Source organism: Protopterus annectens, chromosome 9.part0 (genome assembly GCF_019279795.1).
Source record: "Protopterus annectens isolate FY-2018-M chromosome 9.part0, PAN1.0, whole genome shotgun sequence".
NCBI classification, from domain to species: Eukaryota; Metazoa; Chordata; order Ceratodontiformes; family Protopteridae; genus Protopterus; species Protopterus annectens.
Genome location: NC_056743.1, coordinates 1556790794 through 1556862882, shown reverse-complemented (window position 1 = coordinate 1556862882; position 72089 = coordinate 1556790794).

The following is a 72089-nucleotide window of genomic DNA, read 5'->3' as shown; positions in this document are numbered from 1 at the left end:
AAGTACAAACACAACCAAGAACTTCTACTAATTAAAAAAATGCCAGTGCAGAGTATCACAACTATCTAAAAACTATTTGCCATCTATGAATCGAATGTATCTAGATCCCATCACCCTCTCCTGCCAATTAATTTCTGGCAATTCAAAATTATCTGCACAATAGGATGTCAGTAAATGGGCTTATGCAAAAGTGGTGGGTACTAACATGTTGTGTATCAATAATTGTTTGGCATTTGTAGCAGTAGAATGCCACAAAGTATATATTACCCTAATCTCAATATTTGCATTGTTTGGTTAAATTCAGCAAGGGCCATTGTCTTGAAGACTGAAACATGTGGAAGAGTATAAGATTCTACAAGCTGGAAATGATTCCCTTCTGCCCCACAACCAAGAGAAACCTGATAATTTCCTTATCTGCCTTGAGGATCTAATTTGGTAAGGACATTATCTAGTGAATAGTGGGCTACCATATATTTTCTATCCCTGACCAATTATTTTTTAATGAAGAATGTGACCAAAATGTGTGTTCCCAGGTATTTACTTTTGAGAACTGCACCTCCAACAAAATGGGAATGTCTAAAGTTACCTATAGGTTAGTGTGTGAGGGTGTGATGCCCATGCACTGGCCCAGTAATCAAGGAGCCTCAATCCTCACCACTAACACCAGTGAGGGATGTGCACATTGGGAGAATGAACAGTACACACACAGTAAAGTACAATTTGCCTTAAGAGCACACAGAGATCATTCATGGTCAGTCTGGGGCTGGTTTCTCCCTTTCCCTCCAGATCCCCATTAAGACTCCCCACTGGCACAGCTATAGGGTTCAGATCACAGCCGAGTGGTCAAGCCAAAATCTCCAGCACCCTCTCTGTCTAACCAGTGCTTTGTGTCCCTGTCCAAGTAGCTGACACACACACACACACACACACACACACACACACACACACACACACACACACACACACTTTGAGATTTGATTTATATACAAACACACAGACACTCTTGGGGTAGGCTGGCACAGGTTCACTAGCTATGCCCCCTTCTGCCCAGACTATAAGGTAGTACCAACTGCCACCAACCACTCTTATCAGCTACACTAAAGCCCTTGCAAAGAGTTACCAATTCTACTGTGTAATGTTACTATTATCCATTTGGTAAGTATGACTGAGACTTGAAGGCTATTGGAGTGGCTTGTACAGTATCACCAAATACATATGCAAGTATTCTAATAGCTTAAATATCTCTACACAAAACCAGCCACCATTAATAGGTTTAAATATGTTTAATGATAAATAATAAAAGCACAAGACAATACTTATTAAATCAACACAGTGACAATAGAGTTCACAATCACAGGAAATACTTTAAAACAACATTGTAGGACAGTCTCACATGAATATAGAAAACAGCTAGACTAATCTTACTGTATTTCTATCTATCTCTAAGAGAAATCACTGCACCTAAATAACTTACACAGCAAGACAAAGTGCTGATGTTGTCAGATCCAGAACAAAATACAAAATGCACTCACTTTCTCTCTGAGATAGTTCCTAAATTAATAATACACATTACTGCTGAATCATTTCAGATTACATCATTCTTGTCACCTCTGTCTAAGTTCCCAGGCAGCAGGAACTTAAACTTTATCATGCATCTGTTAAAAATACTTATCTCTCAGAAGCTGACAATACTTATCTCTTAGAAGCTTGCCAGAAACTGGAACTTGTAAAACAATTACCTTGGAAACCTGTAATTACCTCTGTTTCAAACAACAGAAAGAATTTCCTGCTACAGACATTCTGTCTTCTAGTTCTGGTGAACACACTAGTAAAATCCTTTATTTATTTTCTCAGAGTTTGCAAGTTAACTCTGTATGTCCCAACTAATGCTATGAAAACATACATTTGCACAGGCATATAGTCCATATATATTTTTTCTGCTCTTCTCCAGCAGAGTACACTGTGGTTACATTTTTGAAGTTCAGCACATGCCATATAGTTTAATCATAACATACAATTCTCTTACATTTGTAAGGCAAGCCTGTGGATCATATAAATACTTACAAATAACATAGGATTATTTACAAAATTCTAACTAGCTGGGCTGGCAGTGTCACATTTCTATATAAATCATATTAATATTTTCAAGTGACATATAATTATTTACAAAATTCCAGCTAGCTGGGCTGGTAGCATCTCGGTTTATCACATTTCTCCCCCCAATGAGAACTCAAACTAGTTTTTCAAGTGTCCCTTGAGAAATCTTGCCTGATAGGGTTGAGCCTATCTGGGAATACCCTACCCCATTCCCTGTCTTGAGATTCCAGCTGCCTTGGCATTGCTGACCCCAGTACAGTACTGCACTGCCCCATCATATGCCTGCAATCCTAAGCTCCACCACAGTAATTTGGGATTTTCCTGGCTGGCTCCCTGTAGCCATAGATCCCACTCAGACTTCTCCTGCCTTGTACTGCAAATACTCAGCACAAGGGCCTCCCTATCATGGTACGGTTTCATCATGTTAACATGGTACAATTTGTGCTCCTGCCTCCTGCCTAGCAGTTCTACCATATAGTTAACATCACTGACCTTCCTTACCAACTTGTAGGGTCCCTCCCAAGCTGCCTGCAGCTTGTTGTGTCTGACAGGAATGAGAACCATTACCTGCTGTCCTACAGCATACTCCCTAGCTTGAGCATTACTGTCATACCAGACCTTTTTCTGCTGTTGGGCTTCTGGCAGGTTCTCCTGGGCAAAGCCCATGAGTTCCCTGAGCCTTGTCCTGAGGTTTAGGACATATGCCACAACAGACTCCTTGTGGGATTCACACTCACCCTCTCACACATCTTGAATTAAGTCTAGAGGGCCCCCTTACCCTATGCCCATACAACAACTCAATGGGTGAAAAGCTTTTGGATTCCTGGGGCACCTCTCTGTAAGCAAACAACAGATGGGGCAAATATATTGTCCCACTCCCTCTTAAACTGATCTGCAAATGCCCATAGCATGGTCTTGAGCATAGAGTTTAACCTCTCAACAAGACCATTAGTCTGGGGATGGTAGGGGGTGGTCTTCAGGTAATTCACCCCATAGTACTTCCGCAGACAAGCCAGCAGGTCTGACTTGAAATTGGCATATCTGTCAGTCAGCATTTCTTTTGGGAAACCTACCCTGCTGAAAATCTGTAGCAAAGCATGAAACTGCCTTTTCTGCTTCAATGGAAAACACAGCCCCTGCCTCAGGTATCTCGTAGCATAATCTACTACCACTAGGATATACTTTTTCCCTGTGGAACTTGGAGTACTCAGAGGCCTGACAATATCCATAGCTACCCTCTGAAATGGCTCCTCAATCACAGGCAAAGGCATCAAAAGAGCTTTCACCTTGTCTCCTGCCTTGCCTACCTTTTGGCACTGCTCACAGGTCCTGCAGTACCCTGATACATCTCTGGAAATCCCAGGTCAATAGAAGTTCTCCATAATACTTCTCTTTGTAAGTTTTATGCCCATATGACCTGCAAAGGGAATATCATGGGCTATGGCTAGAAGTGCCAGATGGTAGGCTCTAAGCACTACCAACTGCTGCATTCTCTCACCCTCTATCCCTCCCTCAGGGGTCCACTCTCTATACAGTAATCCTTTGTCCCAGTATATAGATTCCCCTTTCCCTTGAGAATCAGGTGCCTCACTAGCTACCTGCCTCAGGCCTTGTAATGTAGGGTCTGAGAGCTGAGCCTGTCTCAACTCTCTCTTTGTAACCCTTCCCAGCTCCCCTTCCACAGGAAGTCTGGTATCCTCTGACAGCAGAGCCTCACTGTCAGCCTGGGTACTACTACTCACCTCTGCCCTTCCAGTCACTCTGTCCAAGGGAACATCAGTACCAACAAGCAGCTGTGGCTCACCTTCAGTCTCACTGCTGCAGGGTAGCTCCCTCCCTGAAGTAACCACCTCACCAGTCCTGGCTGCAAGTGTGTGGTCTGTCTGGATCTACCCCAGGTTACCAGACCCACATGCTTGTCTCCAAGCCTGACTGCATGTAACTGCATGAACACATGGTACTGCCTTATCAAAATCATTCCCTATCAGAACATCTGCAGGGATATTCTCAAACACACCTACTTGCTGGCTTCCTTTTCCACCCTCCCAGTCAAGGTGAACCCTAACCAAAGGTATTTGGAATGGGGTCCCTCCTAAAACCCTGACTGGAGTAGACTGCCCAGGCAAGTAGTGCTCCTCTGTGACCATTGCAGGCTTCACAACGGTTATGTCGGAGACTGTGTCTCTCTTAGCACTGGTCTCTTTCCCATTTACTATGACAGGATATAACCTCTTGTGATAGTTTGGTAACCTTGATCTCTTAAGACAACCTACTGTTGCATTTTGTCATTCCCATTTACTGGTTACCTCACCTTTTATTCCCCACCTTGCTTCCGTGGACATCTATATGCTACATAGCCCCACTGGTTGCATTCAAAATATTTAACCCTGGGTCCTGGACGTGTACCTGGACTAGTGGCTTCCCCTGCTACTGTCAGATTCTGTTGGGGCAGTCTGGGAAGCCCACCATGGGTTCCCTTAGACTCATGAGCAGCACTGGGTGTCCCTTTCTTTGTGCAGGGATGCCCTGTTTGCTAAGTATAGGTCTCCCTTCTTGCCCAACTTATCTACAGTAAGGCACTGTCGATCAGCTAACCAGATCCTCATGGCCTCAGGCAAAGTGATAAGGGCTTGTTCCCTCCCCAAAAGGTCTCCCAGCCCTTCAAAAGTGGTGACCTGACTTCCACTCAACCACCTATGAAAATAAGTGATTAGTTCAGCAACATATTCACACACACTTTCATCTGTCTTGTGTTTATGCTCACAAACCTTTTTCTTATAAGCTTCAGGTGTTAGCTTAAAAAATTCTAGCAAACAGTACTTTACAACATTATAATTTAAAAAGTCATTGTCAGACAGTTTGGACAAAATAGTTACAGCTTTACCATGGAGTAAGGGGGTTAGGAACCGTACCCAGAACAGTTACAGCTTTACCATGGAGTAAGGGGGTCAGGAACCGTACCCAGAACCCTTGGTCAACATTATACTGTTTATATACCCTCTCAAACATATGAATGAAACTATCAGATTTATCCCCCTCTGTAAACTGTGGAAGAAATTTACTGACCTTTGTTGCTTCTGGGGTTCAGTTACTCCCTTCCCCTGGCAAAGAGTTAACATCTCCTTTTCATGTTGCCTCTGCCTCTCCTTCTCCTCAGCTTCCAGGTGTAGCAGTTTCTCATTCTCCTCAGCCTGCAGATGTTGCAGTTTCTCATTTTTCTCAGTCTGTAAATACCTCAGTCTCTTTGCTTCTATTTCCAAATGTTTGGGCACCAACTCAAGTCTCTTTAGCTCCAGATGGATTTTTAAGTCCTCTGTAGAAAGGTTGAGCTATCCATTATCTGAGTATTGTACATCTCCACAGCCAGTCTGACTGTCCTCCTGGTTGCTATTCTCCGATGCAGCTGTGACTAAAACTGCAATCATGTCTGCTTTAGTCAGGTTTCCATGCACCAGACCTTTAGGCTGGCACATCTCAGCCAACTGGCTCCTTGTCAACTTGCCATACTCCTCTGCTGACATGCTTGCCTGCTCTCCTTGACTAACTAAGATAACAAAAAAAGAATAAAACAATTGTGATATGAACTCTGAATGTTCAGCCAACTGGCTCCTTGTCAGCTTGCCATACTCCTCTGCTGACATGCTTGCCTGCTCTCCTTGACTAACTAAGATAACAAAAAAAGAATAAAACAATTGTGATATGAACTCTGAACGTTCACTGTGTGGCTGATTAAGACTACAAGCACCTTCAGTGATTATTATAAACAAGCTACAAGAATTCAATGTCCACACCACTACAAGCCAATTAATATGTGATGTGGATATCCCACCACTGCCAAACAAATAATATGTGATGCCCATGCACTGGCCCAGTAATCAAGGAGCCTCAATCCTCACCACTAACACCAGTGAGGGACGTGCACATTGGGAGGATGAACAGTACACACTCAGTAAAGTAATATTTCCCTTAAGAGCACACAGAGATCACAGTCAGTCTGGGACTGCTTTCTCCCTTTCTCTCCAGATCCCCAATAAGACTCTGACTGACCACGGCTAAAAGGAACAGACACTTTAATGGCAAAAACAAAATAAGAATAGGAGCTTTCATGATCTTCGTGATTGCTTCTTCAGACTAAAGTGCATAACAACATTACAAAATATAAACTCTCTAATAACCAATCATCTTACAGAAACAATTTGTCTATAATTAATAGGACACAATTCAATAAAAATAGTAAACTAATCCTCTCTGTCTCCTCATAAAAAACTCAAGCACATTTCATAATCAGTATTGCTTAAAAGTTAACAAAATCAATACATGATGAACAAACATTAAAAAAAATCTTAAAAGGGAGATATCTGAAATATCTAAGGGGACATAGTTAAGCCTACAAAAGGTTTTAGTGTTTGAGTGCTCTCACTTTTAAAAATGGTTTCAGTGATACTGTTTCATTAATGCCTAGGGGTTTATCAGCATTAAGTTGTAAAATCCATCTTTTCTCTGCTTCTTCTGTTTTATTCTTGATATCACCCCCTCTAATGTTTTCCTCCACTACCTCTAAAACCAAGAATTTAAAAACATGGTGTATCACTTCTGCCTCCACATGTTTAGCTAAGGTACTAGTTTCTTTTGTATTTACTATGTCCCTCATGTGTTCCAGTATACACTCTTTTAACATTCTATTCATTTTGCCAATGTAAAAATCTTTACAAAATTGGGAAAAACTAAAATATATCACATTTTTTGTCCTACAATCAGCATAAAAATCTACCTCTATTTTAAAATTCTGCTTAGGATGTACAAACGCAGTGCCAGAAAAAATATACTTACAAGCTGTGCAATTTCAATTTTGAGGTAAAAATCTTCCTTGATGAAAACCTCGTCCCTAAAATGAGTCTGGATAACTGGATGAATTGTCCTTTTACAATATTCTTTTTCATGAAATGGGGATGCTGGCTACTGAACTCTAGATAGTTATTCTGCAAAGTGGGTTTGCGGTAGATGTTGGAGTCAAACTGTTCACTTTCCAGGCCTATAGTGAGGTGGATATCCAGGGACTGAGTGGTGGTTCCGATATGTCCTACTGTGAAGGTCAAGAAGTCCAGACTCTAAAAAAGGGTTTCCAGAAAATTGCTCAGAGCAAGTCTGTCCCCCTTCCAAACAAAAAAGAAGTCATCAATATAATGCCTGTACATTGTGGTGTTGTTGAACCCGGGCAGAGATTCAACCTTATCCATTTCCCAGGCACTGAGGACTAAGTTTGTATATGCCGGGGCCATTTTGGACCCCATGGCCACCCCTTTCTGTTGGTGGTAAATCTTCCCATTGAACTGAAAGAAGTTATTTCTTAATACTGCTTCTGTTAACCTGCATACAGTATTAATCTTAGTCCCGCTTAGGTTGGAATGCCTGTTCAGGTACTGTCTGGTGAGGGTCAGTCCTTTGGCATGGGGGATGTTTGTGTAGAGTGCTTCTACATCTAGGGTGACCAGTAATTATTTCCCTCCATCCATCTTTTTGCACACAATCCCTATTAGTATGCGCATGGCACCACAAGGCTATTACTGTCTGACCAATTTACCTTATGTAACTGCGATTGTAATGTTAATGAAAATGCACACAGCACCCTGCCTGTTCACACTTTACTATTGGAAAGGAATTGTTGTTAATTTAAATGGCCTGTTCAAACTAATGTATTTAAAGGAAGTGAAAATGGTTGCTCACAGTTATGAAACATGTCTTTCTGAAGAAGTCTTGATAATAAATAAGACGAAATCGCTAAAGTACTACAAGAGTTGTCGGTGTGATTTACTATTCTTTGAAAGATGTTATTGTCACAAAGTTTATTTCTTAGTTAAAATTTCTTCTCTTCGTTCATTTTTTGAGTGCAGTTAATTTTAGTTAGATATATCTATATATGATATCTACTGCACAGTCAATACCTGGTTCTCAAAACCTCAAAAAGTCAATGTCTGTCTATATCAAAAATTACAACTCCTACCTTCACCTCTCAGGTCCTATCAGGTCCTCCAATAGGGCTCTGGTTTAGCTGGCAGCTAAACACATTATACTGAAATTTCAAAATGCAGAAATGTTAAAATGTTGAACTCACAATACCTACTCTCCTACATGTCTAGAGAGCTGGACTTGTCCGTACTGCAAACCCATGTTAGAGCTCTTTTCTGAGTTTCACTCGCAGGGGGAGATACTGCTTGTTGACTGGCTACGTACATATGAAGTACATGTATGCTCTTTGTAGGTATTTTGACTTCAGCATTAGAAAAGTTCAGCATTTTGACATTTCAGGATATTGCATTCAGTGTTTTGACTTCCAGTACACTACTGTTCAGAAAGTTGTCACATACCCTATTTTCTTTGTATTCATTATCAATACATTCATTTTGCTATAGGATAACAACATCAAAGAGCTAAACTATAATAAATTTGCCCTAGCAAAAAAAGTGCCTAACTTGTGAGATGTCATTATTTTCAGGTTCTTTTCATTTTGACATAGAATATTTTATTTCATTATTTAACTTTTGCTAACTTAGTGTGCATGAGGTGTTAAAGTGCTTTCTTTCAGATAAAAACATCTTTGATCACTTGGTTTATTTTCTGATGCAAACATTGGTGTATAGAAAAAGACAAACTTAGTAAAAAGTCTTGAAAGGCATGAATGTGATGGGGAAATCTAACAGGTTCTATGTAATTGGCTAACTACTTTGATAGAAATCAGAAAAAAATCTCTAAGCAGCAAATATTAATCACAATAGCCAAGATTTTGTTTGTTAAATGGACTTGGATTTTTAAAGCTGTTAAGTAATACCTTCACATGTAAAACATCGTCACCAATGGGTAGGAAACAAAGTTGTATGAAAGACAGAAACTGGGCAGTAAGTTTGTTTCAGCCATATTACAGAATAAGGCCAAATGTATAACTAATTCCATATGTTTGTACTGAAGCATCAACAAAATGAAACAGCAATATTTGTTAACTAAAGGGGTATTTTGGACAGGAGTTTCAATGTAGTTTCTTGCAATCATTTCATAAATACAAGATGGAAGTTAAATTGAATTAAATAGGCAACTTCAATGTTGTCAGTCAGAGAAAAAGAATGAAAGGGAAAACTTAATAAAGTAAGTGCCACCTATGTTCCTGGATTGGTGTGTGTGTGTGTGTGTGTGTGTGTGTGTGTGTGTGTGTGTGTGTGTGTGTGTGTGTGTGTGTGGGTGTGCACGTTCATACTTTTTTGCTAACAATCAGTTCAGCCAATCAGGCAACTACTACATAATTCCAAACAATAAGGAAAGACATTGTAAGCTTATCACATGGAAAAATGCTCAACTTCAGGTACAGTCTGACCACAGACTAACTGTTGAAGCAACATGTTCTACCGCCTAGAAATAAAGACGCTGTTAACATATCGTAGCTGAAGCATCTCAAGATATGGATCATCTAAATGCTTCTAGCTTGGCAGTAGGGTGCATCAAATCTGCATGCAAACCAAAATACAGTTACAATTTTATACATGTAAGAGAGTCATAGGAGACTGTTGATGGGAGAGGCAAAGAGGAAAACCATCTGCCCACACCTAGCGTATTTGAAAAGTTTTTTTTTTTGGTTTCCACAAATTAGCTAATTCTATGGAATATGTTAGTTTTTCCCATCACATTCATGGCTATCTACTATAACCCTTTTAAGCATGCCATAGTATGCTTACTCTGTGAAATAAAGATATAGATCACTGATTTCAAACATAGCTTAGAGAAATGAACAGGTGCCCTAAAATATACTCCGGGACTTTCAGGGCTTGCCCTCCTTAAAAAGGTTGGTAGAGCCTCAGGCTGATTATTGAGAAGGCACTCGTGGCCTCTGATTGAATATCCTTGTATTTCATATAGTTCATATGATATGACTGCAAGCAAGATGACTGGGGTTCAACCAGTGAGCCAGTTTCCCTAAAGAATTGGCTGTCGGATTGGAAAAAGCAAGATTTTTGCCAAGATCTCTGATCCTGGGAAGAGGGGTTGGGTTTCAGACAAAGGACTAGCTGGGATTGGTAGAGATCAATGACATTAGTCCCAGATCAGAGTGCATATGTAATGCACATAAGGAAATGGGCAGGATGGTGTCTATAGCACCCAAGAAAAACAAAGCCCTCCACAGATGTCAGGATGCGCAGTACCAGAATGCCTTGATCTCCTCTCTGCACACCTCTCCCCAAATTTTTACACTAGGGTTCCCCTTGTGTGAAGTCAGACAGATGACATAAGAATGGTGGAGCACATGATCAACGCAATGAGAAACAAAAAAAAGGAAAGGAAAATATACCTCACTGTGACTGCAGCAGGACTGCAGGAAGTCCTAGAATTGGTGGACCAGAAGTAGGTGGGCAGTTTGAGGAAAGAGTAAGGCTGACAGAAAACTATAAGAAACAAGTGATTAAACATCAGCAAAACAAAGCAAAGAAGTGTGTGTCATTTCAATGCTTTATACCTCAGCACACTTTAACGACTATTAACTAATAAGCACCCAATGCATTCTTCATAGTGAAGTATTAAATCTGTTTACTGATATCTTTTACAATACAATATTAAAAAAATAACCTGGTATGAAAGTCTTAAGAAAAGTTTTAACAATAATATCAGCAACTTCCTCTGCACTTTAAGCGCTAGCCACAAAGTTTGAGAAATCATTTTATGCTCAACTCCTGAGAGACTTCCTTGGCTACAAACATCTGCGTTATAAGCTTAAGCTAAGTGAAACTTGCAGTAGTGAATTTTAGTCTTTTGTTAAGTACAAACTTGCAGTTTTAAAAGCACTGTATTTTCATTTTTTCTGTTTCCTAATTGTGTGTTTCTGAACAGTGTGCCGTGTGTCTCAATGCAGTTATTTTGCTGTAAGAGTGGGTGGTGTTATCACTTCTTTGTTATCTGATATTTAATAGCCTAGAGGGATTCCTCTGTACTTTAAGTGCTAGCCACAAAGTTTGAGAAATCATTTTATGCTCAACTCCTGAGAGACTTGCTTGGCTACAAACATCTGCATTACAAGCTGAAGCTAAGTGAAACTTGCAGTGGTGATATTTAGTCTTCTGTTAAGTACAAACTTGCAGTTTTAAAAGTACTGTATTTTCATTTTTTCTGTTTCCTAATTGTGTGCTGTGTGTCTCTCTGTCGTTATTTTGCTATAAGAGCCGGTGGTGTTATCACTTCTTTGTTATCTGATATTTAATAGTCTGGGGGGATTCCTCTGTACTTTAAGTGCAGCCACAAAGTTTGAGAAATCATTTTATGCTCAACTCCTGAGGGACTTCCTTGGCTACAAACATCTGCATTACAAGCTGAAGCTAAGTGAAACTTGCAGTAGTGAATTTTAGTCTTCTGTTAAGTACAAACTTGCAGTTTTAAAAGTACTGTATTTTCATTTTTTATGTTTCCTAATTGTGTTTCTGAACAGTGTGCTGTGTGTGTCTCTGCAGTTAGTCCCCCCCTCCCTCCCTGTTCCTGTGTTGGTATTAGTGTTGTTGGCACTGGAATTGTCCGCCCCTCCTGTAAGTCTGTATTAGAACACTCCTCCTGGGTCCATCTCATTTGCTCACTTAACCGAGTACAGTTAGATCATATTCTGAGTCTAGTAGTCACTCTTCTTAATACAGAGAGAAGATTTGAGAAGGCCAGCCCACATAGATTCTTCCTTCCTCTCTTCTTGCACTTAAAAAAATAAAAATAAAAAACATTTTTGCACTTTATTCATTTGCTTTTACTGTATTTGTGTTTCCTCCTACTTTATTTTGCTTTTCTTAAAAGTATTCAATTTTATTTATTCTGCTGCATTTACTGCTGCTTGGTCATGGCCTGATTGAATTGTAGCTGTTATTCTGGATCTTTTAGTTTTAGCACTTGGGCTTCATACAGGCTGTTTTGCATTGGGAGGGTTTGTGGGCTGCGCTGTTGTGGCGGGACAGGTGGCTTGCATCCTTCTAGGCTGGGAGTTGATGATTGGGGGCCTGGTGTCTGCTGTGCTGGAAGTGTATTGGTTCTGGCTTGGGCACTTGGGCTTCAGGCCAGTTGTTCTGCATTGAAAAGGTTTGTGGTCTGCACTCTTGTGGGGGGAGATGCTGGATTCTGCCCTTCTGAGCTGGGAATTTCTGGTCACAGGCTTGTTGTGACTGCTTGTTTAAACTGTTTCTTTCAGAAATTGGTGCGCCTTGTTGCTGTAGCATAGACCAGATTCAGGCCTGCTGAATCTAGCTTTGTTTGTATAACTTGAGCACTGATCCAGGCCATCTTTTTTTGGAGAAGGTTCTCCTGCACCCTAGTAAGCAGGGGTATGCAGTTAGAACTTGTCTGATTGAAGACTGCTGGAACAGGGATCAGTTTTGAGCTTTTTTCTGGTTAATTGGGTAACTTGTTTAAGTCAGTTTGTTCGTTTTCTATTTTTATATATATATATATATATATATATATATATATATATATATATATATAAATTGCACTTTATTCATCTGCTTTTACTGTATTTGTGTTTCTTCCAGTTTATTACTGGGGGCATTGACTACAACTCTGATCTGCGACATATAACAATAAGTATCCTTTTCTGTGCTTTTAAACTGTTTTTCTGAGTGTATCTGCTTTATTTTCTGAAAAAAAAATTATATATATATATATATATATATATATATATATATATATATATATATATATATTTGCTTCCCACCTTTCTAAGCTAGTATAGTCCAGTTTTCTGGTTAGTGCTGAATTCAGGGCTGTGTTACAAATCTCTGTTTGCCCATACCTTACTTGGATAGAAGGAAGTTTCTCTGTTCACCTATGAGAGAGGGGAGCTTTGAGCAGCCTATCTGTCCCTGGAGGAGTAGTTTCAGCCCAGAAATTAGTAGTTTATTGGCCATTTTCGGCTAATTTCTATCTCTTTTTTTCCCCTGCTATAAATACCGTATTTGCCTGGTTTTGCACGCTGGGCAGCGCCGGTTAGCTAGGGTAAAACTATTCCCGGCTCCACAAAGTCTCCTCTTCAATTTTTCCTTTGGAACTAGACAAACTTTCAACTTAAGCATGCATGCCCTTCATTTCTCAGCATGGCACTTGCTCAAAACTTATAGCAAGCACTTATAAACCCTAGCACTATACCCTCCTGTACTGTACAGAAGGACAAGGCTCTCTATTCGACCTTACCAGCCATCCAGTAAAACAGTTCACTGTACCTATCCAGGCATGTCCAAAAGGCAGTTTCAGGTGTACTCTCCAGTCCAACTGGTGAATCTGGACATTTTGAGGCAATGTTACAACTGCCTCATGTACACAGCCAACCCCCTCCTCCTACCACCAAACATGCAAGAGATGCAGTTATACAGCCAAACTAGAGGCTAAGCTCTCTCATCCCAAGACTGGATCAGACAGTCAAGAGGAGAAGGGAAATACTTGCATCACACCACCAGTCTTACATAGACCCATTAAATCAGCACCAGCAAAAGACACACATAAATACATGAAAACATACTCGGAGGCTCTAAATAAAAATCTGCAAAACCAACAGAGACCTCCAAAGCAAACATCCAAGCAATCTCCACCCCCCCAACACAAACCATGAAACCCATACTTCTCAAAACCAGTGTGCCATGCAATCACAGCCATTAAGGCAAAATAACATACCCAACATACTAGTAATAGGTGACTCTATAGTCATGCACACTGATGTCCCACTCACTAGGCTGAATAAGGAGAAGGTTACCGTTAGCTGCCTGTCGGGTGCCAGGATCCGCCACATAACACAAGCACTCCAGTCACTCCAGAATAAGTACAAATATGACTCTGTCATTGTCCATGTTGGTGTGAATGACCTGAGCCATACTTCTCTGGACTACATGAAGAAAGACATGGAAGAGCTCTCTGATCACGTAGCCCAGGCCGGTATGACCCTGACCCTGAGTAGCATCCTGCCCTCACCAAGAATGATACCACGATATAAAGAAAAAATTCTTGATTTCAACAATTGGCTAAGTTTCTGGTGTCATTCAAAGGGGATCCAGTGTCTGTGCACCTGGGATGACATGCTCGACAAGCCACACTGCTTTGCTAGAGACGGCTTGCACCTGTCACCCTTAGGTTTTCGAATACTGGCCAAGGCTCTTGCCACCCCCATAGTGCCTTTTTGTAGGCAAGGCTCAAAAGACAAACACACCGCCATAAATAGCACAAGTAACAAAAAACTGAGGGTAATGCTACTCAATGTCAGAAGTCTAAACCTCAAAATGCATGCACTCGAGGCACTCCTCAGTATGGAGAAAATCGATATATGTGCAGTAACAGATACCTGGTTTAAGGCTCCAGACAGCACCCCAGCACTACCAGGCTACAACTCATGCCATACATTTCAGCCACAGAACCCAAACCGAAATACAAAAGGTGGGGGCATATCCATATTCATCAAGGATACCCACACCTCCAGGTTAGTGGCACAGCATGATGCTTCACAGATCATCCACATGCAACTAACAATGGGCAAAACTGCAATTCAAATTGTAGTTTGCTACAGATCACCCACAATGGCCCAGGACCCCCATTCCGTGTTTCTGGAAACACTGGGAAACATAAAGGTCCTACCAAACACCCTAATATTGGGTGATTTTAATTACCCAAACATTAACTGGGAGAACTACTCAAGTACTAACTCCCTTGCCCAAATTTTCCTAGAATTTATAAACTCAAATGCCCTGGTACAACTGGTCAACACTCCCACCAGAAGTGACAACATATTGGACCTGGTCATCACCAACATGGGTGACCGGTGTTCTACACCAGAGGTCAACTCCTGGCTGGTTAGATCTGACCATAAAACAACGAAAGGTGGAAAAATGCACCAAAAATATTTATATATAACTATTTAGTCTAATTAGCAAAATTTTAACTATTTAGACTAATTAGCATTTAATTACCAGGCTGCTTTTACTATATATATGGCTTTACTCATATTGATTTTTATCTGATGAAGTCTGTGGAATGAGACGAAAACGCTATGGTTTATAATTAATGCGTTTATGAACTTCTTGTTGGTCAGATTTGTGTTTTACTTTTGGCTAATAAAGCTTGGTTTGTGGAACATTTTTCATCTCTCGTTTTGCACCTCGAAGGATTTATAGATCTGACCATAAACAAATCACTTTGGATACCCATATTCCACCCCCCACCCCCGGACAAGAAAACCACCATGAAAAACTTTTCAAAAGCAAACTTCACATTACTTAAGACCGAGGTGGAAAGTTTCAAAGCCCCCATGCTGAAGGATAACACTTTCCAAGCTGCAAAATCCTTTACTAATGCATTCTACGGGCAGCTACAAGAATGCATGGATCGTGCCATCCCAAGCAAAACCAAGACTCACTCCTCCAAGAAAAGGAAACCAGTCTGGTGGACTCCTGCCATAAACAAGCTACACAATAGAAGGAGGAAACTAGTACAGAAAAGAGTAAAATCCCAAGAAGGGAAGACATCTCTGATCAGTATCAGCAAGAAACTACGATCCCTCATAAAATCATCCAAGGCGAGCTTTGAAAGAAAAATTGCCAAGGACTCCAAAGATAACCACAAGGCATTCTTTAGCTATGTGAAGAATCTAAGTGGCAATGCTCAGATCTGCTCAGAGTTAGTGCAGAATGGCACAAAATACATTGAACCGACCGATATCTCCAACATCTTGGCAGACAGGTTCAGCACAAACTTCACCCCCCTCTCAAAGACAAAATAACCCCTCACCTAAACACACTGTTCAAACTCAGCCTCTCTACAGGCTACATACCCATAGAGTGGCGCACAGCAATGGTTATTCCACTCCACAAAGGTGGAGCCACAACAGACCCCGGGAACTATCGCCCTATAAGCCTGAGTAGCTTGGTCTGCAAGGCTATGGAGCACATCATCATGGAACTCATTAACAGAGACATTGAGAACCTCCAAACACTGGACCCTACTCAATATGGCTTTGTTAAGGGCAGATCATGCCTCCTAAACCTGGTGGACTTCTTTGAGACAGTTACCAAGGCTATAGATGAGGGAAAGGTGGTACACACAGCCTACCTAGACCTTGCTAAGGCCTTCAACACCATTCCCCATTCTGGTATTATAGACAAGCTCACCAGCCTGAACATAAACCCCTACATCACAAGATGGATTGCCAACTGGCTCATGGACAGAACTCACATGGTGAGAGTTGCGGGAGCTAGGTCCAACTCTAAACCGGTTACAACTGGCATTCCCCAGGGCTCAGTCCTAGGACCCCTCCTGTTTGACATATACTTCTCAGAGGTACAGGCAAGCACAGGGGGACTATGGCTGACCAAGTTCACAGATGACTGCAAACTAGAGGCTATAATTGACTCTCCAGCTGACACATACATCCTCCAAAAGGGTCTCACTGAGGATACCTGGTGTAAAATCATGGCCTCAAGCTAAATGCCAAAAAGTGCATAGTTATCCCCTTTAGAAAAACCACAGTACCCACAAACTATCACATAGGTGGTAGTCCCCTAAATACGGAAGACGTAATAAGGGCTCTGGGGACCCAAGTAGACAGTAATCTCACCTTTGATAATCACATTGCCAAAGTGGTTAGAAAATCCTTCTACGTGGCCCACCTAATCACAAAAGGGTTCGCATCCAGATCAAAAGAGGTCATTGTGCCCCTCTACTCATCACTCATCAGACCCATCATAGAGTACAATGCCCCATTTGGGATATACCTTACAAGACACCTGCAACAGCTGGAAAGACTACAGAAGTACCTCACCAAGAGGATCACTGGCCTCAAACAGATGCCCTATGCAGCTCGACTGAAGAAACTCCAGTTGTACTCGGTTGCATACCACCTACTCAGAGGTGATCTCTGCCTGACATACAAGGCCATGTTCAACCCAGAATTGATGGACATGGTCCACCTAAAGAAAACCTTATCCCCTCGTGCCACACGCTCTAGGGATGTAAACCTCACCACAACAATAAATAGGACGTGCTGGAGGGATAGATTCCTGTCCCAGAGACTTCCCATGCTTTGGAACAAGATCCCAATCTACATTAGGCAGAGCTCCTTGCTAACACTCTTCAAAAGAAACCTTGACAAGTGGATGGGAAACAGAAAGTTTACCTCGGGGATCACTTCAGTGGGTCTGCTGGACAGAGGCACAGGGAACTAATCTAAGGGGGCAGCGAAAGCCAACACATTCTGGCTAGGCTTATAAATGCCTTCGGGCAGATAGCCTTGTACCAACCTATGAACCTATGAACATGAAGTAAAGATGCCCAGGTTTCAATTTCTATATCTGTATTCATGAGTTTGTTGTGTATCCTGTACTTTAATAGTCTTATATGTAAAACTGGACACGTTGTAGTGCCTAATGGCTAGATTTGTGGCCAAAAACAGACTTAGGAGCAGCCCACTTACTCAGATAACAAATCAAATAAATACAATCTAAAATCTCTCCTGTCAAAGTTCTGCCAGTGAAACAGATTCCAGTGGCATACTTTCATTGTGATTTACATGACCACTTCCTGTATGCTTAGACTTGCTTATTATGAATCAAACATATTAATTCCTGTTTATGTGTATTTCTTTTCCACTAATGCAGTGTTGGCAATGTCAAATTCAAGAGACTAAGCAAGAAAATCTGACCGTGATGTGATAATTTCATGTCCCTTTGAAAAGCATGATCCTGTGATACATGTATTTTCTTTTATTTTATAACCAAAAAAAGTATTCATTGTGGGAACAGTGTTTTGCTATAATCATTTATAAGCATGTTCCTTCCCAGGTTTGAGATACAGACCTTAATTTTCTAGGACTACATGGAAACCAAATACATAATGTAGGACATTAGGAACAGCAACTAAATTCCCCACAATGAAACTAGAATAAATATGTGACCTGATGCGCAGGTGCAGATTATCTGTTTGTGCTGCTAGCTACTCTGCTCTGTTTGGTTGCCCAAGAGCTGGATGATAGGCCTTAGGCTTTCGAATACTGGCCAAGGCTCTTGCCACCCCCATAGTGCCTTTTTTTAGGCAAGGCTCAAAAGACAAACACACCGCCATAAATAGCACAAGTAACAAAAAACTGAGGGTAATGCTACTCAATGCCAGAAGTCTAAACCTCAAAATGCACGCACTCGAGGTACTCCTCAGTATGGAGAAAATTGATATATGTGCAGTAACAGATACCTGGTTTAAGGCTCCAGACAGCACCCCAGCACTACCAGGCTACAACTCATGCCATACATTTCGGCCACAGAACCCAAACCGAAATACAAAAGGTGGGGGTGTATCCATATTCATCAAGGATACCCACAACTCCAGGTTAGTGGCACAGCATGATGCTTCACAGATCATCTACATGCAACTAACAATGGGCAAAACTGCAATTCAAATTGTAGTTAGCTACAGATCGCCCACCATGTTCCAGGACCCCCATTCCGTGTTTCTGGAAACACTGGGAAACATAAAGGTCCTACCAAACACCCTAATATTGGGTGATTTTAATTACCCAAACATTAACTGGGAGAACTACTCAAGTACTAACTCCCTTGCCCAACTTTTCCTAGAATTTATAAACTCAAATGCCCTGGTACTACTGGTCAACACTCCCACCAGAGGTGACAACATATTGGACCTGGTCATCACCAGCATGGGTGACTGGTGTTCCACACCAGAGGTCAACTCCTGGCTGGTTAGATCTGACCATAAACAAATCACTTTGGATACCCATATTCCGCCCCCCACCCCCGGACAAGAAAACCACCATGAAAAACTTTTCAAAAGCAAACTTCACATTACTTAAGACCAAGGTGGAAAGTTTCAAAGCCCCCATGCTGAAGGATAACACTTTCCAAGCTGCAAAATCCTTTACTAATGCATTCTACGGGCAGCTACAAGAATGCATGGATCATGCCATCCCAAGCAAAACCAAGACTCACTCCTCCAAAAAAGGAAACCAGTCTGGTGGACTCCTGCCATAAACAAGCTACACAATAGAAGGAGGAAACTAGTACAGAAAAGAGTAAAATCCCAAGAAGGGAAGACATCTCTGATCAGTATCAGCAAGAAACTACGATCCCTCATAAAATCATCCAAGGCGAGCTTTGAAAGAAAAATTGCCAAGGACTCCAAAGATAACCACAAGGCATTCTTTAGCTATGTCAAGAATCTAAGTGGCAATGCTCAGATCTGCTCAGAGTTAGTGCAGAATGGTACAAAATACACTGAACCGACCGATATCTCCAACATCTTGGCAGACAGGTTCAGCGCAAACTTCACCCCCCTCTCAAAGATGAAATAACCCCTCACCTAAACACACTATTCAAACTCAGCCTCTCCACAGGCTACATACCCATAGAGTGGCACACAGCAATGGTTATTCCACTCCACAAAGGTGGAGCCACAACAGACCCCGGGAACTATCGCCCTATAAGCCTGAGTAGCTTGGTCTGCAAGGCTATGGAGCACATCATCATGGAACTCATTAACAGAATCATTGGGAACCTCCAAACACTGGACCCTACTCAGTTTGGCTTTGTTAAGGGCAGATCATGCCTCCTAAACCTGGTGGACTTCTTTGAGACAGTTACCAAGGCTATAAATGAGGGAAAGGTGGTACACACAGCCTACCTAGACCTTGCTAAGGCCTTCAACACCATTCCTCATTCTGGTATTATAGACAAGCTCACCAGCCTGAACATAAACCCCTACATCACAAGATGGGTTGCCAGCTGGCTCACGGACAGAACTCACATGGTGAGAGTTGTGGGAGCTAGGTCCAACTCTAAACCGGTTACAAGTGGCGTTCCCCAGGGCTCAGTCCTAGGACCCCTCCTGTTTGACATATACTTCTCAGAGATACAGGCAAGCACAGGAGGACTATGGCTGACCAAGTTCACAGATGACTGCAAACTAGGGGCTATAATTGACTCTCCAGCTGACACAGACATCCTCCAAAAGGGTCTCACTGAGGATACCTGGTGTCAAAATCATGGCCTCAAGCTAAATGCTAAAACATGCAAAGTCATCCCCTTTGGAAAAACCAAAATACCCACAAACTACCACATAGGTGGTAGTCCCCTAAATATGGAAGACGTAATAAGGGATCTGGGGACCCAAGTAGATAGTAATCTCACCTTTGATAATCACATTGCCAAAGTGGTTAGAAAATCCTTCTACGTGGCCCACCTAATCACAAAAGGGTTCGCATCCAGATCAAAAGAGGTCATTGTGCCCCTCTACTCATCACTCATCAGACCCATCATAGAGTACAATGCCCCATTTGGGATGTACCTTACAAGACACCTGCAACAGCTGGAAAGAGTACAGAAGTACCTCACCAAGGGGATCACTGGCCTCAAACAGATGCCCTATGTAGCTCGACTGAAGAAACTCCAGTTGTACTCGGTTGCATACCACCTACTCAGAGGTGATCTCTGCCTGACATACAAGGCCATGTCCAACCCACAATTGATGGACATGCTCCACGTAAAGAAAACCTTATCCCCTCGAGCCACACGCTCTAGGGTTGTAAACCTCACCACAACAATAAATAGCTCGTGCTGGAGGGATAGATTCCTGTCCCAGAGACTTCCCATGCTTTGGAACAAGCTCCCAATCTACATTAGGCAGAGCTCCTTGCTAACACTCTTCAAAAGAAACCTTGACAAGAGGATTCGAAAGCCAACACATTCTGGCTAGGCTTATAAATGCCTTCGGGCAGATAGCCTTGTACCAACCTATGAACCTATGAACATGAAGTAAAGATGCCCAGGTTCCAATTTCTATATCTGTATTCATGAGTTTGTTGTGTATCCTGTACTTTAATAGTCTTATATGTAAAACTGGACACGTTGTAGTGCCTAATGGCTAGATTTGTGGCCAAAAACAGACTTAGGAGCAGCCCCTTACTCAGATAACAAATCAAATAAAATCTAAAATCTCTCCTGTCAAAGTTCTGCCAGTGAAACAGATTCCAGTGGCATATTTTCATTGTGATTTACATGACCACTTCCTGTACGCTTAGACTTGCTTATTATGAATCAAACATATTAATTCCTGTTTAGGTGTATTTCTTTTCCACTAATGCAGTGTTGGCAATGTCACATTCAAGAGACTAAGCAAGAAATTCTGACCGTGATGTGATAATTTCATGTCCCTTTGAAAAGCATGATCCTGTGATACATGTATTTTCTTTTATTTTATAACCAAAAAAAAGTATTCATTGTGGGAACAGTGTTTTGTTATAATCATTTATAAGCATGTTCCTTCCCAGGTTTGAGATACAGTCTTTAAAGACCTTAATTTTCTAGGACTACATGGAAACCGAATACATAATGAAGGACATTAGGAACAGCAACTAAATTCCCCACAATGAAACTAGAATAAATATGTGACCTGATGCGCAGGTGCAGATTATCTGTTTGTGCTGCTAGCTACTCTGCTCTGTTTGGCTGCCCAAGAGCTGGATGATAGGCCAAAGGTGGAAAAGAAACAAGAGACCATGTTTGCCATTTCAGGAGGATGATGTAGGGATTTTTTGCATTACTTGGCTGCCCTCTGGTGAAGACCAGAGGTATAACAACAGGCATGTTGACAAACTGCAAGTATGTTATCAACAGTCACTGTACAACAAGCCTGTGGGAGAGTTTACATGCCAGTTCTCCTGGATTGTATATTGGATACTTAAAGGGGACAGGGATCAAAAGCTGAATGAATCAGAAAGAACCCCTTCCCAAAATTTGACACCATCTGGATTTTTGTTTCTTACAACAGTCATGAATAGAAATAAAACAGTAATCAGTAGTGGTCAAGCCCTTTAACCCAGATATGAGGTCAGTTAGAGGTGGGAGTCAATAATGCCAACAACCAAGTAGGAATAAAATACATAAACCTCAATAGTCATGAAATATAAACACTGGTTGCAGTTTCCTTCCATTCAATATATTGCAAGTTCCTAGGCCAGGATCCCCTGTCCAGATTTGTCCTATTTCAGCCATTCGTGAACCTCGTCATGTGCGTGTTCCCTCCACAGTTCTCCATCCCACTATCACTGCTGCCATGTAATGGCCCTGGCAAGTGTGCCTGAACAAAGTCACTAGTCCTCTGCTATGAGTTAAAATGCTGGTGTTACAGGCTTTGTACTGGATATGTATTTTACAGTTAACCTGAAACAATGTTAAGCTTCTAGGGACACTGTCTGACTGACTCGCTAATATGTAAGAGCTACAAACAGCATTTTTTCTGGTTCAAGGCCAAGATGAAGTACAGATCACACTGTTGCTTCATGAATGATTATAATCTAAAAGTTCTTTTTTTGTGGACTAGACTAATATAAATGTAAAATACCAAACAGAAAAACGGAATGTATAGAAATGGCCACATGACATCAGGTTTACTTGTACAGATTTCTTCCTGATTAACAATAGAACAAAATAATGTGATGCACACAGAGTATTTGGGACCTAAATAGGGCAAATAGCTGGACTTGTAAAAGTTATCTACAGAGGTACATTACTGCTTCTTCCAGTACCAATGAATGAGTGAGAACACAGGCAATTAACTCATCTAAACAAATGGGCTACATTATTTCAAAACAAAATTTGGATTATGTTTTCTTCTTTTTTCAAAGTTTAATTCACCACATTTTTCTTCACAGCTCATTACATCTGGGGAGTGTGCAACAGGCCTCATAGCATACACGGAGATGCCTGGTGGTAAAATTAGTGGCAAAATCTGGTCTATATCAGAAGATCGAAGTTTCACAACTTCAAGTCTGATATGGTCGACACCATATGATCGAAGTCTTGAAACTTCGACTCTTATAACGAAGATCTCTGTACAGCGTGGAAAGGGAAGATTTCCCTTTTCTGGACTGTAGTGCGATCTCGGAGTTGGTATTTTGTTTTTGTAGGTTGTTGTGTTTTATTATATTTTCGATGTTTCAAGACTTCGATTATATGGTGTCGACCATATCAGATTCGAAGTTTTGAAACTTCGATAATGTAATATAGACCCGTAAAATCTCCAGCACTCCTAAGCTGGAATGGGTGCCTATATCCTAGAATTGTAATAAGAATAAAGGCATCAGTCCTCAAAGGTTAGGGTGAGTAAGGGTATGGCTGCTGTCACCATACAATACAAAAGAAGATAACAGGATGCAAAATGCTCGCACTTTAGATATACATATATACACACAAACACACGTGTATATGTTTGTCAGTGTATAATGTGGATATATTTTATTTATAATTATCCTACCCATGTTATCAATAATTTTATACACACCTTGGAGGGGGTAGTGACCAGCTGACACTACAGAAACAACATAATCTGATTCTTAAATGATATTTTTACTTAGAGAATATAATATACTCTAAAATATGTAAAAGCATCTAGAGCAGCCATGAGGAAGGGGGCCAGAATAAAATCTAACAAACAAGTTTAAAGGACTATCCCAAAAGGAAACAATGTACTGTATGTATTTACTCCTGATACTAGTCGAGATAAAAGTAGAAACTTACTATATCACAGCTGTCAAGCACTAAGAATTAGTAGACAAAGGAGAAAATGAAAGTTGTTTGCAGATGTCAGATCTAAACTCAAGGAGAGTTTGAACAAAGAGAAAAAGAACTCACATTTCATTTAAGCATTTGGTCACTACATATTGTATGACCTGAAAATTGTTTCAAGCAGATTAACATGAAAATTATTGTTGGAGTCCCTGGGACAATAACTGACAGCACAGTATTTGAAAGAAGGTATGAGATGAATCTTCCAAAATGTCAGAATCTGCAGATTGAAGGAATTCATAGAGTGAGTCCCATCTCTAGAAGCTCCACAGAGACCCTCAGCTATGTTCTTATGTTGATGGAATTAGCACAAATCCATGACTGTTTCATTAGCAACAGCTGTCTGCCCTGGGGGTTCCCATATGGAAGTTATTCACTGTGGATTATTCAAAGCATCAGTTTAAAGTAAGTACTAGTCTGAAATATGAGACTTTCTTAACCTGCAGTGCTTAGAGTAAGATCAGGTTACTAAAGAATAGTTTTGCAACCTGAGCAGAAGGTGCTGGCGTTTTCTTTCTGGAAAAGACAGAGTGCAGTAATGCTGGAGATGTACTGAGAGTGGACCATAAGGAAAAGACTATACAATTCCTAGTATCAGTCACATCCTGCTCCTAAACGTAATCTTACCCAAAGGGCATCCCCATTAAAGAAGTTAGCCTAATTAAGAATGAGATGGGGGGTAAGAAGTCAGCAGGAGTAGAAGGATAAGGAAAGCAGAGCATTAGAGAAACAATGGACAGGTCAAGTTGCTCAGAATACAGGAGAGAAGGCGTGGAGTGGCACATAGTAGGTTATCAAAAGGGAGAGAAGAAAAGGGCAGTGCTATAGCACCTTGCTAGAAAATGCAGTATTTACCATGCAACTTGGATGGAGATTTTTTTTTTTCAGTACGTTCTGATCCAGCAGACAGGTATTGCTCTTTGGCTGAGGGGTGAACCTGAAAAGAAGGAGAGATAAACCAGCAAGGAAAGGAAAAATCTGGCAAAACCCATTAACATAAAATAAAAAGCACTGAATGCACTTAATACTATTTTATGGGTTTACTTAGACTCCATAATATGGATGCAGACTGTTTTCTGAGATCCCTGTTAGACTGATTGCTATTGGAGCCACCATGGTCCGTCATTAAAGTAAAGTTTTTATATCTCTTTGAAAACTGGTATGATACAATAAATTTGCAAACCTCCAATGCTGAGCATGAAATGAGGAGATTAGTGTTATATGACATCTGGAGTGAGGTAAAAGTCCCAAGAGTCCTGGGCTGAATCTGCCAGACTGGTAACCACTACCACACTGCTCAACATCTGCTTCTGGTCAAAAAGAGTAATGCAGACACTCAAGAAGCAGGTGATTGTTTTTTGTTTATTTAACATTATTTAGATTTATGATTTGAAACATTGGTGCATAAGGGGTTAACAATAATTTATCTCCTCAATAAGTAAAATGATAAGGGATACAAAGACACAAGAAAAGCAGTTAGCAAATCAAATAAACACTAGTTCTGCAATTCACTCAGATGAGGATGTCATGCTCTGGCATAGAGTTATAATGTCTGTTTCTGTTTATGAACTTCTAATAACAGGTCATGAGGAGGGGAAACAGGAGATTTTACAATATCTAAGACCTGTACAAATTATAGCTGTAAAAAAAGTTAACCTTAATACAGGTGATTTTACATAACCTGGAAAATTATGAAAGGAGAATAAAGACCTTGAAACTGTGCGGCATTTACTGTGCTTAGTTGTTGGTTAGACAGTCTTGAAAAATGTTAATCTTAGATGTGTGGCCATATGACCACCCCTGGAAACCCTCTTCCACTCGTTCTATCTGCTGGAGTAAAAGTAATATTCTTTAAAACGAATGCAGACAAAAACTCATTCTTTGCATGATCAGCCCCTCAACACTCTAATTTTTTTTATTTATTTATTTATTTACTTACATCTGATTACTGGGAATGTCCAACTGGGTCCCAGAAAAAAGGTGAACCAGTGGTGAAATGGAGAAAAACAAACCAAGAACAGCTTCAACGCAAGAAAAAGTAGTACTCCACACCGTCAAAAACTTTAATAAAACAACAAAGCTTTCGGATAGAAACTATCCTTCTTCAGTGTCTTACATACAATGGCCATAAAAACAGCATTTATAAATATAATCTAATTATACCACATGACACAGCAAACCTATCAGCAACATCAATTAAAAATAACAGTCTTCTTAAAAAAACAGTCAACCATATAAAATACATGAACCTACATATATCAAAGAATGCATACATCAAATTCACATATTTAGTGTAAAACTATTTTTCCTCACTCTTTGTTGTTTAGACTTTAAAACTGGTTTTAATGTAACCTGTTTATTAAGACCTGGGTATTTATCTGCTTCTAATCGAATAATCCATTCATATTAATTCATATCTATACTATTAGTTACATCCCCACATCTGGCATTTGAATACATCACATGTATAGCTCCAAAGTTAAACTGATGCGTATCATCCGTTTCACTTATATGATGGGCTAAAGAATGGTTAGTACCTCCCTACGTATCTCAGACCTGTGCTCTATTATCCTGTCCTTTAGCCTTCTCATAGACTTTCCAACATAGAAACCTAAACATTTATTACATGTAGCAAGATATATAATAGATGGTGTATTGCATGTTTCAAATTTATATGCATCGAATATTTCATTCTATAAACATTTTGTGGACGATATTTTTCTGGTTTGGCATGGTAGTGCTATGGATTTGCAGGAATTCTTTAATTATCTAAATAATACTGTTGAGTTTCTAAAATTTGAAATGACATTTTCTGAAAGCTCTTTAAATTTTTTAGATGTAAGGTTACAAATAACAGGGTCTGGTCTGGAAACATGTATATATAAGAAAGATGTGCAAGTAAATAAGTACTTGCATAAGAAGAGTATGCATGCAAGAAGAACTTTTAAAGTGTACTTAAGAGTCAGTATCTATGAGCCAGCAGGCTGAATACTAAACTAGATGTCTGTGAGGTGAAGATGCAAGAAATGACTAACAATTTCTTAGAAAGTGGCTATAATGTAGATGAGATAGAACTGGCTAGGAATGATGCTCTGCAACTGAGAGACTCAAGGGTGAAACCTTACTTCTCTACTCAGGAGCATGCTGGTTTTGGTGATGTGAGTTCAACCCCTACACAATCTCTAAGGTATATTATGACTTATAGTAGGGCTAGTGAGACAGTAGAATGTGCTATTAGAAATAATTGGGATATCTTAAAGGCCATACCTGGCCATGAAAAATTTCTCCTAGATAAACCTTTGTTTACTCATCGTAATTGTAGCAACTTAAAGAAGCTGTTATTCTATAAGGACTTTTCCTTAAATAGTAAATCTGTCCCTGCATTCAATAGAAAGGGAACTTTCCCTTGTCACAATTGTTCATGTTGCTCAAGTATAAATCAATCAGTTGAATTTGAACACCCTATAAATGGTAGGAAGTTTACCTTCCATTGTACTGCAATATGTAATATACCATCTATTATATATCTTGCTACATGTAATAAATGTTTAGGTTTCTATGTTGGAATGTCTATGAGAAGGCTAAAGGACAGGATAATAGGGCACAAGTCTGAAATACGTAGGAAAGTACTAACCAATTCTGTAGCCCATCATATAAGTGAAACTGACGATACGCATCAGTTTAACTTTAGAGCTGTACATGTGATGTATCCAAGTGCCTAACGTGGGGATGTAACTAATAGTATAGATATGAAGCAATATGAATGTATTATTCTATTAGAAGTGGATAAATACCCAGGTCTTAATAAACAGGTTACATTAAAACCAGTTTTAAAGTCTAAACAACAAAGAGTGAGGAAAAATAGTTTTATACTAAATATGTGAATTTGATATATGCATTCTTTCATTTATGTAGGTTCATGAATTTTATATGGTTGACTGTTTTTTTTAAGAAAACTTATTTTTAATTGATGTTGCTGATAGGTTTGCTTGTCATGTGGTGTAATTAGATTATATTTATAAATGCTGTTTTTATGGCCATTGTATATAAGACATTGAAGAAGGATAGCTTCTATCCGAAAGCTTTGTCATTTTATTAAAGTTTTTTGATGGTGTGGAATACTACTTTTTCTTGCTTGAAAATGTCCGACTGGGTAACAGCCCACTTTCAATGGAAACCTGGAGAGAAAATGTCCAAAGTATTACAAAACATTTTAAAAACAATCATTTTACAGTCTTTAAAAATAATACAAAAAACAACTACAGTTTAAAAAATATATCAAATTAGACGCATGAAAACAGTTAAGTATAGATGCAGTTATATGACAATGATTTAATAGTTAGAGAAATTTTAGCCAGTTTGTAGAGAAATTAAAGTTAAGTTAGTATAATATAAAAAGGAATTGTGATATGAAGTGAGAGAAAAGCAGACTTATGGTATATTTAGAGAGAAGACCAGGGAAGAGAAATTGATAGAAGTAAGGAAGTAAGTGAAGAAGGGAGAGTGAGAAGGCATAAGGTATGAACAGGTAGTTGTTCACACTTAGGGATATAGTTTATCCTGGTGCTGAGCAACAACAGAGACACCTTTCTATAAAATAAGCTAACACTGACAGTAAAAGCATTCATAAATTGTTTGCTGCAATATTTTATTCACATTATCTACTTCTTTCCACAGCATCAAACCTCTTTTCTAATTACAGGGTAGTTGGCAGGTTAGCAGGCAAGCAGAATTATATTATAGTAAATTATGCATGCTAGTCTTTTTTAAAATATTCATTTGATAACTGGGTAAGCTTTCTGGAGACTAGTGTCCCTTTCTAGGGGTGACTAGGGAGCACAGTCTGGTCAAGTGACTTGCTCAATATCACACAGTAGGAATTGTAAATGCAGAGGACAATAAAACAACCATGTGCATGCAGATCACAGTCACAACTGTCAAACTGTTGCCACTGGTCTGGAGAAAACTGAAATACACAATGATATGTAGTACAGGATTACACTGGAGAATGACGACACATGATATAGCAGTTCTGGACTTGCTTTCTTATCTTATTGTTATTCACAGGTGTGTACTAGGTTAATAACCAATGGGGCCTTTTTAAGTCCAGCCATGTATCCCAAATCTCTGTCCAATAGATATGTAGGTGCCAAACCAGGGGTGAATTCCCATTCCCCCATCTAATTATCTAAGTTACATTTGAATTGGGTTAGGGAAAAAACCTCAGCTTCACATGGATGGGGAGCCTGTTCCAGAGAATGAGTAGTCTCTGTGATACATATCTGTCTCCGCAGTAGGTCCTGTTTATATCACAGGCAAGGTTTAAATCTTTAGAATGGGTAATTCTGGTACAATTTGTTTTGCAGATATGCAGGAGGTCCATCAGAGTGGGGTCCAATGATGTCTTGTATGGCAGGCATAGCTCTTCCCTCAACATCCCGTAGGAGACAGAATACAGGGATAGTGCTTTGAAGCAGTCTGCACAGGACATGTTATTTATGCCATGGACTTATTTTATAAGTTTTATTTTTATTCTTGTTGATTGAAGTACAATAAATAAATAAATAAAACGGAGAGTGTATTATATACTGAAATTTGAAGAATATTTACCATATAAAGCTAAGCACTAAATTAATGCTACAAGTTTAATTTCTTGTCCTTTCATACAGTAGGCAGGTTGAAAAGATGTATGTCCTGATCAGACATATGAGGCTGACTGTTAAGAGGTCTTCCAGTTTTTAAGTATTTGGGGTGACTTGGAGATTATTTTTATTGCCTGTTTGTTAAGCTAATAAGGATAGATTGGGCTAGGTGAAAATAATTTGGGGGAAATCTGGGATTACTATGTCTGGGAGTTTGTCTGAATGTAAGTTAAGAAGTTCACTTATTTCTTCTGTTCTAGGTCTCCCCTTTTGGGGCCCTGAGTTGATGGAGGAAACAGGATAGTGATTCAGAAATGTAATGGCTTCAAGAGGAAGATAGCATATTAAGATTAGTGATATGGATGTTAGGAGACAGTCAACATCCTATTGGGGGGGTTACTACATAACTTGGAGAGGAATAATTGTACCATGGCATGTTTACGGAAAACTAAACCAAAAGTTAGAGAAGTGAGGGAAATTAAAATTCAAAAATACACAATAGTCTATGAAGATCTCAAATCAGGCCATAAAAGGGTATGGATATCCTACTTAGGAAAGACCTAAGGGTTAATACAGGTAAAAGAGAAATCAATGGAATGGGAAGGTATATTATACAGGAGGGAAAGGTTATGATGAAAACATCTATGCACTTAATTTTCATTACTGAGAATTTTTGTGGAGTTCTTCAAAATGTCTTTTGCTTTGTACACTTCTTCATATAATAATGCTAGTGGGGATTTTAATTTGTACTTAATACAGAAATGGATAGCCTGTTTGAAAAATTAGAGCAACATACAACAGCAAGGAGAACTGTAGTAGAGACAATGCAAGAAGATCCAACTGACTTAAGGAAGTAAATGCAAACAAATTAAAGACAATATACATTCTCCAGGGAAATAAAACAAAAACAGGGTAGTAGGAAAGATTCAGTACTAGTATAAGAGAACCAAACAATTTTCTTTAGGCTACAAACTAGGGTCAGAAATTAAATCATGCTCCAGTACTGAATGGCTGTAAGAATAGAAGACAGCTCTAGTAAAGTGTGGAAATGGGCACATCATACCTTGAGGGATGAAGAGTCTGTGGACTGCCTGCAGGACACAATAAAAGAGGTTCTAAGTAATAATCAAATGGAGAAGGAATTACTGGTCCCTTCATAGGGGAATGACCAAAACTAAGTGTGACGTCCCCTCTCTGGGACAGTAATCAAGGAGCCTGAATCCTCACCACTAGCACTGGAGAGGATGTTCACTTGGAATAAAAATGGATACACCCACTATTTCTAGATGCAGCTCTCTTCATCAAGCACAATGTCCATTAAGAGCACACAGGGAACACACTCAGTCCTGGGTCTGGATTACTCTATCTGTTTCCCTCCAGATCCCCAATAAGAATCATGCTTTGATGTCATGGTAAATGGGGGAGTGTCAAAGGAGGCCAATATCAGAGGAGGGACATATCAGCAATGCACTCTCCTCAGGACTATTTATTTTTGTAATGGGAGAGCTGGCTTTAAAATAAGACAGGTGATATCTAGTTTGAAAAGACATGGAAAAGGCATATGAGAGTTTTCCCATTGACTGCAACTTAATTGCTGGAGAATATTGACAGTTTAGTAGGACCTACATATGTCATCAATTTTCAAGGAATCTGTTCTCAATGTATGTCCTACCTATTGAACTAGTTACAGACAATTGTATACAGTTTATGTCCCTGAGTTTCTACAGTCTGTTGCTGATTATGGGTTCACTCATAATACATCAAGACCTCACTATCTACAGTCAAATGGTTAAGCTGAGAGAGCTGTACAAACTGCCAAACAAAAAACCAAGTCAAAGAGATCCTCAAGCAGCTTTCATGGCATATCAAGTTGCACTACATAGGGCCAAAAGAGTTAGTCCTTTACAGCTAATACTCATAAGATAAATACAAAGTGACATGCCAATATTAGAGTCATAACTTGAGCCAAGAGTCATTCCATATAATACTGTCAAACAAAATGACCAAAAAGCCAAAGCTTCCTAGAAAATGTTTTATGACTAGGCTGTGTGAACCACCTTACCCTCATCTACAGCTTTGGTGACTGCCTCAAAGAAGTCGATTAGGTTCAGGTTGCATGATCTGCCTTTTACAAACCCAAACTGGGTGGGGTCCAAAGTTTGGAGGTTACCAATGCCTTTGTTTAGGAGTTCCATGATAATACGTTCCATGGCCTTGCAGACCAGGCTCGTCAGACTAATAGGCGATAGTTCCCGGGATCAGTGTTCTGTGACAAAGAAGAAAACCTTTGAACACTGGATTAAGAAATTGAAGAGTGACATTATTATTGATCAAGTGTTGAAAATCAGTAGGAAGCATAAGAGAGGATTAGACAATACAGTCAGGAACTAGATGCTAGTCAGCCTAGCCCCCTCTTCCAAGCAAGGTGTGCAATCTTTATTATACCCATCTAAGTTGGCAAATTCAGGATCATATTACTGATAAAGAAGGGAGGTGGGTCTTAGTCAATTGCTTATCCCCTGAAGCCCCAGTTCTTATTGGGACCATTTATGGCCCTAACAGAGCTGTACCATATTTTTTGCTAACCTTTTTTCTTTCTCTTGAACATTTTAACCCTACGTGGCATCCTGTACTATTAAGTGGGGATTTTAATGTAGTTCTAAACTCCTTTGAGGACCATTCCATCCCTCAGTTGGAATGACACATTCATTCTTATGATTTATTGGTGGTAAACTAAAGGCCCTGGGCCTTGCAAACTGATGGAGATTATTACATCTTCAAGATCCTGGTTATACATTCACTACCCCATCAAGAAGTGGTAGCAATAGGTTAGACTATGTTTTAGTCTATACTTCACTCATAGATCAGGTGACTGATATAAGTGTTACCTTACTGTATGATTTCAGATCATGAAGACATCTGCTAATCATTAAATTGTGACCCCTGTCATATGTCAAAGGTCCACTTACAGGTTCAGAGGTGTAACAACCACTAGGGCCCTTATAAGCCTAGCCATTGAATTCAAATGTGACCCACAAATTTAATTTACATAAATGGTGATTTACTGACTGACTCTGTCCATCAGAGACATAGGAGCTAGACCGGGGGTGAATTTCTGTTTACCCATCCATTGGTCCAAGTTGCACCTAAATAGGGAAAGGGAAGACCACTGCTTCATATGGGTGGGGAGCCTGTACCAGAGAATGGGAATTCTCTATGAAAAATATCTGTCTCTCCAACATGTCCTATTTATGTCACAAGCAAAATTTAGCTTTTTTAATCTAGTAGTTCTGATGTCATTTGTTTTGCAGATGTGCAAAAGGTTCCCCAAAAGAGGACCCAGGGATGTCTTGTATGCTAAGTAAAGATCAAATCTCAGAAGTCTGTATGATACTGAGTAAAGAGACAAGGCAATGAGGCAATCAGCTTAGGACATTGTATTAACTCCCTGTATTCTTTTTATTTATTTATTTTATTTATTTATTTTATTTATTTATTTTACATTTGTTGACCGGGCTAGTCTAGCTGGATACATGTCCATTTTCAGTAGAGGCCCGGGGAGAAAAGCTCCAAGAAATCATACATAGTTAAAACAGAAGTTATTACAGATATTATAAAACAGCAAGTAATACAAAAGCCAATTATAATAAACATTTTTTTTATCCCCCCCCCCGACAGGTACATACAAATTGCAAAACACTTAGTGATTTCATGATCAGATGCAAGATACATATATGTTGTATAATAGTATTTTAAAGAATATGTAAATGGAAGAAAAGAAAGGATGTAGGGTGAGGTATAGAGGATAGGAAAATAATTAGTCTGGGTTAGTACAGGAGCATAGCCAGTGTTTATTGAGGTATAGTTTTAGGTTCTTTTTAAAAAGTGAGAGAGAAGACTGAGAAGTGATTTCTGAGGGTAGTTTATTCCATATTTTTCCAACAGAGTTCGAGAATAAGGATTCACCTGCTGAGTTGTTGGGTTTAGTAGTATTGATCAGTAGTTTGTTTGAGGAGCGAGATTTTGAGATTATTATAAGGTGTAATTAGGGTAGAGAGTATTGGGGTGTTGCTAGGTTGATACAGGGTCTTGTGGATTATTGTAAGCTGGTGAAGTTGGAGCTGGTTAAGTAGTTCTAGCCAGTTTAGATGTCGTAGATTTAGACAGTGATGGGTTCTAAAAGGAGAGCCTGTTGCAAATCTAGCAATATTGTTATAGGATGTTGCTAGTTTATTGAGGTTGTTTTTAGAGAGATTGGTGTATATAGGAGAAGCATAGAGGAGAGTGGAGATTAGGTGAGTTCTGGCTATAGTGGTCCTAGCTTCTGGTGTAAGATAGGGTTTAATTCTGTAAAGGGATCCCAGTTTTTTGTTAACTAATTTTATTGTGGTGTTTATATGAGTGTCAAAGGTAAGATTGTTGTCTATTGTTATTCCTAGCAGTTTAGTGGTTGGTTCAGGAGTGTTAAGAGTACCGTTGTTAGAAGTGAGATTGAAATGGAAAGAGGTGGACTTTCGGGTTGGTGTAAAGAGTAGTAGTTTAGTTTTCTTGGGGTTTAAGAAGAGGCAGCGGCGTGAGAACCATTGTTCTACAGTGTTGAAAGCGTTTTGAGTAAGATTATGAAGTTCAGTTTGAGAGGAGGCTGAGCAGATTATGGTAGAGTCATCTGCATATTGAATGCAGGTGGAGTAAGGAATAGCAGAACTCAGGTCATTAATATAAATGGAAAATAGGAGTGGGTCTAGTATTGAGCCCTGTGGGACCCCAAGGGAGATAGAGAGGTGATTCGATAGTTTATTTTGCCAGAGTACAGCCTGCTGGCAGTTTTCAAGGTAGGATCTGAACCAACTCATAGATAGAGGATCGAGTGAAAGAGAGTTCAGTGTATGGAGGAGTAGTTGGTGATTAACCATGTTAAAAGCTTTAGATAAGTCAATGAAAACTGCAGATGAGAGAAGATTTTTGTTGCGGTTATTGTTAATGCAGTTAGTGAATGACAGCAGAGCAGTGGTAGTACTGTGGGAAGGTCTGAAACCATGTTGATAGTTGGCAAGTAGGTTGTTCTGGAGAAGGTGGTTAAGAAGTTGTTTATGGATACAATTTTCCATAATTTTTGCAATAGGGGATAGTAAAGCTATAGGGCGAAAGTTAGAGAAGTCATTGGAGTTCCCCCCTTTGTGTGGTGGGATGATAAGGAGAAATTTTCCAGATAGATGGACAGTTCCTTCACTTATAGATTCATTTATCAGTATGGAGATGGATAGGCAATGGCTTTAGCTCCTTTTTGCAAGAATTTGCAGGCAGTTTATCGGGCGGGAGTATTAGGTTTTAACTTTGGAGAAGGGAGGAAATGAAGGAAGTAGATACCGTTGTAAGTGAAATAAAGGAGGTAGGTTTATAGAAGAGGTGGGCAGGTTAGAGGTATCAGGGATAGGTGGCTAGCTGGAGTTTGGATGGCATCTGTGATGAAAGAGTTGAAGGCATTGGCTGTTTGTGTGGGATTGCCAGGGTTTGAGCCTTGTGGGTTGGGTAAGATTGATTGGCCTGGAAAAGAAGATTGTTAATACTAGTCCAGAATTTTCTAGGATCCTTTTGAGTGGTTTGCTGTAAAATGTAGATACAAGTTCTTTTGTCTAGTAGGATGGCTTTTGTAATATTTCTATGTTCTCAAAAGTTTGTCGGTCTGCAAGATTCTTAGTTGCACGCCATTTTGCCCAGGATTTGTTTCTAAGAAGGATCTTTGTTTAGTATTGTTGGTGAGCCAAGGGGCGGGCTTAGCTTTGGTTCTTATAGAGCGAAGTTGGTGCATGGTGGTCAAGTATGGTTAAGAATGTTGAATTGAAGTATTCAACTGCTTCATTTAGAGGGAGTGATTTTAATGGTGACCAGTTACATTGTTTTAGTTCTGTTAGGAAACTACTTGGTTAAATTGCTTTTTAGAGCGTATTGTTCTGAAAAGTGTTAGGGAATATTATGTTGGTTTTCTGTCTGATAATGTGTTAGAGAATGGTCACTTAGGTCGCCTGAAGGGTTCCTGTTATGTAGGCTTGATGAGGGTATTAGTAAGTATCCAATCCAGGGTACTTTCTTTGTTATGGAGTGTGTTAGTTCTGGTAGGGCAGTTTATATGTTGAGAGAATCCATATAGGTTGATATGGGTGGCGGGGTTGTACTAGTACAGGAATTCCAATCAATATTAATGTCCCCAAGGACTATGGTTTCTTGTGGGAGATTAATAAAAAAAAGGCCAAAAAATTTTTTAAAAAAGGGTATTTTTTTCCTTTTCCAAGTTTGGGTTTTTTTTTAATGGGGGTTATTTTTTCCTTTTTTTTTGGGGAAGGATAAAGGAAAAAAAGGGGGGGATTTTTTTTTTTATAACATTGCCTCAAGATTCCCAGATTCACCAGCTGGACCGGAGAGGAGATTGACAACTGACCTTTGGATATGCTAGAATAGTATTGGAAAATCCTTAATTGAAAACAAGGGCCAGTCGGGAGGGAGAGTGTAGTGCTTTTAATTTTGGGTGCTGACTTATATAATTGCGTTAGTGAGCAAGTGGCAGGTAACTTGAGTGCAATGTGATACAAGTAACTAAGTGCAAAAGCGACAGTCAGTAACTTTCTTTCAAGTGAAACAAGGAAATAAGTACAGTAAGCAATGCAGATATCACTAGTGATCCACAGAAGCTGAGAAGTTGCGTATTAGGTGAATTAGCTTCCAGGGAAATAACAAGCAAACAAACAACAAGTATATAAACAAAGCTAGATTCAGTAGGCCTGGATCTAGTCTATGCTAGAGCAAACAAGGTGAACCAATTTCAGTAAGATACAGTTCAAATATTCAGGCACTATAAACCTTTAACCAGAAAATTCCCAGCTCAGAAGGGCAGAGTCCAGCCTCTTCTCCCACAAGAGTGCAGTCCACGAACCTTCTTAATGTAAAATAACTGGCCTGAAGCCCAAGTGCCTAAACCAGAACTAATACACTTGGACACTGGGCTCTCAATCAGCAGTTCCCAACTTAGAAGGATGAAAGCTACCTGTCCTGCCACCACAGTGCTTGCCACAAACCTTCCTAATGTAAAACAACTGGTCTGAAGCCCAAGTGCTTAATCCAAAAGACTTGAATGATAGCTACACTTTAATCAAGTTACAACCAAGCAGTAATAAATACCATTGAATACTTTAGAGAATGTCTGGATTAGTGCTCAAGTTACACAAACAAAGCTAGATCCAGCAGGCCCGAATCCAGTCTATGCCACAGCAAACAAGGCACCAACTTCAGTAAGAAACAGTTCAGATATGCATGCACTATAAGCCTTTAACCAGAAATTCCCAGCTCAGAAGGGCAGAGTCCAGCCTCTCCTCCCACAAGAGTGCAGACCACGAACCCTCTTAATGTAAAATAACTGGCTTGAAAGCCCAAGTGCTTAAACCAGAATTAATACACTTTTAGAATAACAGACACTGAGCCCTCAATCAGCAGTTCTCAACCTAGAAGGATGTAAGCTACCTGTTCTGCCACAACAGTGCAGACCACAAACCTCTCAGTGCAAAACAACTAACTGGTCTGAAGCCCAAGTGTTTAAACCAAAAGGCTTAGAATGAGTTACACCAAGCAGTAATAAATACAATTGAGTATTTTAAGATGATGCAAAAGTAAAAAGTAGGTAAAAACACAAGTACAGTAAAAGCAGATGAAATTTTTTTTTTTTTTTTTTTCTGAACAAGTGCTGAGATCAAAGAAACAGATTTGAGTGCTGAAACTAGAAAACTGGCTAGTTACAAGAAAAAAAAAAAAACAAGCTAGAAGGCTTCCCTCAAACACAGAAGGGCTTGGGGCTCAGAAGCCTACAAATAGTCTGTACCACTTAACAAGAAAGGCAGGAAATAAGCTTAATTTTTTTTTTTCTATTTCCCAGATGCTCTCTTTGTACACAGTAGGAGTGCCTGAAATCAGAATATGATCTCACTGCACTCAGTTGAGTGAGCAAATGAGATGGGCCCAGAGGCAGGCTGAGGGGCGGGCAGTTTCAATGCCACTAAGATTAACACCAAAACAAAAACAGGGTGGGTGGGAATAACTGAAGAGCAGAATAACCAGTTAAAAATTCCTTCAACACTCCTTCATACACAGTTTAAATCAATTTAAATACTGTATTTTTAAAAGAAAAGTGCATAAAAGGTACTTAAATTCTCTTATACGTCCAGTTGAATATAACCAAGTTCTTAGCTTGCCAAGCTGAAGTTTTAAAGCAGGAATTATTTCACATGCACCAGTTTAAATATGCAAGGACAGGAAATCACTGAATGTGGCTACCCCACACCTGTAATTACTAGCAAATAACAAAATTCAGCCAACACTAGCTTTTAGTTCAAGTTACTGAAGAGCAGAATAACCAGTTAAAAATTCCTTCAACACTCCTTCATACACAGTTTAAATCAATTTAAATACTGTATTTTTAAAAGAAAAGTGCATAAAAGGTACTTAAATTCTCTTATACGTCCAGTTGAATATAACCAAGTTCTTAGCTTGCCAAGCTGAAGTTTTAAAGCAGGAATTATTTCACATGCACCAGTTTAAATATGCAAGGACAGGAAATCACTGAATGTGGCTACCCCCACACCTGTAATTACTAGCAAATAACAAAATTCAGCCAACACTAGCTTTTAGTTCAAGTTACTGAAGAGCAGAATAACCAGTTAAAAATTCCTTCAACACTCCTTCATACACAGTTTAAATCAATTTAAATACTGTATTTTTTAAAAGAAAAAGTGCATAAAAAGGTACTTAAATTCTCTTATACGTCCAGTTGAATATAACCAAGTTCTTAGCTTGCCAAGCTGAAGTTTTAAAGCCTTGTCGATCTTCTGGCGTCGGTGAAGTCATTTTCGCTGTTTTGAAGTTTCGACGTAGTCAGGTAGATCCGGATATCCTACTTAGGAAAGACATAAGGGTTTATACAGGTAACAGAGAAATCAATGGAATGGGAAGGTATATTATATAGGAGGGAAAGGTTATGATGAAAACATCTATGCACTTAATTTTCATTACTGAGAATTTTTGTGGAGTTCTTCAAAATGTCTTTTGCTTTGTACACTTCTTCATATAATAATGTTATAGTGGGGATTTTAATTTGTACTTAATACAGAAATGGATAGCCTGTTTGAAAAATTAGAGCAACATACAACAGCAAGGAGAACTGTAGTAGAGACAATACAAGAAGATCCAACTGACTTAAGGAAGTAAATGCAAACAAATGAAAGACAATATATATTCTCCAGGGAAATAAAACAAAAACAGGGTATGCGGAAAGATTCAGTATTAGTATGAGAGAACCAAACAATTTTCTTTAGGCTACAAACTGGGGTCAGAAATTAAATCATGCTCCAGTACTGAATGGCTGTGTGGTAAGAATAGAAGACAGCTCTAGTAAAGTGTGGAAATGGGCACATCATACCTTGAGGGATGAAGAGTCTGTGGACTGCCTGCAGGACACAATAAAAGAGGTTTTAAGTGATAATCAAATGGAGAAAGAATTACTGGTCCCTTCATAGGGGAATGACCAAAACTGAGTGTGACGTCCCCTCGCTGGGACAGTAATCAAGGAGCCAGAATCCTCACCACTAGCACTGGAGAGGATGTTCACTTGGAATAAAAATGGATACACCCACTATTTCTAGATGCAGCTCTCTGCATCAAGCACAATGTCCATTAAGAGCACACAGGGAACACACTCAGTCCTGGGTCTGGATTACTCATCTGTTTCCCTCCAGGTCCCAAATAAGAATCATGCTTTGATGTCATGGTAAATGGGGGAGTGTCAAAGGAGGCCAATATCAGAGGAGGGACATATCAGCAATGCACTCTCCCCAGGACTATTTATTTTTGTAATGGGAGAGCTGGCTTTAAAATAAGACAGGTGATATCTAGTTTGAAAAGACATGGAAAAGGCATATGAGAGTTTTCCCATTGACTGCAACTTAATTGCTGGAGAATATTGACAGTTTAGTAGGACCTACATATGTTATCAATTTTCAAGGAATCTGTTCTCAATGTATGTCCTACCTATTGAACTAGTTACAGACAATTGTATACAGTTTATGTCCCTGAGTTTCTACAGTCTGTTGCTGATTATGGGTTCACTCATAATACATCAGGACCTCACTATCTGCAGTCAAATGGTTAAGCTGAGAGAGCTGTACAAACTGCCAAACAAAAAAACAAGTCAAAGAGATCCTCAAGCAGCTTTCATGGCATATCGAGTTGCACTACATAGGGCCAAAAGAGTTAGTCCTTTACAGCTAATACTCATAAGATAAATACAAAGTGACATGCCAATATTAGAGTCATAACTTGAGCCAAGAGTCATTCCATATAATACTGTCAAACAAAATGACCAAAAAGCCAAAGCTTCCTAGAAAATGTTTTATGACTAGGCTGTGTGAACCACCTTACCCTCATCTACGGCTTTGGTGACTGCCTCAAAGAAGTCGATTAGGTTCAGGTTGCATGATCTGCCTTTTACAAACCCAAACTGGGTGGGGTCCAGAGTTTGGAGGTTACCAATGCCTTTGTTTAGGAGTTGCATGATGATACATTCCATGGCCTTGCAGACCAGGCTCGTCAGGCTAATAGGCGATAGTTTCCGGGATCAGTGTTCTGTGACAAAGAAGAAAACCTTTGAACACTGGATTAAGAAATTGAAGGGTGACATTATTATTGATCAAGTGTTGAAAATCAGTAGGAAGCATAAGAGAGGATTAGACAATACAGTCAGGAACTAGATGCTAGTCAGTCTAGCCCCCTCTTCCAAGCAAGTTGTGCAATCTTTATTATACCCATCTAGGTTGGCAAATTCAGGATCATATTACTGATAAAGAAGGGAGGTGGGTCTTAGTCAATTGCTTATCCCCTGAAGCCCCAGTTCTTATTGGGACCATTTATGGCCCTAACAGAGATGCACCATATTTTTTGCTAACCTTTTTCCCTTCTCTTGAACATTTTTAACCCTATGTGGCATCCTGTACTATTAAGTGGGGATTTTAATGTAGTTCTAAACTCCTTTGAGGACCATTCCATCCCTCAGTTGGAATGACACATACACTGTATTAGACCTTCATGAAGGGTGTTCTCCTCTTGGGGGGTATTCAGTGACTACTTATAGTTTGCAATCATCTGTGAAATTGGTTAGCCAAAGGCCTTTGACACTGGTTCTGACACTTGAGAATTTTATACCAAAGAGGAGTGGGCCCAGCAAAGAGCCCTGGGGGCCTCACCAGTTCTAACTTCCTGGATCCTAATAGAGAGCCAGCTAGCTATTCAGTATGTTATAAATGGGTTTATATGTAGTTCTGTAAGTTTCCTGACAATGTCCAAGTGGACTATTGTATCAAATGCTGTAGTTGGATCTAATTAAGACAGTATGCACTATTTTCCCCTCATGCGTTGCCTTAGTAACTTTTTCAAAGAAGTCCACCAGATTCAATAAGAATGATCTTCCTTTGACAAAGCCAAACTGGGATGGATCCAGTGTTTGGAGGTCTCCTATGTCCTTGTTAATAATTTCCATGACAATTCTTTTCATGGCTTTGCAAATTAGACTAGTCAGATTAATGGGTCTGCAGGTTCCAGGATCTGTTGAAGGTCCATCCTTATGAAGGGGGATGGCTTCCACAGTCTTCCATTTATGTAGCGCAAAGCATGTTTTAAGACTACAGTTAAATAAAGACTCCAGGGGTCCTAACAAATTACATGTTAGGCTATTCAGTAGGCATCCTGGGATGTTATTGGGGCCCATTGAGGCTGTGTTCTTGGCTTTAGTGAATGTAGCCAGTACAAGCTCACTAGTTAAAGCTGGAAGGGTTATGTTTGAGAGCATTTCTGAAGGAATGGACAGAATGAGAGGAGGGTAAAGTTGGAACTGAATTTGGTAACATACTTGTTATATCACCAGGCTGCGTGAGTTCAGCACATTGCTGTCTACTGCCCTTGAGGTTTTTTGCATAGCTGGAGAAGGCCTTATGGTTATCTTTCACCTGGCAGGCTATCTTAACCACAAAGTTGGCTTTGATTGACCTAATTAGCCCTCTTAGTTGCCTATTTACTTTATGAGAGAGCTTCTGTCTTTATAGGAATTGCATTTCCTGATTCTGCCATATTTTTCTTCCTTTTGTTCTATATCCTGTTTAATTTGGGATTTCACCAGCATGGTTTGCTATTGGGGCTAGTCCTATTCATTAAATTTTTGCCAAACTGTTAATTTAATATTTGGCAATTACTTAACTAATACACAATTACTTACTATGCTAATCCAGTTTAATTAAAGCTGGTACCCAGAGTGACATCAACACCTACTACCTGGCTATTAATATTAATGCCATAAACATGGCTCTGCAGTTTTAGTCTTCCACATTTGAAATCTACATTTAAACCTTCTAATTTTCTAAAGGCTACAAAATGAACTTTTCTTTTTACACAGATAATTGTTTGCATGCTTTTTTGTATGAAAGGAAATTTTCATTTTGTGCTTTTAGATGTGATCTTTAAAGTGAATATAAAAACCTTTGTGGGACTCCTTGTTCCTTTAAGGAAGGAAGGAGGAAGTTTGGTCTATCATGGTTGGGCAGGATATCAGCATTGCAGAAGATATTCTCCCCTAAGCTTTATTATATTCTTAACCATCTACCAATCCCCTCCACCAATAAATGGTTAACGAGAATCAGACACTAAATGCTGTAATTTGTACAGATCCACCTTCTCCCAAGAAGATTTGGAGGACAGGGTCTCCCTGATGTAGGTCATATGTCAGATACTGCTGTTTGCTATCCCTACCTAGCTCTATCACAAACATCCTATCCCTTCTGGAGCCATCCAGTTGCCAAACTATTAAATAATACAACCACCAGGCTCTTGTTAGATCACCTTTTTGCTAATTTAGAAGTCTGGCATTTACGATTGCCAGATTGGAGGAATCCAGATATAGAAAGGGACAACAAACCTCCATTTTGGAAATCATGGATTCAACAAGGTCTTAACCAGATTTAGTAGTTATTTGTCCTTAAAGAATCTTCCAGCTGTTTATAACCTTTTCCAACTCACATGATAAATACATAATTCCTTCCATGGATTTCTGGGGATATCTCCAACTGAGGAATACTTTTTTCTATTCCCTCCTTATATCTTGGCCTATATATCATTTATTGCCTGTCCGGTCTGCTCAGAAATCCTTAGCCAGCTCCCAGATATGTACTCCAATGCCTGAGAGTTTCTGTTTATACTTGCTGCTCTCAAAACCTGAAATGGACAAGTCACTCCAACTAATAAATAAACATACTGACCAGTTTTCAGGGGAGAACTGCAATATTAATTATGAATCACAGTAAATCGTTATACAAGCTTTATCCAGAACCCCTCATCTTTTAACCCCCATGTAACGTCCCTCCTCTGGGCCAGTAATCAAGGAATCTCAATCCTCAGCTCTGACATGCGTGAGGGATGTTCACTTGAACAAAAATAGATACACACAGTATTTTCCGATGCAGCTGTCTGTAGCAAGCACAATTTCCCTTAAGAGCACACAGGGAACACACTCAGTCTGAGTGGCTGGGTTTCCCACTCTCTCTCTCTCTCTTTCTCTAGGCCCCCAATAAAACTCCCTCACTGACACAGCTGTAGACTTGAATCATCAGCTTAGTGTTCCAATCCAAGTCCTCCACCATCCTCTCTATGAAACCAGTAGTCTGTGTCCTTGCTCCAAATACCTGACACACACACTCTTTGAGATTTGATTTTCACACACACACACACACACACACACACACACACACACACACACACACACACACACACACACACACACACACACACACACACACCTGGGAAATGGTGGCACAGATTTACCAGCTATGCACCCTTTTGCCCAGACTGTAAGGTACTGCCACCAGAACACTCCAAAGCTAGGTACTCTAAGGCTCTTACAAGGGTACCCAATTATCCTTAGTAAAATTAATACTAATACAAATGGTAGTGTTTAACCAATGCAGCAAGGCTTTCAGGAGCAGCCACAGGGTCACCAAATAATTATAAGTACTCTCAAAGGTTAAAATATTCTCTAAAATACCAGCCACAGTGAAAAGTTTAAATATATTTAATAATAAATAATGAGACCATGAAAATACCAAATGTCTATTTACAATAAATACCAGAGTTTTAGTCACAGGAAATATTAAAAATAACACCAATGGATAGAGTCACACAGGTACAGAAAAACAGTACTTAACTAATCTCATTATACTTTCCTGACTGATCTAAAGAACTACTATTCCCTGGTTACTTACTAAAACAAGGCAAAATGAAGTGGGTGAGTGGTCTTCCTTCTTGTTCAGGTTTCAAAAACAGACTTCCCTGAGACTTCTGTCTCATCTACTATTAAAGCATCATTTCAGTGCTGGATTACAAAATGACATCACATACATCTGGTCATCTGACGTCTGGTTCCCACACTACCCCCTTTACTGGAAACTGAATCAGAATTTAGCACATATGTGTTACCATACATACAGCTAGAGTTTTTGCTGAGATGTGTAATAGCATCTGGAAGCTATAAAACCATTTCAAAACTTCTACCCTTCTAGGGTAGCAATTAGTTCACCCTAAGGACAATACGGTAGGATTCCTAGTCCTGGTTTTCTCAGACATTTTGCCTCTGGCTGCAATCAGAACTGTAAGATACAATCTTTATGGCCTAAACCAGGTAATTTAATTTCAGTCTATTTTTCAAACTTAGCTGAACTGAAATTAACATCTTCTCTTCCAATATCCAATGTTACAATATATTCATTTCAACAGTTACAATACAGTTTGGCATACCGGTGTATTTCTTTTCTGTCCAGCAGGACCCACTGTTGGTGCTTTTTTAACACAAGCAGGTTTACAAATACATTTTCAACACAAGCATCTGTACAAATCCATTTGATATAAAAATGACATATTAAAAAAAACAGTTTTTTGGCTTTTCCTGGTTTGGGGTCGCCACAGTGAATCACCAGTCTGCTATTGATTGGCAGTGGATTTTTATGGTGTCAAGTTGCCAGCCCAGTGCCCAACCTTCACAGAAGTCACACACATACTCACACATCTACCTGCACGTCTTTAAAGTTCACTCGCCCACAGGGAGGACATGCAGACTCCGCACAGAAGGCGATCCAGCTGAGAATTGAACCAGAGAACCTCTTGCAACAACACTAGGCAACAACACTAACTGCTGCACCACTGGGCTGACATACAAATGACATATAATTCTTTACAAAACTCCAGCTAGCTCTGCTGGCATATGTAACACATCCAATGTCCTAATTTTCCTGGCATAGTTGGCAATATGTCCCATTATCACACCACCAACTACAATTAATCTGTCAGAGGATATTGGACCCCAAACAAATTATTAAATAGAGGCTAGTGCAGGTGTGGAAAGTGCTCAGTCTGTCCAACAGAAACTGCTAATGATTTTCATATCATTTGGCATTGCCAAAAAGTTAGGATTCTCTGGATAGTCACCTCCAAGTTAGCATCAGAACCCTCTCCTCTCCTTCCCTCCCCAAAGATACATTTCCTTCCCTGGTTAATAGATGTGGTCTTTTGTAGTCTGTGGTGAGATTAACAACAGTTTTGCACTGCATTGTTTAATGAGAGATGAGGATTCATTCTAAGTTCAAGGCATTCACAGGTCTGTACATCACAAAGATTCTTAGACATGGTGAGGTGACAATCCAGTTGTAAAGTCCCTTGCTGAGCATGGGGTAAGACATCATACAACATGGATTGGTCTTTGTCACATTAATTTGAAGTTCCATAGAGGAGAACCAATCATGCATAAATGACAACTATTGACTCAAGGGAAGAAATAAATGCACTGGAGTAATCTATGCTCATTTTTTGCAGGAAAACTAAGCATTCCCATTATCTCACAGATAGTGCAATCTCAAAATTAGTACATGTAGTTAGCACATGTATGTGGTGCACCGACCTAATGACAGGAGTGAAGGAGGCCTCCTGGAAAAACATATATGCTAACATACCTCTCAACTTCTTAGAGCAAGAAATCTGGACAAAGTCAAAAACAGTGGGTGGACAAAGGCCCAAAAATAGGGACACTTTTTAAATATTGCTCTTACAATCTTAGAAAGTTGATAGAATAACAGATATTACATTAGCATAAATTTTCTGAAGTGTATGAAACCTGAAACTCAAATTTCTGTCTTTATTTTCTGACTTCAACCATCAATGATTTGTCAATGATTTGCTAGAAAAAACACAATTTTATAGGAAACTGACCAAAAATATGAGGCAAAAATCTGGACATTCTACAAAAATCTGTACATTTGTGAGCTGTATGCTAAATATAAAATGTGACAAAGGAATATGTCCACCTCTAGCACTAATTTCATCAGTTTAACAACTACTTCTGTTGTGTTGCTGGTTTATATCTTGGTAAAATAAAGTGCTGAAATTTATATTGTTAGTTTGAAGGTTTTGTGAGTGGTTTATATTGGACTTTAGATATCATTTATGCTATGCAGTATTGCTAACATTACCACAGTATGCCTGGCTTGTGAATAGTTTAGTATTGCTATCATTACTACAGTATGCCTGGTGTGTGAATGGTTTAGTATTGCTAACATTACTACAGTATACCTGGCTTGTGAGTGGTTTAGTATTGCTAACATTACTACAGTATGCCTGGCTTGTGAGTGGTTTAGTAGTGCTAACATTACTGTAGTATGCCTGGCTTGTGAGTGGCTTAGTATTGCTAGCATTACTACAGTATGCCTGACTTGTTAGTGGTTTAGTATTGTAACATTTCTATAGTATGCCTGGCTTGTGAGTGGTTTAGTATTGTTAACATTGCTACAGTATGCCTGGCTTGTGAGTGGTTTAGTATTGCTAACATTACTGCAGTATGCCTGGCTTGTGAGTGGCTTAGTATTGCTAACATTACTACAGTATTCCTGGCTTGTGAGTGGTTTAGTTTTGTTTGTGTCTTTCGGCTTTTTCCAGTTAGGGGTCGCCACAGCGGAACTCCGGTCCGCTAATGATTGGCTGTTGATTTGTACGTACCGGCTTACCAGGCCTGATGCACAACCTTCAATGAAGGTACGCCCATTCACACATGTCTCCACGCAGAAGATGCTCTATCTGAGAATTGAACCGGACAGCGTGAGTGGTTTAGTATTGATAACATTACTACAGTATGCCTGGCTTGTGAATGGTTTAGTATTGCTAACATTACTGCAGTAAGCCTGGCTTACTATTTCACTTAAACACTGACTTTAGAAAATGTAGCTCTTTTGTTTGTGCAGCTTCACTTTTGCCATAGGTGTCGTAATTTTCAATGAGTTACTGTGAAGCTGGAATGTTTGAAAGGTACATCTAAATGTTAATTGTAGAAGTTTAGTATAATATCTATGGACACTACCAATCAACTACAGAATATTGTCTGTACACTTACTATAGCCTAGTGAGCAACATGCCCAAGTTTCTATGTTGGTGTTTTACAATATCATGCCTAATTATATTTACAGTTAAAAATTGTGAGATACTACAGGACACGAGCAGTGTTTTTGCATATCTGTTAGGATGTTCTAGTTGTAGTATACTTTGACAGCTGCCATTGCCACATTCACACCATTGTGAAGATAGGAGGAACGTTATTTTACAATACCTACTATGTATAGCATTTTTCTAAATAATTAATTATTTATTTATTTATTCACATTTGTTTGCAGGAAAAGACTGACTGGGTTAAAAGTACCCATTTTTAGAGGAGACTTGGGAAGAAAAGCAATACAAAAAAAAAATGCATATGAATACAATAGTAAGATATTCATACAAATGAACAACATAATGATGTTTATGCAACCTGTTACAGGAGAGCAGTTTACAAAGAACAGTTATGCTAGGATATTAAGATGTAATGTTCAATAAGGGTGAAAGACAGAAACAGAGCTGATGGTAAAGGGAAGAGATGAGTGTGGAGAGAGGAGAGGTAAGTTAAAAACAGGAAAGGAATGTAGTCATAAAAGGGAGAATAGTGAATTCTGAGAAAAGCAGAGGGATTATGACTTAGTGTAAATAAAACATTAAGAAGTGATGGAAATGATGGTGGAAGTGAGGAGGGAGCTAAAAAGAAGTATGTATGGGAATATTTAGTAACAAATGTAGGATGACATTAATAGCATAACGTATTGTTCTAAAGAGAGCTAAGAGTTAGTACTTTGGCAGGAAATGGAAAGGTAGATAGATGGGCTCATAGGTTCATAGTTAGGTACTATGCTATTGGCCCTAGGGCCTATACAAGCCTAGCCAAAAAGGTACCCTGACTTTCGCCAACCAAGAAAATTATTTTCCTGTGCCCCTGTCAAGCAGAACCACAGAAGTGATCCCCGGGGTGAATTTCCTATTTCCCATCCAATCATCAAGATTTTTCTTGAAGAGTGTTAATGAGGAGCTCTGTTTGACATAGCTAGGTAGTCTGTTCCAGAGTATGGGAAGTCTCTGGGACAGGAATCTATCCCTCCAGCATGTTCTGTTTATTGTGGTGACAAGGTTAGAGCATGTAGCTCGGAGGGATTGGGATTTCTTTAAGTGGAGCATATCCAACAGCTCTGGGTTTGATATAGCTTTGTATGTTAGGTAGAGATTGCCTCTGAGTAGGCGATATGCGACGGAGTAAAGCTGGAGTTTTTTGAGACGGTCTGCCTAAGGCATCTGGTTGAGGCCAGTAATCCTCTTTGTGAGGTATTTTTGCGGCCTTTCCAGTTGTTGTCGATGTCTTGTGAGGTACATACCAAAAGGGGCGTTGTACTCTATAATGGGTCTAATGAGTGATGAGTAGAGGGGAACAATGACCTCTTTTTTTCTGGATGAGAAACCTTTGTAATGAGGTGTGCCACGTAGAAGGATTTCCTGACCACTGTGGTGATGTGATTATCAAAGGAGAGACTACTGTCCACCTGTGTCCCAAGGTCTCTTATCACACTTTCCGTGTTAAGTATACTATCACCTATGTGGTAGTTCATGGGTACAGAGATTTTACCAAAAGGGATGACAGTGTACTTTTTGGCATTGAGCTTGAGACCATGTCTTTGACACCAGGCATCTGTCTCAGTGAGGCCCTTTTGTAGGATGTCCACATTGTTAGGAGTTTCAATTATGGCTCCTAGTTTGCAGTCATCTGCAAATTTAGTTAGCCAAAGACCTTCTGTGTTAGCCTGTACTTCAGAGAAGTAGATACCAAACAGGAGAGGACCCAGGACTGAACCCTGTGGTACTCCACTTGTCACTGGTCTGAAGTCTGATTTGGAGTCCTCTACTTTTACGGTGTGGGTTCTGTCAGTAAGCCAGTTGGCAACCCATCTTGTGACATAGGAATTTATACCTAGTTTAGTGAGTTTATCTATAATTCCAGAGTGGGGGATGGTGTTGAATGCCTTGGCGAGATCTAGATAGGCTGTGTGAACCACCTTACCCTCATCTATGGCTTTGGTGACTACTTCAAAGAAGTCTATCAGGTTTAGGAGACATGATCTGCCTTTTACAAACCCAAACTGTGTGTGGTCCAGAGTTTGGAGATCTCCAATGTCTTTGTTTATGAGTTCCATGATGATACGTTCCATGGCCTTGCAGACGAGGCTCGTCAGGCTAATGGGGCGGTAGTTCCTGGGTCTGTTGTGGCCCCCCCTTTGTGGAGTGGGATAACTGTCACAGTGCATCATTCAATGGGCACAAAGCCTGAGGTGAGACTATGATTGAACATGGTACTTAGGTGGGGTGCCAGTTCATTCTGTAGTTCATCTATAAGGCAGCCTGGGATGTTGTCAGGTCCCATGTATGCTGTGTTTTTGGCTTTGGAGAGTTCAGTTTTTACCTGTGCAGCCGTGATTACAGAAACTTTGCATTCTTCTGGTATAAAGATGGGCCCTTTAGGGGGTGAGAGGGGGGTAAAGTTAGCACTGAACCTATCTGCCAGGATGTTGGCAATATCAGTTGGTTCTGTATATTTAGTGTCATTGTGCTGTAACTCAGAGCAGATCTGAGTGTTGCCATTGAGATTTTTGACATAGCTATAATTTTCCAAGTCTATTGGGTTTCTAATACCATGACGGGAATGGATCCCATTCCTAAGTCAAAGTATGATTAAAGTTCATGTAATTAGTACTCTTTCTTTGATGTTAGCCAGAAGTGCTCTTCTCAGCCCTAGCAATGTGCCCAGTAATGATTCCTTCTGCAATTTGTACAGAGTTACATGTATCTGTAACATATCCAAGTACAACTGTAAATTCTTTTTTACAAGGATCCGTTGCTCCTACTACGATTGGAACTGTCTGGGTATCCTTCTTCCATACTGCCCTCGTTTCTGCCTGTAAATCTTGGTATTTTATAACTTTATGTATCTCTGTACACAAGGCACTTAATATGATTGTCCATCTCTTTTAAATCAAGCAACTCTTCTCTTAGATAATTTTCTTCTAAAGTGAGGGCACATTTTTTGTTCTCCATTTCCTGCTGGCATTCTACAGAAAGTTCAAGAGCATCTTCCTGTGTCACATTCGCTTCAGTTTCATCCTGTGTCATCCGTTGCTTTTTCATATGGGAAGTACTAGCCTATCACTCCACAATACTGACTGTGTCGGAGTTGCCACAGTTTCCTGTTCCTTCCTTTGCAGTGCAACTCCAGCTGAACTTTTGTACTATTTTCCTATGGAAGGCTCCAAAGTTTCTTCATATGGCAACTGATCAAATGTTTCCTGCTCCAATGGTTTCTCCTTAATTTTGGGATCCATTGCTCTATCCTGATGTGATGTTATCAAATTAAATTTTCTTTACTAAATCCTTCGCTTTGCAGGTAATCCATAACCTCAGTTTCTATTTATTTATTTTTTTTCTATTTTATTTTTTTTTTCAAGATGGCGGCACCCTGTGATGCTGTGTCTGTTCCAGTTCGAGGAAGGCATGTACAATATCTGTGTAAATACCCATCTAATACATCATCAGAAACTACAAAAACAATGAATACAGGAAGGGAACAGACAGAAGCTTAGTCTATGGCAGAAATACCCTGCTAGACCTTTGGTTTATGGGCTTGCCGTGCAACTGGTTTACAAACACAATGCCAGACACACTAGTCATTGGTGACTCCATAGTCAGACACACTGACGTCCCGCTCACCAGACTGAGTAAGGAGAAGGTCACAGTAAGCTGCCTGTCGGGCGCTAGAATCCGCCACATAACGCAAGCACTCAGGTCACTCAACAGCAGGTACAAATATGACTCAGTCATTGTCCACGCTGGTGTGACTACATGAAAAGAGACATTGAGGAGCTCTCTGATTATGTAGCCCAGGCAGGTATGACCCTGACCTTGAGCAGTATCCTACCTTCACCAAGAATGATGCCACAATACAGAGATAAGATGATCAGCTTTAACAATTGGCTTAAACACTGGTGTCATTCAAAGGGGATCCAGTATCTGTCTGCCTGGGATGACATGCTGGACAAGCCACGCTGCTTCAAGGGGGCGCTTGCACCTGTCACCCTGGGATTCGGATATTGGCAAAGGCTCTTGCCACCCCCATAGTGCCTTTTTAGGCAAGGCTCAAATTCTAAACCTACCACCCTAGAACACAAAAAGGAAAAATACTAAGGGTAATGCTGCTCAATGCCAGAAGTCTAAATCTCAAAATGCGAGGCCCTTCTCAGTATGGAGAACATCGATGTCTGTGCTGTGACAGAAACCTGGTTCAAGGCTCCTGAGAGCACCCCAGCTATCAGGTTTTACCTCATATCATGCGTTCCGGCCCCAAAATCCGGACAATACCAAGAAAGGAGGGGTATCCATATTCATCAAGGACACCCACACCTCAAGACTGGTATGCATCGGAGACCATCCAGGTGCAATTAACCATAGGCAAGACTGCTCTGCAAATTGTAGCATGTTACAGGCCACCCTCACAAACTCAGGAACCTCACATGGCCTTCCTGAAAACACTAGAGGGATAAATGTATCACCAAACACCATCATACTAGGTGACTTCAATTACCCTAATATAGACTGGGAACACTACTCAAGCCCAAACACCCTAGCCCAAAAGTTCCTGGAATTCATAAACTCAAATGCCATGGAACAACTAGTCACCATCCCCACAAGAGGAGATAACATACTTGATCTCATCATCACGAACATGGGAGCACAATGTTCAACACTGGAAGTATACCCCTCACTGGTGAGATCAGATCACAAACTAATCTCGCTGGAGGTCCTCATCTCACCCCCACCTGAAATAAAAAAGACCACAGTAAAGAACTTCTCAAAAGCTGACTTCACACTTCTAAAGACTAGTGTGGTCTCCTTTAAGGCCCCGACAGTACTCAAGCCGCTGAATCACTTACAAATGCCTTCTACCAGCACCTGCAGGACTGCATGGATAAGGCAATCCCAAGCAAAACAAAGGCTCTTTGTACCAAAGGCAAGCGTCCAGTCTGGTGGACCCCAGCCATAAACAAACTCTACAACAAAAGGAGGAAGCTACTACAAGATAGAGCAAAATCCTTAAAAGGTAAGACACCCTTGATCACTATAAGTAAAAACTAAGAGCTCTCATAAAATCATCCAAAGCAAATTTCGAGAGAAAAATAGCTAAAGACTCAAAAGACAATCATAAGGCCTTCTTTAGCTATGTTAGAAACCTAGGAGGAAACTCCCAGATATGCTCAGAACTAGTTCAAAATGATGTGAAGATTACTGATCCTACAGACATTGCCAACATACTGGCTGACAGGTTCAGTGCAAACTTCTCCCCAAAGGAGAGATATCCATACCAAGCGATTGCAGCCCCAAACATCTCCAGCCCAAGTGAGAACTGCTCTCTCCAAAGCAAAAACACAGCATCCATGGGACCTGATGGTGTCCCCGGCTGTGTGCTCCACGAACTCAATGAGGAATTAAACCCACAGCTAGGACAGCTGTTTAATCAAAGTCTTACCTCTGGATGTGGCGCACTGCAACTGTGGTCCCACTTCACAAAGGCGGTGCCTCCACCGACCCTGGAAATTACCGGCCCATTAGCTTGACAAGCCTTATCTGCAAAGCCATGGAGAGGATCATAATGGACCTCATAAATAAAGACATAGGGAATTTGCAGACTTTGGATCCAACCCAGTTTGGCTTTGTCAAAGGCAGATCATGCCTTTTAAACTTGGTTGACTTTTGAAACAGTCACCAAAGCCATTGATGAGGGAAAGGCAGTCCATACAGCCTACCTCGATCTGGCTAAGGCCTTGATACAATACCCCACTCGGGTATCATTGAAAAACTCATCAGCTTAAATGTTAACCCATACATCACAAGATGGGTTGCAAACTGGCTGAGTGACAGAACCCACAGGGTCAGAGTTGCTGGCGCCATGTCAGACTCAAAGCCTGTCACAAGTGGTGTCCCACAGGGCTCAGTCCTGGGCCCACTCTTGTTTGGCATCTACTTTTCAGTACAAGCAAACACAGGAGGGTTATGGCTGACAAAGTTTGCAGATGACTGCAAACTGGGCGCCATAGTAGAAAACACATCTGACACAGATATCCTTCAGAAGGGTCTCACAGAAACGGATAACTGGTGCCAGAGCCACGGCCTAAAGTTAAATGCCAAAAATGCATAGTCATACCCTTCGGAAAAACAAGGTTACCTAGCTACCAAATAGGTGGCAATCCACTGAGCACAGAAGAAGTTATCAGGGACCTGGGGACCCAGGTTGATAGTAGTCTGTCATTCGACACCCATGTAGCTAAAGTAGTTAGGAAGACCTTCTACATTGCCCACCTTATCATGAAGGGATTCTCATCTAGATCAAGGGAGGTCATAGTCTCCCTTTACTCATCACTCATCAGACCAATGATTGAGTACAATGCCCCATTCGGAATGTATCTGACCCGACACTTGCAGCAGCTGGAGAGGCCACAAAGTTCCTCACCAAAAGGATAAAGGGTCTCAAAAATCTGTCCTATGCTGCCCGACTGAAAGAACTCCAGCTCTATTCAGTTGCTTACCGCTTGCTCAGAGGTGACCTTTGCCTAACATACAAGGCCATGTCAAACCCAGATTTGATGAATATGCTTCACCTCAAAAATCTAGATCCATCAGAGCCACAAGGCGGAGACTTAAACCTCGACACGGCTATTAATAGGACGTGCTGGAGGGATAGATTCATCACCCAAAGACTCCCTATGCTGTGGAACAAAATCCCGGTACATGTGAGGCAGAGCACCTCGCTGGCCTTGTTCAAGAGAAATCTTGACCAATGGATGGGAGATCGCAGATATACCCCAGGGATTACCTCAGTGTCACTGCTCAACAGAGGCACAGCAAAATAACGGGTATAGTTCCCCATACTAAAGGGGTGGCGTAAGCCACAAAACGATGGGCTAGGCTTGTAAATGCCCTCGGGCAGATAGCCTAGTATGAACCTATGAACCTATGAACCTATAAGGCTGCTTTCTCTAGGGCCTGTAAGGCCTAACAAGCTCAGAGGGATAGGAATCTTGTCTAATCTAGGCTCAGAGTGATGTATATGAAGAAAATCAATGTACATTGCAGCAGAAGGAAGAGACGATGGAAGAGAAGTGAAATATCTAGGAAAAGAGGAACTAGAGCTGGTATCAATGTCAGGCTGAAAGGAAACCCCTACATATCTGCACTCCCATCTATCATGCTAGCAAACTTTCGATCCCTAGAAAACAAAATGGACTACCTAAGACTGGACCTAAACATCTATACAGAGGTAAGAGGGTCTATATTATATGCGCGAAGGTTTAAAACTTCGACTCATATGATCAGTACCATGTGAGTGAAGTTTTAAAACTTCAAACAAATAATAAAAAATTAAAAAAAAAAACTTACCTGAATGCTCCGGACAGGGGGGCAAGCCCCTCTGCACCCCCCCACTACTTAAATATACCAACTCCGAGATCACACTACATTGAAGTAAAGGGAAATATTCCCTATGGCAATCTCCGTTGAAACTTGCAAGCTTTCTAAAGTTCGCTCATATGGTGTCGACCATATGAGGTTCGAACGTTTGAATGTTTGAGATTTCTAAAGGAACCTGGGGTAAGAGACTGTAGTATGCTCATCTTTATAGAAACCTGGCTAATTCCTAATATCAGTGACAGTACTGTTCATGTGGATGGATTATAATTATTTACAGCAGACAGAAGCCAGGCCCTCAGTGTCATATCCAGGGGAGATGGAGTTTGCATTTACATAAACAACAGCTGGTGCTCAAATTGCAAGAAAGTTTCAACCCACTGCTCTGAGAATATAGAGTTCATAACAGTAAAATGTAGACCTTTTTACCTGACGAGGGAATTCTCAGCTATTATCATCTCAGCTGTTTATATTCCTCCAAGTCCAAACACAAATGAAGCACTAGCCACACTATGGCCACACTATACCAGTCAATCAGTGAAATGCAGAACAAAAACCCTGATTGTGTCTATATCATAGCTGGTGTCTTTAACCAGGCTAATTTCAAAACAGTTTTATGGCACTACTACCAGCACATAGACTTTGCCACCAGAGGTGCCAACATACTAGATAAGGTGTACACCAATGTCAAACAGACATTCAAGGCAAAGCCCCACCCACACCTTAGTAATTCAGATAATCTATCCATTATGCTGACTCCAGCCTACAGATCATTAATAATCAGAGAGAAACCATCCAAGAAGCAGATAAGAGTCTGGCTGAAAGGAGCAATCTCTGCACTTCAGGATTGCTTTGAATTCACAGACTGGAACACATTCAAAAAAGCCACCGCTGCCGATCAGCACACTAACATGGTAGAGTATACTGAGTCAGTAGTAGGATTCATATCAAAGTGTGTGGATGACATGACAGTCACTAAGAACACCATCACATGTGCCAGCCAGAAACCCTGGGTTACAAGTGAAGTGTACAAGCTCCTGAGGACATGCAACACAGCCCTCAAATAGGGGATAAGGAAGCCCTCGGGTCATCCAGAGCAAACCTGAACAAGGGAATAAAAACAGCAAAAAAGGCATATGGTCAGAAGATCCAGAGTTGATTCAATGACCTCAGAGACTCAAAGCGAATATGGCAAGCCATACAGTCCATCACAGATTACAGGCCCACGTCAACACAGTGCGATGACAATACTGACTTCCTCAACAAATTATACACTTTCTTCAACAGATTTGAGGAAATAAATAACACAACTACAATGAAAGCCCCAACCAATCAAGGGGATGAAGTACTACTTCTCAACCCTACTGATGTTAGAAGAACTCTGCGCAGGGTTAACCCAAGGAAGCTGGCTGGATAAACAACATCCTGGGACAGTTGCTTAGAGAATGTGCTGACCAGCTGACATGTTCTTACAGATATCTACAACATCTCCCTAAGTCAGGCTATTGTACCCAGGTGCTTTAAAACAAAACTGTAATACCTATCCCAAAGAAGTCTACACCTTCAGACATAAATGACTACTGCCCCATAGCACTCACCTCTATAGAAATTAAGTGCTTTGAGAGGCTGGTCAAGGACCATATACCATCCAGTCTCCCTGCATCCTTAGATCCATTTCAGTTTGCATATCGACCAAGTTGCTCTACAGAAGATGCTATCTCACTGGTGGTTCAAGTATCCATGGCACACCTGGAAAACAAGAATTGTTACATGCGAATGTTGTTCATAGACTTTAGCTCTGCCTTCAACAGAGTGATTTCCCAACACCTGATAAAGAAACTTGACCAAATGGGAATAAATGCATCCCTATGCAATTGGATATTTTACTTCCTCACAGACAGACCTCAGACAGTACACGTTGGAAATAGCACCTCCGAGAGCATCACTACGAATATGGGGGTTCCTCGCGGCTGTGTACTGAGCCCTCTGTTGTTCACCTTGTTAACTCATGACTGCACAGCCAAGTTCACCTCAAACCAACTATGTATCACATATTTTTGTGCAATAACTTTGGTGCAATAATCCCACTGGGATTCTTCTGATTCATATTTCTATGCAATCCTAAATGTGCAATAATGATTACAGCAATCTTAAATGTGCAGTAATGGTTACTGTGAAAAGTTTCCGCTTTCTGTGCAATTTTTATGTATGGTTAGTTAAGAGCCTAAGACAATAATATGTGCCATGTCAGTAGTAGCTGTTGTAATACAGATGTCTGTGTGTGAAAATGCCTCCACTTTGAGAAGGAGTAACAAAATTTCACTCAGTGATGCACAAGTTGCATAGTCTGAATGACAATAACATTTGCTTTAACTTTCACTTTTACTTTATTACTTTAACTTTTCTATTACTAGTCATGTTTTCTACTTTTCCTTTTTGCTTTCTTATTTTTTGTATTGTAAAAGTTTCCATATTCAGATGCCTTTGTCTATATTTCTCTTCAACTATCTTTGGTGCTGCTCTTTTTGTATAGATTAGTTTTACTTTCTACTTTGTATAAATATTGCACCATATTAAATCTCTTTTTCTTTCCCATGTCCATATTTCTTCATCAGATGTCTCAGGCTCCTCCTGTTTCTCCTTACTTGGGGAACTTGTTGCATCATGTTGTGATATAACCTGTATTAGACTTTTTACACTAAATTCTGCACTTTGCAGGCATTCCATAACTCCAACTTCTATTTTTTAACTTCGACTTTAACAATCTTCTGTTCTACATTCCCTCTTTGTGATCTTATTTTTTTATTGTGAAATGTTCCATATCTGGATGCCTTTGCCTGTATTTCTCTTTGAATATCTTTGGGGCTGTTTTTTGTATTGATTAATTTGGCTTTTTCCTTTGCAAATATATTGTACCATATCATATCTCTCTTTCTTTCCCATGTCCATATTACTTTTTTAAACCTTTATAAATCTCAAGATTTTGTTCTTTATATTTTTGCACTTCCTCAGTCACTTCTTTTTCCTAACAGCCCAAGGTTTCTTGGTCTGTGTAATGTTTTTCATAAATCTGTTGCATTAATGAACACAAATTTCAGTGTAGGGTTCCTGCCTTTTTTTAATTTCTCCAAATTTTTGGCTTTCTAATACCATGGCAGGAATGGATCCCATTCCTAAGTCAAAGTATGATAAAAGTTCATAAAATTAGTATTATTTCAATCTTTGATATCAGCCAGAAGTCCTCTATGCAGCACTTGCAATGTGCCCAGTAATGACTCCTTCTGCAATTCATATGGAGTTACATGTATTGGTAGTACATCTAAATACACTTGTAGATTCTTTTTTATAAGACCTTTTGCTCCTACTACTATTGGAACTGTCTGGGTATCTTTCTTCCACATTGCCCTTGTTTCTGCCTGCAAATCCTGATATTTTATGACTTTGTGCCTCTCTGTACATAAGACTCTGTAGTCACTGGGCGTGGCGATTTCAATGACCAATGCTACTTTTGTCTTCTTTTCATGTACCACTATATCTGGGTTTCTAGCATCTGTCTTTTGAACTGTTGGTAATGATCTCTCATGATGCAGACCATCATTTTCTATGATGCTTTTTGGCTCATATTTCCACTGTTTTTTAGCCACTTCAATATGATAATGTTTGCAACAGTCTTGCCACATTATTATACCTTTCAGTATACAGTCCTTCTGCCATTAGTATGTCACAACCAGCAACAAGGTGTGTGACTGTTTCCAATTCTGTTTTACAAAACCTACATTTGTCTGTTTCTCCCACATGTTCAATGGACTTTGTAAACCAATGTGTACATAGCCCACTATCTCTGGCCCCAATATTAACCTTTCATCTCTTGGTTTGAATTCACCTCTCCTTAACCATTCCTGAATTCGATCCAGATCAACATGAGGTTCTTCCAGAAGTTTTCTATACTTGCAACTATATTTATGCATTTTCCACATTTCTCGCCTTCTGATCTGATCCTTCACCTTATATTCTTTCTTTTGTTTTGTTTTTTTTGGCACATTCAATTGCTGCCTGTTTTTTATCCACTTCTGGTTTGATTTCCATTCCTGCTTGACGCCAATATGCTTCTGCTAGACTAAGCAGGGAAGTCATCTTAGATTTATTCTCCTCATGTTTCAAAACATTCACTACATTTGAGTCTTGTGAAGTCAGCAGATATGTGTGCAGTGCCACGATTGCAGATCTATACATGCAATCAATTTCAAGGAAGCCCATACCTCCTTCAGAATGGGGACTCTATAATCTTGGTATGCACTGATTTTATAAATCATTTGGCAAGCATGAAGCATGCTTCTTGTTTTCCTGTCTAATCTATCCAACACATTTTGGGGCTAATCAATCACTCCAAAACTGTTAGTTAGGACAGGAAGAGCAAATTGGTTTACAGCTTGAATTTTGTTCCCAGATGTCAATGCTGTTTTCAGGATTAATATAAGTCTTCTAAAATAAGAGTTTTATTCGCATTTGTTCATGTTTTATTACTGATCCTTCATCAGTTCCCAAATATTTATTCACTTTCTCTTGCTCAAGTTCTTTTATATCACATTCTTGTCCCAAACTGATGTTTTCTTCATGTTGGAGTTTTCCTGCTTTGAAGCTTGCTTTTGCACATTTATCAAGACCAGATGACATTCTTATATCATCTGAAAATGTTTTGATAACTTGCAGTTGTGCTTTCAGTTCCTCATCTGATGAGCTATATAATTTTAAATCATTGACAAAGAGAAGATGAGAGGTGTTCAGTGAATATTTTTATTTTATTTGTTGAGACTATTTCCACTTGTGTTTTTTTCATTGTTAGAAGATGAGAGGTCTTTACACTCTGTTGTTTTTGAGAAGCAAAATTATAGCCATGGCCTAAGCTGTTAAGTAGACACCTTAATGGGTTAAGGGCAATACAGAATAGCAGCGGCGACAGAGAGTCACCCTGGAATATCCCCCATTGAATTTTTATCCCTCGTATCCCTCGAATAATAATTTGTCCTTTATCATGACTTAATTGCAAAGTGGTCTGCCACTGTTTCATGGTCATTGTAACGTAGTCAATCAGTGTAGGGTGTATCTTACACATTTTTAAGCACTCTTTTATCAATAAATGTGGGATACTATCAAATGCTTTTTTTGTAGTCAATCCATGCCATACTTAGATTTTTCCCTTTTTTACAGTTCTGCTCTATGCCTTTATTTAACAACAAATGACCAGTTGTTCTTTATGACTTTCTTTTATTGCCCTTTTGTTCTATTGCCATAATTGAGTTTTCCTTCTAAATGACTATAAACTCTGTCAGCATCAATTCCAGTGTATAGTTTATACATCATCGGAAGGCAAGTTTCTTCTGTCCATTTAGCATCTTTGTTATGTTCCACAGGATTTTCCTAGATATTTCTCCAAAATGTATCTATTTCTTTTTGGTGGCATTTCAATTCCTTTTGCCTTGTTTCCCAGTTCTTTATAAAACTTTTGCGTCATCAATAAATTGCTTGTTTTGTACTTTTCCTTTATAGTTATCTGCATATCGTGTAAGTTTTTCTGCCTGTGTTGAGATTTTTAGCTTGTTATTTACGATAGTGCATGATAGATCCTGGTCTGTTCTAATAATGCGCATTGCTTTTATTACGTCTACCTTTCTTAGTATTTTTGTTGATCTGTTCCCTCTTTTATATTCTTCTAACAGTGACACTTTTTGTCTTAACTGCTTTATAGTTTTCTCTATTTGATACTTTCATGATGGTATTTGATTTTTCCCCTTCCTTTCCCTCACTATCCTGTGTTCTTGCAGTAGGACTTCATCGGTTATTAATTTAGTTGCACAGTAATAAATCCTGTTTACTTCTGTTACATTTCATGGATCTCTATGGACAGTCCTAATTACTGTGTTCATTTGTTTTATCAAATTTCTGACTTTTTTGGGTTTTATTGACCTTCTGCAGTCTATTTCTTTTATTGATCTAACTATGTCTACCTATCTCTATTAAATCAAGCAACTCTACTAGTTTTCTTCTAAACTGAGGGCACATTTTTTATTTTCCATTTCCTGCGGGCATTCTATAGAAAGATCTATAGCATATTCCTGTGACACACTGTCTCCAATTTCATCCTCTGCCATCCGTTGCTCTTTCATATGGGAACTTACTGGCCTGTCACTCCTCAACTTTGCCTGCATCAGAGTTTCCACAGTTTCCTGTTCCCTCTCTTGCTGTCCAGCTTCAAGTGAACATTTATACTGGTTTCCTGTGGAAGGCTCCAAAATATCTTCATATGGCACCTGACTAATTTCTTCCTGTTCCACTGGTTTCCCCTTAATACGGATAGCCATTGCTCTATCCTGTTGTGATGCTTTATGAATTAGATTTTCTACACTGAATCCTTCACTTCACAGGTATTCCATAACTTCAGTTTCTATTTTTTTAACTTCTCCATTGCTAATCTCCTTTTCTACTTTTCCTCTTTTTCTTCTTATTTTTTTTGTATTGTAAAGTTTTCCATATCCAGATTCCTTTCCCAGTACGGTGGCCTAATGGTTAAGGTGTTTGCCTTACAAACACAAGGTGCAGGGTTTAAGTCTCACAAGGGATAATTGGCTAGGTTTAAAATAGCTCGCAAGGGTAGTTAACCTAGTACTAATCTATGAACCTAATATTTTTCTTCAAATATCTTTGGTGCTGCTCTTTTTGTATTGATTAGTTGTGCTTTCTCATTTGCATAAATATTACACCATATTAAATCTCTTTTTCTTTCCCAGGTCCATATTTCTTCTTCAGGTGTCTCCTGATCTACCTGCTTCTCCTTACTTTGTGGACTTGCTCCATCTTGCTGTGATGTAACCTGTGTTAGACCTTCTAGACCAAATCCTTCACTTCGTAGGCACTCCATAACTTCACTTTCTATTTTTTTAACTTCTACTTTACTAATCTTCTTCTCTACAGTCTCTCTTTGTGATATTATTTTCTTTATTGTGAAAGTTTCCATATCTGGATGCCTGTATTTCTCTTTGAATATCTCTGGGGATGCTTTCTTTATATTGATTAATTTGGCTTTCTCCTTTGCATAAATATTGCACCATATCAAATCTCTCTTTCTTTTTCAAAAATCTCTAGGTTTTGTTGTTTATATTTTCCCACTTCCTCAGATGCTTCTTTTTCCAAACAGATCAATTTTTCTGGATCTATGTACTGTTTTTCACAAATCTGTTGTATTAATGAATACAAATGTTTATTTGAAGCTTCTAACAGTTTTTCTCATGGAAGTATTTTTCTTTCCTCTAATTTCTCTCTTAATCGTTTTGTATATCTTGTGTCTGGAAATTCTGGGTTTTTTGCATCATAAACATACATCATTTCTTTCTTATCCTAAATAGTCCACTTTATTGTCTTTATTGCTCTTCTTTGGCCTATCAGTGTTTGTGATTTTTGTGGACTAATACTTCCTTCTGCAACAGGGGGGCCATCCTCCCCCTGGGCCTGGCCCCACTGTAGGAATGTTTCCGTATTTTGAGGATTCTGCACTGTCATCTTTTTCAGTCCTGGCACCAGTGTGCCTACCAGGACTGGGCACTTTTTATCCTGAGTCTTGGGCACCCAGCTATCTTTTTTCATTTTTAACCTACTTCTGTCCATGATATATGTTTTATAAATACAGTCTATATATCAGTGTCACCTTGGTGAGATTTTGTGAAAAACAGGGTCCACCTCATGAAGGTACTCACCAAGACTTGAGGATGAATTCAATTTCAGCACTACTACTCTCCCTTGCTTGCTGACTTTTCATCTCTCCATTCAGACCCCTCATCTCTCCATTTGGACCTCTCATCTCTCCATTCGGATGCCAGATGGTGAACTATGCCTGGGCAGGGCGAAGCCATAGGAAACTCTGGTGGAGGTCCGTAGGGGTCCTGATGTGCAAATTGGTCATCCAACCTGGCTATGGGGTGAAAAACTAATCAAACCATCTAGTAGCTGGTTCCCTCTGAAGTTTCTGTCAGGATAGCTGGTGCTCATTGGATGCAGTTTTATCTAGTAAAGAGAATGATTAGAGGTCTTGGGGCCAAAATGATCTCAGCCTATTCTCAAACCTTAAATGGGTAAGAAGCCTGACTCGCTGGCTTGGAGCCAGGCGTGGAATGTGAGCACCCAGTGGGCCACTTCTGGTAAGCAGAACTGGCACTGTGGGATAAACCAAATGCCGGGTTAAGACACCAAATGCTGATGCTCATCAAATGCCAGAAAAGGTGTTGGTTGCTATAGACAGCAGGATGGTGGCCGTGGAAGTCGGAATCCACTAAGAAGTGTGTAACAACTCACCTGCCGAATCATCTAGCCCTGAAAATAGATGGCGCTGGAGCATCAAGCCTATACGCGGCCACTGCCAGTACTGGGAGCTGAGGGAGCTATGCCACAACAAGTAGGAGGGCCACCGCTATTGCAATGAAGCACGGGGTGAGGGCCCGCTTGGAGCCACCATGAGTGCAGATCTTGTTGGTAGTAGCACATATTAAAATAAAGCTTTGAAGGATGAAGTGGGGAAGGGTTAAGTGCAGATTAGCAGATGGTATGTTAGTTGATAACGGAAAAGTCTGGACCTTTCACCTGTGTTTCAGATTAGTTAATAGAATATTTGGTGTCAATAATTTTTTTAAACAAATATTCATGATAAATAATACTGAATCACATTATTTCTTCAAAAGAAGTTTTTTTAAGTTTATAGGAACCCATTTAACCATGAAGTGAGCTGCTTTGTAGATGTTGTTGTGACTTTGAAGAGTAGCCCCTAAAATGCACACTAGCAAACCCTGCCCAAGGTTGACTTGCATTCAACACCTTGTCTGTTTGTCCCACACTGACCATTGGGTCCATATTAAAAGTTATGTGAAGTGTTCTACATCTTGGAAATGAAAGGCAGAGTGCTAGGCTATGAAACTTTATTCTTTATTGCACTGTAGAAATGCAAGGAGGTTAAACCTACTCAGCCAAATTACGTTTCAAATTTTGGAAACACTTCCATTGGTGTTTCTCAGACAACTACAAGACAGCATAGTTGTAAAGACAATGTAACGGAGAACATTGTACCTTGCACAACATGTCACCCACTATTCTGGATCTACATCTAAGCAAGGCTGAATTTTTTCCATTACTGCTCAAAACTGAACATAAACTTGAATATTTAGAAGTCATAAATTCAACATGTACCCTTTTTTGGGATACTCCACATATGTGTTTGCTAGGACGAATGTTTCTTCTTTAATGTCAGTGGCAGTGGCAGCTGGTGACTTCATATCAAAGGGGGGCTGCAGGAGACAGCTGAATGTGTGGGGTCAATGGGAATGGGTGTGGCCAACTAGAAAGGGGAGGAGCTATGCTCAGAACCACAGAAAATGCAACTTTAATTAAATACTCTGCCCTGGGTGCTAAACAATCATTATGAGAGTCCAATCAAGACAAAATGAAGTGTAGAAGAAAAAACATATTTCAATCCATTGGCTGCATGACAGCTTACTTAATATCTAGATGGAAACAAAAAGGTTGTGAGGCATGAAAAAATAAATTAGTTTTTAAATACATTACTGGAATGCAAGTCAAAATCAAGTATAAGAAAAACAAGCAGCACTCAACTCAAACCACTTCTCCTTGTACTCCAGTTCTAATTATAATTTATATTCAGCTTTATTAAAGTACCAAGTAACATGCTGAAAGTAGCAATCTCTGTAATACCCCCACTTGTAAAAATGTTTCTTATCCAAAAAAGATCTGCTGCCTGATGACTACTATCTACTTGTTTCATGGGGAAAACGTGATCAAAGTAAAAAATGAAACGCAAACAGGAAACAAGCTCAACATACATTGCTTAAAGGATTACTGCACAGGATATGGACCACACATGATAGATTGGCATTCTGTTTAGTTTGCATGTAAAGCCTGTAATGAGCTCTTAAAATAATGTAATTCTGTCCTTTATCACAAATACTGTCATATGTATTTCAATACCCAAGGCTTATATGTTATCTAGTTATGTAAGTATTCTCTGCATGGCAACAACAGAAAGGCTTTCAATGTTGACAATTTTTTAACAGTATGCTTATTAAAACTTACTTGCATCTTACAATCTCAGACAAGCTTACCAGATGGTCATTAAAGCACTGCTACTTAAACACAGAGCAACAGGCACTTTCTGAATAATAATAAGCATAAATCAACAGTATAAAAATATGACAGAAACCAGAACATTCTGCAAAATCAAGGACAAATGAAAAGCCATTGTAGTACTTGTGTCTACCTTGGATGGGGGGATAGTCTGCACATTTACACTGCATAACTGCTCCTTGCCTTGCTTGGACACATCCAGAGTCACTACATGGGGGAGTGGGGTGCAACAAGTATGTCACAATTTGAAATGTCTCTGGCTGACTGCGATAGCCCTGACACATTTGTCATACATCTCAACCTCAGAGCAAGAAATCTGGAAAAAGCCATACATAGAAGTGGGACAAAGGCCCAGAAATAAGGACAACTTTTAAATATTGCTCTTATAAACTTAGAAAGATAATAGAATAGTAGGTCTTGCATTGGTATGAATTTTCTGAAGGGTATGAAATCTGAAACTGAAATGTCTGTCATTATTTTCTAACTTCAGTCTTTAATGATTTGCCACTAATTTGCCCAAAAAACACAATTTTATGAAAAATGGACCAAAAATGTGATTCAAAAATATAAAATAGCCACACAATACAGCCGGGAACCTGTCAAAGAAGGGACACTTTTTAATATTAGTACTGCTAACTTGAGCAGCTGACAAAATAAAAGAATCTACATGCATTTCTGAAATAAAAGTAATCTATACCTGATTATTAGAGTTATTTATGAATTGTAAACCCTCCATGTTTTCTTCCAAAATTGCCATTTTGTGGAGGGATTATTAGGGGAAGAGCAACATTATGAGCAAAAATCGGGGACAGTTGAAAGGTTTGGATATGCCTAATTCTATAAAGCAATTTATTTGCATGTACCTCTCAACCTGTTAATGCAGGAAATCCGTACAAGGCAAAATATATGGGGGGAACATATAAACAGTACTAAAATTGCTCTTGTATAAACTGAGACAGTTGATCGAATAACAGGTCTTGCTTTAGCATGCATTTTTCTGAAGGTTATGAAGTCTGAAACTCAGTGTCTGTCATTATTTAGTGACTTCATTCCTAAATGATTTGACATAAAACCACAAATTTTATGTGGAACAAATGAAAAATAAGAAGCAAAAATCTATTCATTCTGCAAAAATCTGGACAGTTGAGAGGTATAGTTCAGCCGGGGCTGTCTTTGAGTTTGCTGCCCTTCTCTAGGGTTGCCACCTTCCTTCACGGCTAAAACCGGAGCAAAGCCACGCCCCTCACGTCACCAGTAACCCCGCCCACCCCAACCCCCTCTCCCGCCAACATACCTCCTATTTTGTGATGTCAGGACAGCATCACTCAACGGGAACGCCCTCTTTTTTCATTCCTGCCGCCTGCTTTTGGCTGATTTACTATGCTTTTCTGTAAAAAAAGCATAGTAAATCAGCCGATTTACAAACTCCGATAGTCTGTTTCCTTTTTGAAACAGAATACTGGAGTTTGTACAGTGTTTTCTGGACTACCGGAGAATCAGTTTGATTTCCTGATAGTCCGGAAAAAAAACGGAGGGGTGGCAAGCCTAGCCCTTCCCCCCCTCACAAAATCATGGTCGAATGGAGCTTCCCCCCTACAGCCATTCCAATGAACCATTACTTGGCTATTTCACCCCATTTACCATAAACACTAATATGCATACTGCTTTACTTCTGCAATGATCTGGACTTCATTTAAAAGTTCTTTTGCATTTTACAGTGCAAACACTAATAGATATCATATCTGCTAAACAAAGCAATGCACTCTCACAATGAGAACATACTTAGCATTAAAACTTCTCTGCCCTTGAAAACTCACAATCACTGAAACAGCATTGAAACCCACATTCAAAGAAAATACATTTTGCCAGTGGCAGATTAACTTTGGGTTTGGGCTGTTTTCAAATCACAGGCCTCTTGCACATGAAACATACACATGATCTCTTTCATACACCTTCCTGATTGTATTAAATTATATTCCTTGTACAATACAGTACAGTGTTAGAGGGTGTTTTAAATTTATTGTTTTGAAATTTTTTCCAGTAAACAATGAAACAAAATGCATGCACCAGTAATGATAAAACTGCCCAATTCAGAACATTTCCGTCATAAAAGTCTACTCAAACTTCTACAGTCCGCCAGTATCAGTACATATGCACAATCTCTGAAGAAGTAAAAGTGATCTAAATAATTCCACATTAAAGAGATCTGTAACTAATGAAGAGGTTGCTGCTAGCAAACAGCTTTGTATTTCATTGTTTTATCTACAAATAAAGTGCCTGTTACCCTTGAGGAATAAATTGCCTATCTTACACTAAAAAAATGATAAGCTAGCAATATTGCAATAGGGAATGGATGGCAAACTGATAACAGGTTCATAGTTACTAGGTATCTTTACCAAAAAGGAGTGCAGCATCCACCCCTTTTGCAACACAGTACAGTATCAGCAATGCATCTATCTACTGTGGGAGTAGAATCCACAGTCTTCTGCATCAAAAGCAAGTATACTACCTGTTGTGCTATTAACAATGCAAGCAGACAGCATAAGCAGCACTAAACTTTTGCTTCCCTGCAGCTCTCAGCTCCTTGTAAAATCTACTCACTCAGTTGTACCTCTGAACTTTGCAGCACAAAGAAATCTGGAAAAAGCCAAAGTTTATTGTGAAGGGGACAAAAGCCCAAAAACCAGGGACACATTTTAAACATTGCTTGTATAATGTTGGAAAGTTGCTTGAATAAAATGCTGTGTTACCACCATACATTTCACTGCCAAGCCTTAAACCCAGGACCCTGTGCAAAACAGTCAGAGCAACATACCACTATGCCAAATCAGCTGTTTTGTGAAAGAGGAAGACGGAAACTTAAATGGCTGCCATTTAATGAATTTAGTTCTCACCATAGCACAGCTGTCAACCTCTTAGCACAAAACACCTGAACAAAGCCAATAATGGGTGACTACAGCCCCCAGACATTCACTGAATTCAGTTCTCACCATAGCTCTCAACCTCTTAGCAAAAAACACCCAGACAAAGCCAGTAATGGGGGAATATAGCCCCCAAACATTCAGTGAATTCAGTTCTTACCACAGCTCTCAACCTTAGCACAAAACCTGGATGAAGCCAATAATGGGGGAATACAGTCCCAAAAATAGGGACAAATTTCATATATCCATCTTATACACTTAGAAAATTGCTAGAATTAAAGCTTTTGTGTTACCATGCACTTTCTGAAGAATATGAAGTCTGATATTCAAATGCGTGTCATTTTTAACATTTGTGAACCAGGAAAGTCTGACTTGGAACAAAAGCTAATTTTTAGCAAAGGCCCAGGGAGAAACACTCCAGACAGACACATGTCTTTGTAAGATGGAAGGACACTAAAGGAAACAAAAACAGGAAGGGCATACAGACTCCACACAGAAGGTAAGGCACCCCAGCCAAGAATCAAACCAGAGAACATGTAGCTGTCAGGCAACAATGCTACCACTGCACCAATGCACTACCGGCTTTGCAAGGACACAAAAATGCAGAAACCACAGATTTTATGAGGAACAGATCAAATATGATGGAAAAATCTGCAACATTTTTACAAATGGTGGTGGGTAGGGAATTCAGGCTCTTGCCACCTGGGTCCAAGGTACAGGCTTCAAGCCTTATTCTCTACCCACCACCATGTAGCACCTGGGGCATTTCACACACACACACACACACACACACACACACACACACACACACACACACACACACACACATACATCCATCCATTGCTAGCTTCGTTCGTTGGAGCACTAAGTCCTTCCTTGCACTAGAAAGCCCCGCGAGATGTCCTTCATTGACGTTGCAGTCTGAGTCCGATCCCTTTCCAGTCTATGCAGTTACAACTGCATAGACTTCTGGGATCTCTGTACTTGAATGCTTCTTAATCTGGACTGCTGCAGAGACAGTCTGTATTCTGCGCATGCTCCAGACTGGTTCAGCAGCAGTCTGGATACTGGAAATGCTGCTAGTGCGCATGCGCGAAGGTTCGCTACTTATGATCATTTTTTTAATTTTCTTTCTTTGCATTTTATTTTACTTTCTTTCTTTTTTTACAGCTGGGGGGGCTGCAGTCCTGCAGTCCAATAGCATGGGCCACCCCTGGTCAGTGGTAGAGAATCAGTCTTGTGTAACATCCAACAAATGTGTAGGGTGATGAAAAATGATGGTCTTGAAGAGAGTGGATTTAGTTTATCTGGACATCATTAAATACTTATTTTAAATGTCTATGAATGTGTTCCTGTCATTTGGAAGTTTGGAAAGGTGTGTTTAAAAATGGCCTAGGCTTCTCCCTGTTAACTCCTTGTAATGATTAAAGTTTAATACAGGGGCAGTGTACCCCTTATGGCTACCCTGGAAGAATTTTGTCAGATTTGTGCAGAGGTTAAAGACTATGGTAGATATACCTAAACCCTTTAGCAGTCTTGGGTTTGATTCCCACACAGCCTTCATTTGGTTATTTACTGATACTGAGCAAATCACTTAACCAGACATTGCTCCATGGCTGAGTCTTAAATGAGTCCATTTGAACTAGCTCTCTATCCAGGTAAGACACTTTTTTTTCTGAAGAAGCAACATAATATTCAATAAATGGTTCAAGAGTGTATTATAAACCAAAAAGTTAACGACTGTCAGCCATTTTGTCTCTAACAATTCCAGCAAGACAGAGTCCTTTGACTATAGAATAAATAAAAGAAAAGCAATAAAGATCCATGGAATCTTTTTTTAATATTATTGTTTTTATTTATTTGTTTTGGGGAAATGCGGTAATTGTTTGGCAGTGTGAATGAGGTACTGTACTGGTTAAGGCATGATACAAAAAGTGATAGTCTATCAAAATTTGAGTTTGAACCATTAATGAAGGTGCTCTCTTGTGAGAAGAATGGTTCAGAATATGTACTACCTAGGACAGTCTGTCTAGTCCAGTGTAGGTTAAAATCCTCAATGCAATTGTTCTGAGATAATTGCAGAGAAACTATAGCCAGGTAGGTGAGGCAAGGATCATTAAAAGGAGGGTGAAAGAATAGGTAAAGTCAGTAGTTCAGTGTTCTAAGAATGCAAACCATTAACAGCTGATCTAAGGCTAACAGAGTTCATACAATTCAAAGGCACACTCTAGTTAATGAAGTTTGAGTTCACACCTGTAAAAACAAAAGTGCATTTCTAAAGGTAGTTTCTGTCTTCACAAGAAAGGGCAAGAAGAGTTTGCAGTATGTGGCGTTTATAAGAAAATGTATTGTCTGTGGGCCTATTTGATGTATAACTCACATGAAATATGAACAATGAAGTCTGTGAATGCATGTCAGCATTTATCCTCGATGTTAGGCAAAGATAGCAGGTTATTATTTAATCATTTCTTGCCACTGTCTCTGAGTCAGTTCCATTAAAAGTATCTAACTGTCCTGGAGTTCATTGAACCTGGCAGACAAGTAAGATGACTTGATTTGCATCAGCTAACTTTCAAGGAAAAGATCTGCTAGTCTGAGTTAGAACTTTCTGGAAGTTATGACTCAACATAGATTTCAAAACAAGATACCCACTGTGGGACTACGGACTAGGCTTGTCAAAAAAAAAAAAACAAGAATTTGTTAATTATTGGTTTATGGAGGATACCCACTTATGAAACAATTTAGCTGAATTTTGAAATTATCCCTTCATTACAAATATTAACTTTAGTTTAACTTTTGTTGTTAGCAACTTTTGCATGTTTTACCTATCAACACCAATATCTTTCGTCACGTGTTAAATGACTGATTTGTCCAAATGTTCAATAAGCTCTGTAAGCCCTGACTGCAGGGCTGTAGGATGCCTGCCTGTGTGAATTGTATTATACCACAGATGATCAATATGTTACGACTTAGTCTGGAAAGACAGATAATTGTCTATAAGTTATATATTCAAATTGCATAATTTTCCATAGAGCATGCAATAAAGTCTGAGGAGGGAAAATCCAGAAATGCAGCACACTGTGTTGAAGTTCATCTCTTGTGTACTTTTCTTCTGTATTTAAATATCGGACAAGGACAAGGTCAGCTGCATCAAGTACTCACAAATGTCAACGGATATCAAAGACAAAATGTCAGGTGTCCATGGTGCTATAGGAAATTCTGTTAGTTTCATTTGAAAGCGAATACAAAGGAAGATAAATATGTGTTTCATGGTTATGAAAAAAGAAATGTTAGAAGTATTTTTTTACCTAGCATTTAAAAGTTAGTGCATGGGGAAGGGACTTATGGTGAATATGGAGAGGAAAACCACTAATAAGTAATATTAAATCCAAATACTGTTGATACGCACTGTATCTGAAGAGGAGGACTGGCAATTATAATAATCTACATTCTAAATCAATCCAGTAAATGTGATAACTCATTCAGAATGCAACAAACAGAAAGTACATGCTTCCGCTGACAAACAGCTGGTTTCACTTCCATAAAGATTTCTTGTAAGGTATACAGTAGATGTTACAAATTACAAGAAGACACACGTTTTGTGGTGTATGGTAAAGGATTAATATGACAAATTAAATGATAGCCATCCCCTGGTACTATGGCTTCATTTCCCTGAACATTTAGTGTAAGTAATATAGTACACGGAATGAATTATAAGGTGAGGACAGACATTTTTGTGGTGTGTGGTAAAGGACATATAATGCATACTAAATTATTTTCATCTCCTCTGCTCCTGTTCATAAGTGTTTATTTTTTGAAATATAAATGTTAGCTGTCACATAAGGTAGGCAGCTTCAAGACCCAGAGCAGATGAGTAAAGTAAACTCAAAGAAATCCACAGTAGGACTGGCATACAAAAAGTATGGCAAACCTAAAAAGAAGACTCTTGGAAACATTCATGGTTTATGACAGGAAGTTTTAATTTACACTAGGGACTTTTATTACACATTAAAATGTAATTTATGTAGTAAAGAGACAAACAAAACAAATGCAACATTTCTACAACATCTGTAATGAAATGTTGTTAATAATAAGGTAAAGATAATATAATAAATTTAGAGACAAGGCTTAAAATCCCATTGTGATCTCAAACATTAAGGAAGAATAAAGTGTGGCACTTAAATGCTGAGCAGAGAAGTGGTTCTCTATGGACATGAGTTGCTTTTCCATGTTTTATCTGAAGAGTACTACAGTTTTAGCTACAGTTAACAGATTTATTGTTTCAGGGAACTGCAATAATGGTCAGCTGTTGACATTTTCTTATGAGCCTAGATTTTCAGTGATCAGACCAGAGAGGAAGAGTTTGCAGACCGCTAAATAGGGTAGGTATCAATAACACACACTGCAGAATATGGCACGAGGGCTGGACCTTCACTGTGGAAATGCAAGTGTACTTGTTAGCAGAAACATTTTGGAGTCTACTGTTTGTAAAGCAGTATAGACTCTCATAACATATACAAATTGTTTTACCCACTGAGACTGCCTGCCCATTTACTTATCTGCTCAATACACTGCAGGTCCTGCTTACAGAAGAACTTATATCATTTTCATTCCATCCAGTATAGCAACTGCCTAATGTTCCGTCCCACAAATTATCAAGGTCT